The following is a 62500-nucleotide window of genomic DNA, read 5'->3' as shown; positions in this document are numbered from 1 at the left end:
AGAGGAACTGGCAAGGCAGAGACAGCAAGGGCAGTTTGTTGCTCCAGTGCCTTTCCTTTCACCTTCACACTCCTTGGCCAGACTACATTCAATCATAGGACCTACTGAAGAGATGAGTCTTCAATAAAGACTTAAAAGGTTGAGACCAAGTCTACGTCTCTCACAGGGGTAGGCAGACCATTCCATACAAATTAAGCTCTATATGAGAAAGCCCTACCTCCAGCGGTTTGCTTATAAATTCTAGGGACAGTAAGGAGGCCTGTGTCTTGTGACCATAGCGTACGTGTAGCTATGTACGGCAGGACCAAATCTGAAAGATAGGTAGGAGCAAGCCCATGTAATGCTTTGTAGGTTAGCAGTAAAACCTTGAAATCAGCCCTTGCCTTAACAGGAAGCCAGTGTAGAGAGGCTAGCACTGGAGTAATATGATCAAATGTTTTGGTTCTAGTCAAGACTCAGTGCGAGACACTGTGGCTGGTAGGCCTCTCCAGCCACGCATACACACCAGTAAAATAACGATTTAATCAATTTTAGAATACGGCTGTAATGTAACAAAATGTGGAAAAAGTTTCAGAATGCACTGTGTATATACAGTATATACAAAGGTATGTGGACACCCCTTTAAATTAGTGGATTTGGCTATTTCAGCCACACCCGTTGCTGACAGGTGTGTAGAATCGAGCACACAGCAATGCAATCTCCATAAATAAACATTGGTAGTAGAACAAATAAGAATTTGTTCTTAACTGACTTACCTAGTAAAATAAAGGTAAAAAATAAACATAAATAAAAATGAAGACCTTTCCAAGCTGTTATTGTGAAGTGGAAACGTCTAGGAGCAACAACGGCTCAGCCACGAAGTGGTAGGCCACACAAGCTCACAGAATGGGACCACCGAGTGCTGAAGTGTGTAACGTGTAAACACAGTCTATCCTTGGTGGCAACGCTCACTACAGAGTTCCAAAATGCCTCTGGAAACAACGTCAGCAGCATAACTGTTTGTCGGAAGCCTCATGAAATGGGTTTCCATGGCCGAGGAGCCGCACACAAGCCTAAGAACACCATGCAATGCCAAGCATCGGCCTCCATGCGCAATGTAAAGCTCGCAGCCATTGGACTCTGGAGCAATGGAAACGCGTTGTCTGGAGTGATGAATCAAGCTTCACCATCTGGCAGTTCGACGGATGAATCTGGGTTTTGCAGATGCCAGGAGAACACTACCTGCCCGAATACATAATGCCAACTGTAAAGATTGGTGGAGGAGGAATAGCGGTCTGGGGCTATTTTTCATGGTTCAGGCTAGACCCCTTAGTTTCATTGAAGGGAAATCTTAATGCTACACCATACAGTGCATTCGGAAAGTATTCAAACCCCTTCACTTTTCCACATTTTGTTGCATTACAGCCTTATTCTAAAATGTATTACATTTTTTCCCTCATCAATCTACACACACCCCATAATGATACAGCAGAAACAGGTTTTTCAAATTTTGCAAATGTATTATTATTATTATTTTGAAATATTTACAAAAGTATTCAGACCCTTTACTCAGTTGAAGCACCTTTGGCAGCCAATACACCCTTGTGTCTTCACCATAGGGATGGTGTCAGGTTTCCTCCAGTCGTGACGCTTGGCATTCAGGCCAAAGAGTTCAATCGTGGTTTTATCATACCAGATAATCTGTGAGCCAGGCCAAAACGCACAACATCAGTGCCCGACCTCACTAATGCTCTTGTGGCAGAATGGAAGAAAGTCCCTGCCGAAATGTTCCAACATATAGTGGAAAGTCTTCCCAAAAGAGTGGAGGCTGTTACAGCAACAAAGTGGGGACCAATTCCATAGTAATGCCCATGATTTTAGAATGAGATCGTCGACAAGCAGGTGTCCACATACACTACATGACCAAAAGTATGTTTGGGATGCTATTGGAAACATTTGTAACACATATGGTAAAAAGCATTCATTGTCACACTTCTGCAATTACAGACTGCCATGTTGTTATATATATATATATATATATATATATATATATATATTTTTTTTTTTTAAAAACCTATGTATTTTTACAATGAATTTCAATACATTGCATTCATTGTCACACTTCTGCAATTATAGACGGCCATGTTGTTATATATACATATATATATATATATTTATATATATCTATGTATTTTTACAATGAATTTCAATACATATTACAGCATAATTGCATATGTAATTACACTGTAATAAGGACCCAGTGAAATGAAGTGTTATACAAAACTCTTCGGCGAAGGACTCAGGTTGGATACACATAGCCACCTTTCATCGAGGATAGTTAACGAGGAGGGGTGGACACTCTTCCGTTTGCCTACTAATGAATTGACATCTCCTCGACCACTTATTAGTTTCCGGGTCACAGCTTAGAGAGGGTGGAGAACGCCCTTACAAAAAAAGATTGCAGTCGACTGTGGTATTTTGGATGCAGTAATTGCAGAATAACTGCAGTTGAACTTCAGTTATACTGCACTCTAGTAAGACAAAATGTTTTTTGGACACAGTATTTGCAGCATACTGCAGTTATATTGCACTTTAACTGCAGTGTAATGCAGTTAAAGGCAGACTTTTACCCAAATGACAAAAGGCCTTAGACTCATCCAAGGACTTAAGGTCCTTCAGACAAAAAGGCTTAATCTGTTTATTCCCAAGGGAAACAGAGAGTTTAGTAAATCAAATGACCTGAGAGGAACAATGAATAAATGCAAAATATAAGCATGCCCAAGCCCAATGAAGAAACGTCAGCTGACTGTCTATCAAACTAATTATCCCAAAAACCTTTGCTAGTTTTTGTCAGTTGATGCAAGACAAGACGGGCCTTTACTCTTCGGCTGTGCAAGCAGTACACATTTGGAGAGCGGTGGGGGCAATGCATTACCGCCATGGACCATGGCACTACATTAGCAGAGAGCCTATGAATGTGCTCACTAATGTGATGCAATGAAAAGGTCTTTGTGAGTTTCTGTGGGGAAATGAACCAGAGTTCTTGTCATGCATACACTACAAACTGGTCTCAGAGTGTTTCGTATTATTCTGAACGTAAATCCAAGACACTCCATCAGGGCCCGTCCTTGCCGTTCTGCCGCCATAGGCAAGACCAGAAAATACCGCCCTCTGCAAAACTGGAATACTCTCATTAAGCAAAAATTATGGAGAAAAAACATGTATTTTCCAGACGTTGAAAAAAAAATCTGGTTCTTTTCAGTTCTGAATGAAAGTTGAAAATACTTATTTCCGGATAATGAAAATACATATTTTACAGACGTTGAATTTTGAATTGTTTTTACGGATGTTGAAATCAGGCTCTGAATGAAAGTTGAAAATAAGTCATTTATAGACGTCTATGTTTGGCCCAAATCAAGGCTGGCCCAGACCGGACAAGATCTGAACCAAACACAGTTCTGGACCGGATCAAAAATCAAGGCCGGTCAGGAACTGCACCAAAAAAAGACGTCCAAAAGGAGTCGACACCAGTCCATGCTTACTGGGGTGTAGCCTACAGTGTTGCCTGAAATTGAATTTTATGAACACCCATTTATGTGGTACGCCTACCGTTTGTGAAAAAAGGCCATTGCATTGGCTTTAATAGTCCTGATTCCTGTGAATAATCAATGTGGCTATTTAAGCTCTGAATATCAGCTACCCAACTTTACCAGGAGTTATCGCAAGCCTATTTGCAATGTGTTTACACAATGGGAAATGCAGAAGTATTTTCTTTTTCACTATGATCAGCCTGTCAAAAATTGAGGATACAAACTTGAATCCACTGATCATGTCAGTGGGGTGAAACTCCTGGACAACAGTTGTTATTGTCCATTCCATATATTTTTAGGATATGTTGTTTGTTAACATGACAGAGCATTTTGTATTTTATTGAGTGCCATTTAGGTTAGGCTATTTGATCGGAGAAACCAGCATGATATAAAAAAGTGTCAGTCTCCTTACATTGTCATACCTTTTATTTCCAGCCTGTAGGCTACAGAAAAGGCCACATACTCTTTCTACCATATCCTATATCTGCGACATGATTTATGTTTTTTTTTTTTTTTTACGCAACGTTGGTGGAGCACTGCAGAGATGCGTCTCTCCAACAGCACCCTGGAGAGGTGTTCTGGGAATGGACACGCAAAATATTTTGAGCACCAGCCTTTGACAAAGTGGGCCCTTCTTACCGAAGGGCGGCATCAGTGCTCAACTAAAAAGCCCATATGCCACTGGTTGAGAGAAATTGTCATTGATTTGGGCATAATTATGTGAGGTTTTATGTGTTGTTGTTGGTGGTCTTGGTCAGTTTAAATCAGAAAATGCTGCTCTCGTCAATCTAGTGCCATAGGCCTAATCCTGCCTAATGAGCGGGTCGGCAGTGCACTCCATTTAGTATGAGATTGTTTTGTATTGTATGTATTATTTTGTGGATGTCCATCAACCATTTCCTATGACAGCGTAGCCTAGTGGTTAGAGCGTTGGACTAGTAACCAGAAGGTTGCAAGTTCAAACCCCCGAGCTGACAAGGTACAAATCTGTCGTTCTGCCCCTGAACAGGCAGTTAACCCACTGTTCCCAGGCCGTCATTGAAAATAAGAATATGTTCTTAACTGACTTGCCTGGTTAAATAAAGGTAAAATAAAAAAATTACGAATTTGCAAAACGTATATGTTATGAATTTCAAATTGGTTGTGGCTAATGTTAGCTAGGCCAGTGTTAGTGTTAGGAGTTAGTTTAAAGGGTTAGGGTTAGTTAATATGCTAAGTAGTTGCAAAGTAGCTAAAAAGTAGTAAATAGCTGCAAAGTCGCTAATTAGCTAGAATGTTAAAGTTGTGTGTGATGAGATTGGAAAAAGGCAACCTTTAGGTTGCTTGACGTTCGCGTTATACGCCCACCAGTGGAGGTTCCTCAGAAGAGGAAGGGGATCATCATCCTCCTCAGTGAATTTCATAAAAATAAAAATTGGAAAACATTTTTTAAGTCATCCTTTTTTAGATAAAACTATACTAAATATATTTGTATGTCACCAAATAATTGATTAAAACAATGTTTTGCAATGAAGATTTACAGTAGCCTCAACAGCTCTCTGTACTGTAGCACCATGGTGTTGCCGGAGGACAGCTAGCTTCCGTCCTCCTCTGGGTACATTGACTTCAATACAAAACTTACACAGTAAGTATAACAACTTCTGAAGGACGTCCTCCAACCTGTCAGAGCTTTTGCAGCATGAACTGACATGTTGTCCACCCAATCAAAGGATCAGAGAATGAATCTAGTACTGAAAGCATAATATACAGCTAGCTAGCACTGCAGTGCATAAAATGTGCTGAGTAGTTGACTCAAAGAGAGAGAAAGACAATAGTTGAACAGTTTTGAACAAATTAATTAAAAAATGAAGGAAAAGCAAGAGAGAGGGTAATTTTTTTCCCCTTTCAGTTTCACTTACTTAGCCAGCAAATGCAGCTAGCTAGTTTAGCCTACTCAAACAGAGGAATGCTATGTTAGCTAGCTGACTATATCCAACACAAACAGTGGTACTCTTCCAAGTCAAGGTAAGCGTTTGGTTTGACTAATTTATTGCCACCGGGGCCTGCCGGTGTAACTGCTAAACTGCTTACTGACTATACACTACAACATTACTGCATGATTGTAGCGGGTTTACGAACGCGTTAGTTCAATTAGCTATGTTGACTATGACGTTACTTTAGCCAATATGGTGACAACATGTGGTCGGTTATGATATGGTTTGGCTTGGAAAGGTCCACAAACGAAGGAAGTCCACAAATGAAGGAATACAACTTGGCTTCTATGAAAGTGAACTGTTTACACATGATCAGGGGTGTATTCATTGAGCCGATTCTTTGAAAACCATGTCTTAAAAGGACGCAAACGGAACAAAACAGGGATAAACATACCTGAATTTGGCCAATAGAAACTTGTTTGCAACTGTTGGACTAATGATTACACACTAGATCAGCTAGATGAAGGCAAGAGTGTGCAAACCTACTACGTTGTAAATGTTCATTCATAGGCATAGGGAAAATTCAAGTCTCATGTAAGTAGCCTAAACCTATCGATGTTACGTTGAATAGAGTAAATGGAATATGAATGACTGTCATCCAATGTGCTGTAATAGAAATAAGGCCATGCACATTAACATTTGTTTTTGTCCTCCCTCTTCATAAACTGCACCGGCCGCTAGAGAGACATGTTTTTACCTTCCCACTGACGCCCACCCATCCAACCTCTTTCCGTTTTTGCCTTAAGAAACCTTCTGTCTTATGTAACCATACCAAATGTAACATATAATACTAATTTTAGTGTCCCGGATATACATTTACTATGTTATGTCTAGTCTATGAGAGCATGCACATCTCCAGCATCTTAAATGCCGCTAGACATGCTTTTACCTAACCCCCACTGTGAATGGAACAATGGAGTGCTAGGTGGAATTTCATTTTAATTTGAACATAGCCCATTGATTGGCACAATGCCCACTCCTCACACTATGATGTCTCCCCCTACCTCAATCTTTTTGCTTAGAATGCAATATTGCCATTGTGGGACCCAGAGAATGAGTTGACAGTGTACAATCAAGGTTACTGCTATCAAAAGGTTCATGACTATTATGACTTTTTAAGACCCCGATGTGACCCAATGTTTTCAGATAACAAATGTTAAGTGAATTAAGTTGTTAAAATATTACGTTCTCTGGTGAACTGAAATGGAGAAAAGCTTACCTTTGTCATCACTAGAAGACATATTACTCTCATAAAATCTAATTTTCAATCTATTTGTACTATTAAGAGACAAGTGTAGTGTGAAGTAAATATAAATGTCATAACTGTGGAGGACAGAGGGAAAATTATACTAAAATAATTGGGTAGACTATCGAGTTTTTTCACGATATTTATAACTGGCCACAAAGTACTTAAAAAAAACTGTGTGCAGAGCTAGTGTTGTACTGCCCTCCAGTGGAAAGTATCAAAAGTGCATATTTTCAGTTGAGCTCGCCACTGGGTCATATTACACTGAACAAAAATATAAACGCAACATGCAACAATTTCAAAGATTTCACTGAGTTACAGTTCATATAAGGAAATCAGTCAATTGAAATTAATTAATTAGGTCCTAATCTATGGATTTCACATGACTGAGACTACAGATACACTTCTTTTGGGGCTCCCGAGTGGCGCAGCAATCTAAGGGACTGCGTCTCAGTGCAAGAGGTGTCACTACAGAACCTGGTTCAATTCCAGGCTGTATCACAATCGGACGTGATTGGGAGTCACATAGGGCCGTGCACAATTGGCCCAGCGTCGTCCAGGTTAGGCTGTACTTGTAGATAAGAATTTGTTCTTAACTGACTTGCCTAGTTTAATAAAGGTAAAATAAAAATACCTTTTAAAAATGTAGGGGTGTGGATCAGAAAACCAGTCAGTATCTGGTGTGACCACCATTTACCACATGCAGCGTGAGAAATCTACTTAATATAGTGTTGATTGTGGCCTGTGGAATGTTGTCCCACTCCTCTTTAATGAGCAAAGTTGCTGGATATTGGTGGGAACACGGGGTCATACACGTCGATCCAGACAGCATTCCAAACATGCTCAATGGGTGACATGTCTGGTGAGTATGCAGGTCATGGAAGAACTGGGACATTTTCAGCTTCCAGGAATTGTGTACAGACCATTGCGACATGGGGCCATGCATTATCATGCTGAAACATGAAGTGATGGCAGCAAATGAATGGCACAGGATATCATCAAGGTCTCTCTTTGTATTCAAATTGCCATCAATAAAATGCAATTGTGTTCTTTATCCGTAGCGTGTGCCTGACCATTCCATAACCCCACCACGAGACACTCTGTTGACATTTACATCAGCAAACCGCTTGCCCACATGACACGATACACGCCCGGTACAGTTGAAACCAGAATTCATCCATGAAGAGCACACTTCTCCAGCTTGCCAGGGGCCATCGAAGGTGAGCATTTGCTCAGTGATGTTGGTTACGACACCAAACTGCAGTCAGGTCAAGACCCTGGTGAGGACGACGAGCAAGCAGATGAACTTCCCTGAGACAGCTTCTGACAGTTTGTGCAGAAATTCTTTATGTTGTGAAAACACACAATTTCATCAGCAGTCCAGGTGGCTGGTCTCAGACGATCCCGTAGGTGAAGAAGTCAGACGTGGAGGTCCTGGGCTAGCATGGTAACATGTGGTCTGCGGTTGTATGTACAGCAAAATTCCCCAAAACAACATTGAAGGCGGTTTATGGTAGAGAAATTAACATTCAATTATTTTGCAAAAGCTCTGGTGGACATTCCTGCAGTCAGCATACCAATTGCACACTTCCTCAAAACTTGAGACATCTGTGGCATTGTGTTGTGACAAAACTGCACATTTTAGAGGGGCATTTTATTGTTCCCAGCACAAGATGCACCTTTGTAATGATCATGCTGTTAAATCAGCTTCATGATATGCCACACCTGTCCGGTGAATGGATTATATTGGAAAAGGAGAAATGCTCACTAACAGGGATGCAAACAATACATTTGAGAGAAATAAGCTTTTTGTGCATATGGAACATTTCTGGGATCTTTTATTTCAGCTCATGAAACAAGACCAACACTTCACATGTTGCGTTTATACATCTGTATTTCATACAATCATCAGGTAAAAACATGCAAATGGTCACGTGAGATGAAATGTTTTCAAGTGTAGGATTATTAGCACACTGCATGCATAAAATGTGATTCTAATAAAAGGAGTGCACTTAAGGCAAAGATAAATAACTGGAATGACATGACCACCACAGAGTAAACAGTGCATAACATGATTAGAGTTAAAGGGATCAGTTTAAGACATTAGTACATTTAAGAGCGATAGATTTGACGGACTAAAGAGCTGTGCCTGTGAATTAGTGAGTAATCCCTTGTAACAAGATGAACTAAAAACATGTCTAACTGATGTGCAGCATAGTGATTGAAGACGTTGAAGTTAAGCTGTAAATAAGCCACTTTGGCTGTTGACATGAAAGTTGTGCTCTTTGCAAGGATGCTGTGTCCAGTTATTAAATCATGCAATTTAACTTAAATTAGCTTACCAATATGCCATTGGGTCTGAGTTAGTCTCAACACTGAAGTGAGATACAAGAAATGTAACAGTAAGATCCATACAAAGCTATAGACCCTTTTCTGCGTTTGCAAACATTGCAGCACAAGTGCGATGCATGCAAGTTGGTGGAAGTCCAAGTAGAAACTTCAACAAAAAGATTCTCTCTATTTACATGTAGTTTATGAGTGCATTTCACACTACTTTTGTATTATCATTGGATTAAGGCTCATATGAATGTCCTGCTTAATATGTTTGTGTCATCGCAAATCAACTGCATTTTACTTTAAAAAAGCACTTCAACCAGTAAAATGGCTCTTTGGCTAGCTTTTGCTACAACTGGAATCAATGAGCGTTAGCATTCTAGCTAACAAACTGCTGCATCAAAAAATTATTTTGCAACGATCACAACCAAATATAATCATAGCCACTGTTTAAGCAAGAACCAGAACATAATTGTAAGGGTATGAGAACACAAGTTATTTTTGTTTAGAAGTAATAAAAACAAAGCTAGGCTGTTGAATGGGCACAGACAGCGATGGCTTTCTTTCTGCCGCCAAGAGTTGCGCGCATCTGTGCATTACGTCAGTGTGTCATGTACTGAAAAAGGGTCTATAGAACAGCATTAGCACACATTTTTATAAGCAAATATCTTGTTCGAAGTTGGATTTACACAAAATAACCACATTAATGCTTAAACCAAACAAATCAGGCTTGGAAATTTTGGCCAAAGTTCACAGCCAATTTATTGAAACGGATTCATATTGAAATTTCAGTCATTGAATGACATCTTCCAATCTACTACTCAAATAGAATACAAAAATGCTCAATATATCTAATTTGTGAGTTTCCCGATACTTAATACAGAGTTTACTGTACTTAGTTAAAGTTAGTTAAATTAGTTAAAGGTAGACTATATCTGCGGTGCTGCTCCTAACACCGTTATTTCACTGTGTCTACCTTTAATTGAAGCTAAATCATTTTCAAACTGCATGCCGACAGCAGATATCTTAACAGGTCTTTCATTTGCTTTCTTTCCTTTCACAGAAAAAACAATTTGATATGATATGTAAGGCAGTGTAATTATCACAAAAACAGTAAAAATTTCAGAGCACATTTTTTTGATATCACCAATGCAAAATTGACAGCATTGGACACTAGAAATTTGTCCAACACTATAATAGCAATAGTTGATTTGTTTATAGTTATGAAATAAGATGGTTAAAGCATCTCGGAAAAGCTGAATTCATTTTTTCGGCTTGAAGCATTTCTCCTCAAACTGAGCCATTTGGCTGAAGATATCTAGGAGATTAGTTGACAGCTCTTTACTTCCTCCTGCAGATCCCTTACCATTCAGGGAGGCATCAGTGGAATACCTGTTATCCCTGCCATCAGACCTTCGGGTGGCCTTATTTTTCTCATCTCCTTGTTCTGTGCTACCATACCTCCCACTATCTGATCGTCTGTAACTGGATATGTGGGACTGTGACGCGAGGTCGTTGGCGCACCAGTCAGATTTGCAGGAATGCTCTGAGCTGGCAGATGAAGACATTCTTCTGTGTTTGGCTTTCTCCAATGAGCTGAGAACTTCTTGTGGGATACTTTGATCCTCCTGGCCCTGGTTCTTCCAATGCCCCCCAGAGGCTTCCCTCTCATTCACTTCCTCATCACTGGTCTTGTCATCATGGACACCTTTCCCCTTGCTGCTCTCAGTACGCTGAGGAGAGCTGTCAACAGGGTCATCGTCAAACCTACCTCTGCTGTTGTCGGACACGAATGATAAAGAGTGATGATTGCTGTGGGGCTGACTATGCTCTTCAGTCCTATCTGGCCCCTCAAACAGCCTGACCAAGCTACATTTCTGATCCAGGAAGGAGGTGGTGGTGTTGGTTGGGGCAGGGTACCATTCCTCAGACACACTCCTGTTGTCCCTGGATGAAACCCTCCGTTTGCGTTTCTCCCCTCGAGATGACCGTCTGTGTTTGCTCTTCTTTTTCTTTGACTTCCTGCACCATGAGGAGGAGGAGTGGTCGGACGAAGAGGTGGAAGACAATGACGTTGATGAAGAGGAAGATATCTTCCATTTCTTTTTCATTCTAGAGGGAGTTATAGCACAGAAACTATGTAGCCACAAAATCAAAATTAGATTCCAGTTGTAAGGTTTTTTGTTCCACCAATAGACACTCAAGGCAGTCGGGTAGAGTCAAAGGGCAGGGTCCCAGATTGCAGACACGCACATAACAAAACACTTCATCAGTATTACAAGGCTCCCTGTGTGTTATGCCAAAAACACAAAAATGACTGAACATTTAACTGGCCCCTTTTCAAATGTTCATGTTCAAATATGTCAAGTAAACAGATAAAGTATCAGTTAAATGAGGGTGTTAAAACAGTCAGAAACAGACTTTCCAATCGAAGCATAGCTTCTTAAATGGGAAACAAGTGGAATAGTTGGCATAACCCATGGAATATACCAGCTAACCTGGATAAGTAGCTCTATTTTTCTCAATACTTCCTTGGCATTCGGGAAGGCCAGAGCTTTTCTGTAGAGGCCCTCAGCTGTAATTAACTTTTCTTCCGCCTCCAGTCTAACAGAAAGAAACAAGTATTTTAGAGGAGTGGTTTTCACTTAAACACAGGATAATAAAGGACGAGGGAAAACATTCCTACTTACTGGCCACCTCGCTCCAGCAGGGTCTGGCATAGGTATTTCTTAGCATTTCTGTGGGCTGGGCAGCTTTCCAATGCCAGCTCAAAGTCTGTTATTGCCTTCAGCAAACTCCCTTTGTTGGCATACCTGGGAGAAGTCAACTGGCAGGTTTATATTAACTGCATGTAGGACAACTACATTTTATGTTAGAATTAAAAACATTTAAAAAAAAACCTGTGTTTAAACAGAAATACCTAGCAAGAGTGTAGGCTGGGAGTGCTGACTACTACGCCACAACATTATCAATAAAATCAGATGGATACTCACAGTGCACCACGTGCCACAACGGCTTCCACATGGTTAGTGTCAATATTTAAGGCCTTATATTCATTCATTGCTTCGACGTGGCGACCAGACTTGAAGTGGTCCACACCAACCCTCACACTGTAACCCAGACATAACGTATATTGACAAAAACAAAGCACGATCAGGAGCAGTTCATGCATTCTGTAAATAGGGTAGCACAGATCTAGTCACTGGCTCCTCTGTTTTTCTCCAATATGCAATGGGAGTTAAAATGTCAGGCATACCATTTAAGAGCCCAGGACGCATACTGCTTCTTTTTGGATAATTGTGGCAAAGTCCTCCTCAAGGAAATGTTTGCTGTAAAGGAGAGTCCCAAAATACAGTCAAGTGCTGATAAAAGGGGTATAATTTTCTGGCAAGCGTGTCTGCTGAAGAGTGACAAAACAACATGTTTGTCTTCTCACCTCTGTCGTCCTCTCATGAGTGAGGGAGGCTGTGTGTCACTGATCCCAATCTTCCCCAGGAGATACTCCACACTAGAGAGTATCCAATAATCCTCTACAACCCTCTCGGTAGGTTTCAGTGTTGTCGTTGGCAACGCTCACACTGCGACTGGGTAAAACAGTACAATGAGCAAAGACAGCCTGAGTTCAAGCTGAACTCATTTTTACCATATGTTTTCTGCCAACTAGAATATGTCTGTCTTACCTGTATTGAAGTGGAAGATCATCTCTACTAAACACTCCGAGCTTTAGGCTCATCAGGTTTGGGGCGCGGGAGGTGGGCTGAAGTGAAATGGTTATCTTCTCATGGTATCGGTCAATATCCTTCACTCCAGCTAGGGCACAGCACATGGTATATGGGTCAGTTTGTTGACTTATCACAAAACTGCACTGTGAGCATGTTTACATTTACAACACAGTTCGCTAGTGCAGTGTGCATTCACCTCTTATTAAATAGCAGATCATCATGATTGCTACTGGAAGGTACATCTCTAAGGGGACACAGGGCCTGAGGAGAGAAAGAAAGCAGAGAAAGAGGTTAACATGTGCTCCTATTTCTTCAATAAAAAACACTGACCACCAGGCCAAAGCCACAAGCCTTACCGTGAGCTCCAGATCTCTCTAGCCCACCTGCCATGCAGATAGATCACTGTTACAAAGAAGCCAAAATCCCTGATGGAGTTGATCCTGCCTATCACAATATCCCCTTGCTCCATGTCCCTGTACAACAAATTCCTCCGCTCCTCAAATAACACCTCCATGAACTGCTCCAGAGGGGGCATGATGGCATAGGGTTCTAGGAAAAGGATATTAGGCCAAATTCAGTACAATATGTTAATTTACCTGTGTATTTGACAGTAACAACTACCTTCTCCTTCCTCCAACACATCCTCCACTGTTGCACTGGATTTCCATGATGTTGAAAATAGGATGTCTGCTTTTCTAGCAATAAACTGCTCCACTAAAGCATTGTCCTCCCCTCCATACTTTCTGCAAAACATGGATATTAATGATCATGTACACATTTTCCATTGACAGTGTTGCCAACTTGAGGTTCCATTAGCTGAATCACTGTACTGTTCATGTCAAATTACCTTTGATAGCTGGCCTTAGACAAGTCCAGTTCAATAGCTTTGAAATCTAGATTTTCACTTTGTTCACATTTGAGATGGGTAAACAGGCTTTGTCCATGGTGAGACAAAGTCTTCCTCAATAAATCTCTATCCATTTTCAGTTATTGGCATCAGAATTCCGCCTGATTAGCTAGTATGAACAACATCCTGTAACAGAAGAAAAACATGGCATAACAGCTTACTACAGTAGCAGCTAGCCCAATAGTGGACTAAAAGAGCCTAGCATTACTCCATATAGTCCAAAGGACCAGACGTTCTGTTTAAATAAAATGTGAGATGGCTCTAGATGCCAAAACAGCCTAATCAGGGATGGGCAACTCCAGTCCTCTGGGGCTGGAGTCACACTTTCCCCCCTAGCAAACACAACCGATTAAACAAATTGCATTCTCAACTGAAAATCATGTTGGTTATTGGAGTCAGGTGTATTAGCTGGGGCTGGGCCAAAAGTGTGACACCAATCAGGCCCTCGAGGACTGGAGTTGCCCATCCCTGCGCCAAATACTCTAGCTAAACGTGAATTGATTCTCAATTGTGGTGCGGTTCTAGAAACATACACCGCTATACTTTCATATCGCATCAAAATAAACCACTCAGTAAACAAGCGCTGTAACATGGAAATATAGCCGTGTGGGAACCCTAACCTATAAAAGGTGTGTATCAATTTAACTTTATTTTTGAAAATGATTTCTCACTGATATGAAATAAGGTCCTTATGCTTCCAAAACCGTGCCGTACACAAGCGATGCATGTCAATGTTCAGTCGGGGTGAAACTCTTCCGTACAGAAGACACCTTCATCCAACAATGACATGTGTAATGGAACAGTCATGATCAAGACCTAAACTACACCGAACAAAAATATAAACGAAAAGTTAGATTTTACTGAGTTAGTTTATATAAGGAAATCCGTTACTGAACGAAAATATAAACGCAATATGCAACAATTTCAAAGATTTTACTTTGTTATAGTTCATAAAAGGAAATCAGTCAATTGAAATAAGTTCATTGGGCCCTAATCTATGGATTTCACTTGACTTTTATTTCAGCTCATTAAACATGGGACGAAGACTTTACATGTTGCTTTTATTTTTTTTGCTCAGTAGCAAGATGACGAAGAAATAATTGAATTCACTCTCCATATCCCCATACTACCAGTGCCGGGGGGTAGTTAGCTAAATTAGCTGGTCTAGCTAGCTAGACTACATACAACTACATATAGCCATATTTATGTAAAAATAGAAGGGGTTTTACATTCAGATATCTATTTTACCTTGACTGTTAAACCTCTTCTCTTTTTAGTCGTAGATATGGCTACTTCAAAGAAAGCTACAGCGTTACAACCAGCCATCGAAAGCTAGTTTTACCAGAAAACAGCACGTCAGGACAGGAGTTGGCGAGCAAGTTAGTCTGGCGCCTGCCTACTTGTTATGCGCCACGACTCGCATTTGTAACTTGTTAGCAAACATGTAACATCGCCAATGTAAATCATTTTACTAGCTAGCCATGTAACATAATTGACAAGGGTTGAAATTGAAAAGCATCCACGGTCATAATCCTAACCAATCTCACAAAATTATAGGCATTTTGCAAAATAGGATTCCAAACAGATGTAAATAATTATTGGCTAGCTAAGTTTACCTAGCTAACAGTGAGGAGAAACAATAATTCAACCATTTACTGTTGTAAATCTCAAACCGATAAACTGGTTTTAATATAAAACATATTTGCCTAAGTATGTCTGATAGACATGGCTGTAGCTAGATACTGTCTGCCTACTTACCTGGGTACATTTGCGCGGTCTGGTCGTTGTGCAAATGTTGAGGGTTATGCCATATTTATTTATATTAGGCTAGATACAGTTCTAAATGTAATCTCTGTACAGATGTATGCACATACTACTTCCGGCGCCGACAGAGAAGGCCACCTCGCTTCGCGTTCCTAGGAAACTATGCAGTATTTTGTTTTTTTACATGTTATTTCTTACATTGGTACCCCAGGTAATCTTAGGTTTTATTACATACAGTTGGGAGGAACGACTAAATATAAGAGCAACTCACCATCATTACGACCAGGAATATGACTTTCCCCGAAGCGGATCCTGTGTTCTGCCTTCCACCCAGGACAACGGATTGGATGCCAGCCGTCGACCCAAAACAACGACGTCGTAAAAGAGGCAAACGAGGCGGTCTTCTGGTCAGGTTCCGGAGACGGGCACATCGCACACCACTCCCTAGCATACTACTCGCCAATGTCCAGTCTCTTGACAACAAGGTTGATGAAATCTGAGCATGGGTAGCATTCCAGAGAGACATCAGAGACTGTAACGTTCTTTGCTTCACGGAAACATGGCTCACTCGAGAGACGCTAACGGCGTCGGTGCAGCCAGCTGGTTTCTTCATGCATCAGGCTGATAGAAACAAGCATCTTTCTGGTAAGAAGAGGGGCGGGGGGGTATGCCATATGATTAACGAGGCGTGGTGTGATTATAACAACATACAGGAACTCAAGTCCTTCTGTTCACCTGACTTAGAATTCCTCACAATCAAATGTCGACCGCATTACCTACCAAGGGAATTCTCTTCGATTATAATCACAGCCGTATATATTTCCCCCCAAGCAGACACATTGATGGCCCTGAACAAACTTTATTTGTCTCTATGCAAACTGGAAACCACATATCCCGAGGCTGCCTTCATTGTAGCTGGGGATTTTAACAAGATAAATCTGAAAACAAGACTCCCTAAATTGAATCAGCATATCGATTGCGCCACCAGGGCTGGTAAAACCCTGGATCATTGTTATTCTAACTTCCACGACGCATATAAGGCCCTCCTCCGCCCTCCTTTCGGAAAAGCTGACCACGACTCCATTTTGTTGCTCCCTGCTTACAGACAGAAACTAAAACAAGAAGCTCCCGCGCTCAGGTCTGTTCAACGCTGGTCCGACCAATCTGATTCCACGCTTCAAGACTGCTTCGATCACGTGGATTGGGATATGTTCCATATTGCGTCCAACAACAACATTGACAAAAACGCTGATTCGCTGAGCGAGTTCATTAGAAAGTGCATTGACAATGTCGTACCCATAGCAACGATTAAAACATTCGCAAACCAGAAACCGTGGATTGATGGCAGCATTCTTGTGAAACTGAAAGCACGATCCACTGCTTTTAACCAGGGCAAGGTGACCGGAAACATGACTGAATACAAATAGTGTAGCTATTCCCTCCGCAAGGCAATCAAACAAGCTAAGCGCCAGTATAGAGTCGAAGTAGAGTCGAATTCAACGGCCCAGACACAAGAGGTATGTGGCAGGGTCTACAGTCAATCACAGATTACAAAAAGAAAACCAGCCCCGTTGCGGACCAGGATGTCTTGCTCCCAGACAGAATAAATAACTTTTTTGCCCGCTTTGAGGACAATACAGTGCCACTGACACGGCCCGTAACCAACACCTGCGGACTCTCCTTCACTGCAACCGATGTGAGTAAAACATTTAAACGTGTTAACCCTCACAAAGCTGCAAGACCAGACGGCATCCCCAGACGCGTCCTCATTGCATGCGCAGACCAGCTGGCTGGTGTTTCCGGACATATTCAATCAATCCTTATCCCAGTCTGCTGTTCCCACATGCTTCAAGAGGGCCACCATTGTCCCTGTTCCCAAGAAAGCTAAGGTAACTGAGCTAAACGACTACCGCCCCGTAGCACTCACTTCCATCATCATGAAGTGCTTTGAGAGACTAGTCAAGGACCATATCACCTGCACCCTACCACCCTAGACCCACTCCAATTTGCCCTGGGTTTCGACCCCGCCCTTTGCAACTGGTACTGGACTTCCTGACGGGCCGCCTCCTAGGTGGTGAGGGTAGGTAACAACATCACCACCACGCTGATCCTCAACACTAGGGCCCCACAAGGGTGCGTTCTGAGCCCTCTCCTGTACTCCCTGTTCACCCACGACTGTGTGGCCATGCACGCCTCCAACTCAATCAAGTTTGCGTACGACACTACATTGGCAGGCTTGATTACCAACAACGACGAGACGGCCTACAGGGAGGAGGTGAGGGCCCTCGGAGTGTGGTGTCAGGAAAATAACCTCCCACTCAACGTCAACAAAACAAAGGAGATGATTGTGGACTTCAGGAAACAGCAGAGGGAGCACCCCCCCTATCCACACCGACGGGACACTACTGGAGAGGGCAGTAAGTTTTAAGTTCCTCAGCGTACACATCACGGACAAACTGAATTGGTCCACCCACACAGACAGCGTCATGAAGAAGGCGCAGCAGCGCCTCTTCAACCTCAGGAGGCTGAAGAAATTCGGCTTGTCACCAAAAGCACTCACAAACTTCTGCAGATGCACAATCGAGAGTATCCTGTCGGGCTGTATCACCGCCTGGTACGGCAACTGCTCCGCCCACAACTGTAAGGCTCTCCAGAGGGTAGTGAGGTCTGCACAAAGTATCACCGGGGGCAAACTACCTGCCCCCCAGGTCACCAACACCATCCGATGTCACAGAAAGGCCATAAAGATCATCAAGGACAACAACCAACCGAGCCACTGCCTGTTCACCCCGCTATCACCCAGAAGGCGAGGTCAGTACAGGTGCATCAAAGCAGGGACCGAGAGACTGAAAAACAGCTTCTATCTCAAGGCCGTCAGACTGTTAAACAGCCATCACTAACATTGAGTGGCTGCTGCCAACATACTGACTCAACTCCAGCCACTTTAAAAATGGAAATTGATGTAAAATATATCACTAGCCACTTTAAACAATGCTACTTAATACAGTATAATGTTTACATACCCTACATTACTCATCTCATATGTATATGTACATGTATATACTGTACTCTATATCATCTACTACATCTTTATGTAATACATGTATCACTAGCCACTTTAACTATGTCACTTTGTTTACATACCTTACATTACTCATCTCATATGTATATACTGGATACCATCTACTGCATCTTTCCTATGCCGTTCTGTACCATCACTCATTCATATCTTTATGTACATATTCTTTATCACTTTACACTTGTGTGTATAAGGTAGTAGTTTTGGAATTGTTAGGTTAGATTACTCGTTGGTTATTACTGCATTGTGGAAACTAGAGGCACAAGCATTTCGCTACACTCGCATTAACATCTGTTAACCATGTGTATGTGATAAATACATTTGATTTGATGTTTAACTAGTCTACCCTATGTTGATGTTATGCTGGCATAGCTCAAATGTTGTTCACACTGTACAATAGAGTATCATTTATTTGTTTTTGTCTTATAGACAATACCGAGTGGTGCCTGGGCTTCTTCCTGGGGTGGATTCCAGATGGAGAGAAACAGAATTCCTTTGCCTGTGTGTGTTCATTGTAGCAGAGCTGTAATCCCATGACCTGTATCCCTCTCGATGGATTGAACATTTATGCTGGATTTCAAGCAGAAGATGACTCAAAAGGAGCTGAATGGCAGTTTGATCATGACAATACTCCTCCCGCAGCTGTACAAGTATGGCTCCCAAGTGACACAGTGGTTAAAGACACTTCATCTCGGTGCAAGAGGCGTCACTGCAGTACCTGGTTAGAATCCAGCCTGCATCACATCCGGCCATGATTGGGAGTCCCATAGGGCGATGCGTCGGCTGTGTCAGGCCTTCATTGTAAATAAGAATTTGTTCTTAACTGACATGCCTAGTTAAATGAAGGTTAAATAAATAAATACATTCCCAGAACTTTACTTCACTGATCATACTGTATTTTCTTACTGTATGTTTCTTTGGGAACGGAAATTTCATCATGACTACCTCTCCCATCATCTGCTGATCACCAGTTCTCTTAGCTACAGATTGTTAAACCAGATAATGTGATTGAACCATTACTGGGAGTTACAGGATAGGTACTGTTTGGTGTAGCACAGAGAACTTTCAACCAACTTTAGCGACGCTGTCTTCGTCCTTGATTTGTGGAAACAGGAGTCTCATAAAATGTCTTTGTCCAGTTGCAGGAGATCAGTTTGAATTGAAAAAATTCTCCATTATTAAAAATGAATACTTTTTCTGCTTCATGAAGTAATACAACAATATGTATGCCACCATGTTGTCTTTCAAGTCTTCTCTCATTGATCTAGATAGGTCTGTCATCATGACATGCGGCACTTTGGGGTGGACACCCACCTGTCTCGATCAATGAGGGTAAACTTGAAATATAAAACCTGGCGGGGTTGTACAAGGTTGTACAATTATTCTGGGTTATACTTGTATAACCATTGCAGTAAAATGTTAAGACCTTCGCTTCAAACAGTTACACATGTTTCATTACACATTTCATTTATGGATTCTGGCAATGACATTTTAGCTGGAGCTATTGTCGTGAGTTGCATGTTAATGACAGATCGACATCTCAATGCATTTCTAGTCTAAAGTACAATACATTTCACAGTGTGCAGACCTCCACAATCAACATCATACCCCAAATAAGCTATTTTGGATAAGCCTATTAATTACGAGCACCGTTGACCACCTCCCACCCTCTTTTCTGGCGTTTCTTCATGTTCTTCATCAGTAGTGGTTCGTCCTCCGAATGGCACATGTTCAAAGTGGCTGGCCCTTGATAATGTCCTTTACAGACCATTATGTCCTACCAGTACACCAGCAGTATGAGAGAAGTTTGGATGGGATCACTCTCCATGCTCACTCCACGTGGACTCATGTCACACTCATGAGAGAAAAGGCAGTTGATAGCTTTGACTGGATGCTGTGTACAGGTTGCTGGTTCGGACTCAGGTCTCACGGTAGAAGTGGTGAAGGACCATAGTGAACATCATTACTTCAGCCGGTTAGAGGGGGTGAGGTTCACACTGTTCTCGGCCAAATGATCCCTTCCATGCATCTAGATACCATCTGTGGTCACCTTCGCCATAACCTCGAGAGAGGACAGACCAGAAGAACAGTTTAGTTTCGGGCATTTCTGATTCAGGAAATCCAATACAAATTATTCACACATTTTCACTACTACCAATATTCTTAATACAGATTTCCAGAACAAATGTCAATAACAACACACAGTTGAAACCATTTTTACCCTTCTCCATATTGGCTTATAATCCCCTATCATCTTGACGATCTCACTGCAGAGTTACGGGGTCAGGGAGTTAGAGGGCTAATCCTTAGGGAGAAATCCCAGCCATCCAGCAGACCCAATCTGGTGAGATTTGTTATTGAAGCGAGACAAAAAAAGCAAACAAAACAACAGCAATACACATATATCACTCGAGGTGGGGAAAACTTCAATCCATTTGGAGTAACTGTCAACCACTACCAACACATGTATTCCTTTTATAGGCAGGCATGTGAACAAAATCAATTAGCATATTAACCAAAGGGCCCCAGGGGACTAGTAATTCCCCTTTGGACACATGACTCACATTGAGATTCAAGCATCCAAAAAAACATCACTGCCTCTTTAATCAAAATAACAAATACAATTAGAATTACAGCCCTTGACGACTCCATCTTAACTTAGTTGTATCCCATAAGGTAATGGTAAAATAAACTAGAGACAGGTGTCCCTCATTCAGGGGCAGCACTCTTTTCTGTCATTCTCGTGCTTCGAATCACACATAGCACAATTGATAAATTCTAAACGTCTAATTATTAGTGTTTACATAGCCCATTTAAATCTCATCAAATGTCTCTCGTCTTTCTAGTGAGATTGATCAGGCCTCACCAGAAAGTCAGAACAGAGGTCAGTCAGCCCTAGTCATACCGTTTGTTTGTTTCCCTGTACGTCAGACATTATTTAATGATATTTTAAACATTTTGTGTATCAGGTTTACATTGAGTTTTTCATTACATTTATCAAGAGAATTTACATGTTTGCAACCAAAACTCTGACAATAGAAACTTCAGAAAATGTAATTTGTGTACCCTTTAAGTTGCATCCTTTCTGACCCACTAAAACATAAATAAATAAAAAGCACACAATAAATCAGAGTATTAACCACTAACAAATATTCATTAACAGGTGGGTTGTGTGTGGATGCTGGCATGTGTGTGCTAAAAATCGTAGGATTAAAAACAAACAACTGGATACAGTTCAACGTAATGGAAACAGATTGTTTTAGATGACATTGCATTCTTACTTAAATCACTGGTGCTACCCAAACTATAGAATTGAGTAATACATTGTCAAAAACGTGTCTTATTAATTATTCATACCTCTGTCCCAAATTTCCCCACAGCCTGTTTGAGTCCAGTGTGTATTGGCTATCTGTTGTTCCATAGGAAGCTTATCACTGACCCAAACACAAGATGGCGGCCTCATTTAATATCAGTCCCAATGCCCAATGCAAAACATTTACGTATTGAAATTACTAAGACATTGCATTATTAAAGTGCTATCTGAAAGCCAATTACCATTAATTTTGTTACTTCACACTTATTAAATGTCTATCATTTTAAGATGAATATGTAATGATTTGGAGGGATCAATATGTATTAACTGTGCTGGCACGGACTATCAGTCCCCTGTAGATGACATTGTGCTCTGTCCATAATAAGTCTCTAACGGTTGAGTAGGTGAATACAGAAAATCAGTTGGTCTATTTAACAGGGTATGGGGTGCCTTCGGTAGGTATTGAGACCCCTTGACCTTTTCTACATTTTGTTACATTACAGCCTTATTCTAAAATTGTTTTTTTTTTAATCCTCAAAAATCTGCACACAATAACCTATGATTTTGTGATTTTTTGCAAATGTATTACATTTTTAAAACGGAAATACCTTATTTAGATAATTATTCAGACCCTTTGCTATGAGACTCAAAATTGAGCTCAGGTGCATCCTTGAGATGTTTATACAACTTGATTGGAGTCCACCTGTGGCAAATTCAATTGATGGACATGATTTGGAAAGGCACACACCTGTCTATATAAGGTCCCACAATTGACAGTGCATGTCAGAGCGGAACCCAAGCCATGAGTTCAAAGGAATTGTCCGTTCAGCTCTGAGACAGGACTGTGTCGAGGCACAGATGTGAGGAAGGTTACCAAAAAATGTCTGCAACATTGAAGGTCCCCAAGAACACAGTGGCCTCATCATTCTTAAATGGAAGAAGTTTGGAACCACCAAGACTCTTCCTAGAGCTGGCTACCTGCCCAAACTGAGCAATCGGGGCAGAAGGGCCTTGGTCAGGGAGGTGAACAAGAACCCGATGGTCACTTTGACAGAGCTCCAGAGTTCCTCTGTGGGTTTGGGAGAACCTTCCAGAAGGGCAACCATCTCTGCAGCACTCCACCAGTCAGGCCTTTATGGTAGACGGAAGCCCCTCAGTAAAATGCACATGACAGCCCGCTTGGAGTTTGCCAAAAGGAACCTCAATACTGTTGAACCATGAGAAACAAGATTCTCTGGTCTGATGAAACCAAGTTTGAACTTTGGCCTGAATGTCAAGTGTGGCTTTTGGAGGAAACCTGGCACCATCCCTATGGTAAAGCGTGGTGGTGGCAGAATAATACCGTGGGGATGTTATTCAGCGGCAGTGACTGGGAGACATTTCAGGATCGAGTCAAAAATTAACGGAGCAAAGTACAGAGAGCTCCTTGATGAAAACCTGCTCAAGAGTGCTCAGGACCTCATACTTGGGCGAAGGTTCGCCTTCCAATAGGACAATGACCATAAGCGCGCAGCCAAGACAACGCAGGAGTGGCTTTGGGACAAGTCTCTGAATGTCCTTGAGTGGCCCAGCCAGAGCGCGGACTTAAACCCGATCGAACATCTCTGGAGAAACCTGAAAATAGCTGTGCAGCAACGCTCCCCATCCAACCTGACAGAGTTTGAGAGGATCTGCAGAGAAGAATGGAAGAAACTCTCCAAATAAAGGTGTGTCAAGCTTGTAGCTTCATACCCAAGAAGACTCGAGGCTGTAATAGCTGCCAAAGGTGGTTCAACAAAGTACTGAGTAAAGGGTCTGAATACTTACTTAAATGTTATTTTATTTTTTCATTTTTTATAAATGAGCAAACAAATCTAAAATCCTGTTTTTTTTGTGTCGTTATGGGATATTGTGTGTAGATTGAGAAAAAATAAAATAAAGCTGTAACCTAACAAAATGTGGAAAGAATCAAGGGGTTTGAATACTTTCCGAAGGCACTGTATTTCAAAATATATTACCATGGTGGAGGAAAGTGTTTGGAGTTTTATTGGTTCGGGGTTAATCAACTCCTGTACAATGCTTTAATCTTTATGAAATGATCCATAAAGGGACCACTCAACATTTCCTAAATCACTTTTTACAACACTTACATAGTGTGCATGTTGTATATTAATTAAAAAATATATGTTACTTCATATCTCTAGTAACCCATTATACTCAATATTATGTTACTTCACATCTCGAGTAACCCATTATACTCAATATTATGTTACTTTATCTCTAGTAACCCATTATACTCAATATTATGTTACTTCATATCTCGAGTAACCCATTATACTCAATATTATGTTACTTTATCTCTAGTCACCCATTATACTCAATATTATGTTACTTTATCTCTAGTCACCCATTATACTCAATATTATGTTACTTTATCTCTAGTAACCCATTATACTCAATATTATGTTACTTTATCTCTAGTAACCCATTATACTCAATATTATGTTACTTTATCTCTAGTAACCCATTATACTCAATATTATGTTACTTTATCTCTATTCACCCATTATACTCAATATTATGTTACTTTATCTCTAGTAACCCATTATACTCAATATTATGTTACTTTATCTCTATTCACCCATTATACTCAATATTATGTTACTTTATCTCTAGTAACCCATTATACTCAATATTATGTTACTTTATCTCTAGTAACCCATTATACTCAATATTATGTTACTTTATCTCTAGTAACCCATTATACTCAATATTATGTTACTTTATCTCTAGTAACCCATTATACTTTGTGCATCGAGTTTTACATCACACATTCCTCCTCTCCAACAGTGTTCTACTCATACAGGCGTTGAAATATTCACTTTAGTGTTCTATTTAATAGCATATTTGGGAATAGTACCTTCTCCTTTCATACATGTATCTCCATACAGAATCCCTATATAATATTGTACATCTTTAGTTATTCACATCTACTCCATTTTTATGTTTCGTTTTATTGGTTTTACTATTACTTTTTATTTTATACAAATTAATTTCAATTGACTTACTGAAATAATTTGCAGTGTTCCTCAATTGTTTGCGGATGATGTCTCCTCCTGAGCAGCTCACAGTAAGGGTCTGGGCGGGTCTTGTCTCTTTTGGTCAGACAGGAATTTCCCTCACGCTTCATAAAGCGTAACAGGAGCATTGGTAGACACAATGTAAGTACGATAATTGTATGTCCCTCTAACTGCCCTGAATGTCTCTGCTGATGCAGAGACCAGATTGAACCAGATTTATGCTGTTAGCACTGAGGCAGTGTGCTCTAGTAGGAAGTCCACTGTCTGCAGCTCACCCTGGACGAACATACATAACATGAGAATATCTACTTCTGCTAAGCTTCCCAGTAAAGAAGTAAAAACAAGCAAGCATCCCAGAAAAGTGCTCAAAATAGCCAACATTAACACATGTAGCTTAAGACACAAGGTTCATGAAATGAATAACTTGCTAGTAACAGATTACATTCATATTCTGACTATATCTGAAACTCACTTAGATAATACCTTTGATACAGTGGTAGCAATACAAGGTTATAACATTTACAGACAATACAGAAATGCCAATAGTGGAGGTGTTGCTGTTTATATTACATTTACATTACATTTAAGTCATTTAGCAGACGCTCTTATCCAGAGCGACTTACAAATTGGTGCATTCACCTTATGACATCCAGTGGAACAGCCACTTTACAATAGTGCATCTAAATCTTTTAAGGGGGGTGAGAAGGATTACTTTATCCTATCCTAGGTATTCCTTAAAGAGGTGGGGTTTCAGGTGTCTCCGGAAGGTGGTGATTGACTCCGCTGTCCTGGCGTCGTGAGGGAGTTTGTTCCACCATTGGGGGCCAGAGCAGCGAACAGTTTTGACTGGGCTGAGCGGGAACTGTACTTCCTCAGTGGTAGGGAGGCGAGCAGGCCAGAGGTGGATGAACGCAGTGCCCTTGTTTGGGTGTAGGGCCTGATCAGAGCCTGGAGGTACTGAGGTGCCGTTCCCCTCACAGCTCCGTAGGCAAGCACCATGGTCTTGTAGCGGATGCGAGCTTCAACTGGAAGCCAGTGGAGAGAGCGGAGGAGCGGGGTGACGTGAGAGAACTTGGGAAGGTTGAACACCAGACGGGCTGCGGCGTTCTGGATGAGTTGTAGGGGTTTAATGGCACAGGCAGGGAGCCCAGCCAACAGCGAGTTGCAGTAATCCAGACGGGAGATGACAAGTGCCTGGATTAGGACCTGCGCCGCTTCCTGTGTGAGGCAGGGTCGTACTCTGCGGATGTTGTAGAGCATGAACCTACAGGAACGGGCCACCGCCTTGATGTTAGTTGAGAACGACAGGGTGTTGTCCAGGATCACGCCAAGGTTCTTAGCGCTCTGGGAGGAGGACACAATGGAGTTGTCAACCGTGATGAATATTCAGAACCATATTCCTGCAAAGCTTAGAGATGATCTCATGTTAAATACTGTTGAAATGTTAATCTGCTACACCTAATGCCCATTTTGGTGTGAAGCTGTTATAGACCACCAAGTGATAACAGTCTCTGGATAATGTGTGAAATGCTTGATAATGTATGTGAAATCAACAGAGAGGTATATTTTCTGGGTGATTAAAAATATTGACTGGGTTTCATCAAGCTGCCCACTCAAGAAAATGCTTCAAACTTTAACCAACCAGTGCCTGTAACCTGGTTCAGGTTATCAGTCAACCTACCAGGGAAGTTACAAAAAGCACAGGAATGAAATCATCAACATGTATTGATTACATCTTTACTGAGGAGGCAGAAATTTGCTTGAAAGCAGTATCTAGATCCATTGAATGTAGTGATCACAATACAGTAGCCCTATCTAAGGAAAACCAAAGTACCAAAAGATGGGCCTAATATAGTGTATAAGAGGTAATACAATACGTTTTGTATTAATTCCTATGTTGTTGATATAAAGAATATTTGTTGGTCCATGGTGTGTAATGAGGAGCAAACAGACACTGCACTTGGCACATTTATGAAATTGCTTATTCCAGTTACTAATAAGCATGCATGCATTAAGAAAATGACTGTAAAAACTGTTAAAACCCTGCAAATTGAGAAATCATGTGACTTAACTGAATAAAAAGAAGAAACTACACTATCAAACAAAGATAAATTACAAAGAATGATAGTAAAAACCTTAGGAGCAACTTAAATTACATTTTGGGGAAAAAAAAGGCAAACTCCATCATTCATTGAATCAGATGGCTCATTCATCACAAAACCGACTCATATTTTTTTTTAAACAACATGTTTCATTGGCAAGATTAGCAAACTTACTGTATAGGGATGCCCGATATATCGGTGAACATATCGGAATCGGACGATATTAGCTAAAACTGCCAACATCAGTATTGGCCTGATGTCTAGTTTAACGCCGATGTTAAAAACCGATAAAGCTGTCATGCATACATACATATATAAAGTAGGTACATGACATAATGACACCACGTAAACCTTGCGCTACACGTGCAACACAATATTCCTAACCTAGCCCACAATGTCTGCTGTGTGGATCGAGCAGTCAACAAGTTGAGAAGTCATTTGAAAGAGTAAGAACATTTCAGCGAGAAAACTGAAAGGTGAAATCCATTAAAGCAAAGATAATGGAATTCATTGCCCTTGACATTCAACTGTTTTCTGTCGTGGGTGATGTTGGCTTTCGCTGACTGGTCGAGCACCGGTATATACACTACCAACTGCAGTATTTTTCAGATGTTGCCCTATCGGAGATACACAGTAATAGCGTCACTGCTATTAGCTTCACGACATACATACTATGGAATGCCGTTTAGGTCTTTACGTGTCAAAAAAGATACAGTAGCAGTGTCAAAGCTGTGCAAAAAAGTCTGCAAACAAACAAACACCGGCCACAAATGATAAGTTAACAATACTGCGTTGGTCATAAAGCATAATTTGTTCAATTGCAACTTCTGGGGTAGCTAGCTTTAGCTTGATACCTAGCTAGCACCAATACAACCAGCCTGAAAACAATGACGAGTAGAAACTGCAGTCATTTTCATTATTCTTAGCAACGTTTTAGGACCACTATTGTTTTTACTATATATTTGACCTCTTGGGGATGTCATTCGAAAACATAATGTTAACTTTCACTGCTATGCGGATGACACACAGCTGTACATTTCAATGAAACATGGTGAAGCCCCGAAATTGCCCTCGCTAGAAGCATGTGTTTCAGACATAAAGAAGTGAATGGCTGCAAACTTTCTACTATTAAACTCGGACAAAACAGAGATGCTTGTTCTAGGTCCCAAGAAACAAAGAGATCTTCTGTTGAATCTGACATATAATCTTAATGGTTGTACAGTCGTCTCAAATAAAACTGTGAAGGACCTCGGGGTTACTCTGGACCCTGATCTCTCTTTTGAAGAACATATCAAGACTGTTTCAAGGACAGCTTTTTTCCATCTACGTAACATTGCAAAAATCAGAAACTTTCTGTCAAAAAATGATGCAGAAAAATTCATCCATGCTTTTGTCACTTCTAGGTTAGACTACTGCAATGCTCTACTTTCCGGCTACCCGGATAAAGCACTAAATAAACTTCAGTTAGTGCTAAATACAGCTGTTAGAATCCTGACTAGAACCCCCAAAAATCGATCATATTACTCCAGTGCAAGCCTCCCTACACTGGCTTCCTGTCAAGGCAAGGGCTGATTTCAAGGTTTTACTGCTAACCTACAAAGTATTACATGGGCTTGCTCGTACCTATCTCTTTGATTTGGTCCTGCCGTACATACCTACACGTACACTATGGTCACAAGACGCAGGCCTCCTAATTGTCCTTAGAATTTCTAAGCAAACAGCTGGAGGCAGGGCTTTCTCCTATAGAGCTCAATTTTTATGGAATGGTCTGCCTACCCATGTGAGAGACGCAAACTCGGTCTCAACCTTTAAGTCTTTACTGAAGACTAATCTCTTCAGTGGGTCATATGATTGAGTGTAGTCTGGCCCAGGAGTGTGAAGGTGAACGGAAACGAATCGGCCTTGCTGTCTCTGCCTGGCTGGTTCCCCTCTTTCCACTGGGATTCTCTGCCTCTAACCCTATTACAGGGGCTGAGTCACTGGCTAACTAGGGCTCTTTCATACCGTCCCTAGGAGGGGTGCGTAACTTGAGTGGGTTGAGTCACTGATGTGATCTTCCTGTCTGGGTTGGCCCCCCCCCCCCTTGGGTTGTGCCGTGGCAGAGATCTTTCTGGGCTATACTTACTCTGCCTTGTCTCAGGATGGTAAGTTGGTGGTTGGAGATATCCCTCTAGTGGTGTGGGCCCCCACTGTGCTTTGGCAAAGTGGGTGGGGTTATATCCTTCCTGTTTGGCCCCGTCCGGGGGTGTCATCGGATGGGGCCACAGTGTCTCCTGACCCCTCCTGTCTCAGCTTCCAGTATTTATGCTGCAGTAGTTTGTGTGTCAGGGGCTAGGGTCAGTTTGTTATATCTGGAGTGCTTCTCCTATCCAATCCGGTGTCCTGTGTGAATTTAAGTATGCTCTCTCTAATTCTCTCTTTCTTTCTCTCTCTCGGAGGACCTGAGCCCTCGGACCATGTCTCAGGACTACCTGACATGATGACTCCTTGCTGTCCCCACTCCACCTGTCCGTGCTGCTGCTCCAGTTTCAACTGTTCTGCCTGTTCTGCCTTATTATTATTTGACCATGCTGGTCATTTATGAACATTTGAACATCTTGGCCATGTTCTGTTATAATCTCCACCCGGCACAGCCAGAAGAGGACTGGCCACCCCACATAGCCTGGTTCCTCTCTAGGTTTCTTCCTAGGTTTTGGCCTTTCTAGGGAGTTTTTCCTAGCCACCGTGCTTCTACACCTGCATTGCTTGCTATTTTGGGGTTTTAGGGTGGGTTTCTGGACAGCACTTTGAGATATCAGCTGATGCACAAAGGGCTATATAAATACATTTGATTTGATTTGATTTGATTTAGAAATCCTTGAGTAAGTCTTAGCTAGGTTGCCACTTGTTGTTCGCCTATTGAAATTGAACTTCAGTTCATGAAAATAAATAGCTAGCCAGCTACTTAAACCTGTTGCCAAAAGTTAACGTTATAACCAGCCAGCTTGATTCATCTGGCTTGAAATGCTCGACAGGACCGTGTTGTGTTGTGAAAGCTAGCCACAATAAGGATTATGCACAATAGTGGAATTTGCGGTTTGTCTTCAAAATTAAAGTATATAATTGACAGTGATGCAAATGAATACAAATAGTAGAATTATGCCATACTTTTATTTTGAAGGCTAACAAATTCCACTATTGTGGATAATCCTTATTGTGGCTAGTTTCACATAAATGGGTCCGACCACCATTAATCAACTAAGAACTGTCTAATAAATTAGGGTTATTTTAGATGATGACACCTCGCTATATAGTTAGCTAGCTAATTATAGCTACTGAAACAGATGTCGATTCGCTATATTTTTGGGAAGAACATTGTTTTGCATCCATGAGTTAGCTAGCTTTTTTAATGAGCAGCACTGTAGGTGCGCGAGCACCAGCATCATAGCAGCAATGAATCGTTGTGATATATGAAATAGGAGTGATAGTGTAATCAATGTGTAATAACTACGTAAAAAATGAATGAACGCGTTAAATTATTACGTGACGTGAAGTCGTATTCAGGTCCTGATTGGTCAAGAAGCTTATTTAACATGTCAAATAGTGTTATTTGACGTGTATCTTTTTTGACATGCAAAGACCCGAACAGCGTTCCATAGAAATATTAGTTGAAAATGAAACGACTGAACAAATGAACAACCAAACAGAACAGCAAGTAAAAAAAAGAAATAGGTTTTATTATGTTTTCCTGGTAATGGGGACATACAGAAATGCCAACAGAATGACTTTTTGGTCAGTCTAGAATGTGTGTGTGTGTGTGTGTGTGTGTGTAATCTTTATTTAACTAGGCAGTCAGTTAAGAACAAATTCTTATTTACAATGACGGCCTACCCTGACCAAACCCGGATGACGCTGGGCCAATTGTGCGTCTCCCTATGGGACTCATTGGGCCAATCATCCCAATCATGTGATACAGCCTGGATTCGATCCAGGGACTGTAGTGACACCTCTTGCACAGATGCAGTGCCTTAGCACGCTATGTCCATGTGTGTGTGTGTTAACTATTTAACTGTACTAGAATGCTTGAAAGGCCACTAAAATGTTAAATATCGGTTATCGGCATCAGGGTTTTTTTGGCAAGGAAAATATCGGATAACGGTATCGGTCAAAAATGTTATATCGGTGCATCACTAATACTGTAGGCATGACATGCCAGCAACAAAGGCTGACAATACACATCCAAGTATATTTGACAAAATTAAGACAGACAAGCGTTGTAATTTTGTATTCTGTAATGTGATTGTGGAATAGGTGAAAAAATTATTGTTGTCTATCAACAATGACAAGCCACCGGGATCTGACAACATGGATGGAAAATTACTGAGGATAATAGTGAATGATATTGTCACTCCTATTTGCCATATATTCAATTTAAGCCTACTAGGAAGTTTCTGCCCATGCAAAAATCATTCCGCTACCTAAGAATAGCAAACCCCCTTTTACTAGCTCAAATAGCCAACTAATCAGCCTGTAACCCTTGGTAAAGTTTTGAAAAAAAATGTGTTTGACCAGATACAATTCTATTTTACAGTAAACAAATTGACAACACATTTTCAGCACGCTTAACATTCAACAAACTGATGCTAAAAAGATTGTGGGGCTGTTTTTTTAGACTTCAGTGTGGCTTTTGACATTATCGATCAAAATCAAATCCAATTGTCACGCCCTGACCATAGTTTGCTTTGTATGTTTATAGGTTTTGTTTGGTCAGGGTGTGATCTGAGTGGGCATTCTATGTTTTATGTCTAGTTTGTCTGTTTCTGTGTTTGGCCTGATATCGTTCTCAATCAGAGGCAGGTGTTAGTCGTTGTCTCTGATTGGAAACCATATTTAGGTAGCCTGTTTTGTCATTGCGGGTTGTGGGTGATTGTCTATGTGTAGTGTTGGTGTCAGCACAATTGTTCATTAGCGTCACGGTTGTCACGTTGTTGTTTTGTAGTGTTCAGTTTTTGCATTAAAATGATGAACACTTACCACGGTGCGTATTGGTCCGATCCTTCTCGCTACTCCTCCTCAGAAGAGGAAGAAGAATGCCGTGACACAAATATTATTGGTCACATACACATGGTTAGCAGATGTTAATGCGAGTGTAGCTAAATGCTTGTGCTTCTAGTTCCGACAGTGCAGTAATATCTAACAAGTAATCTAACAATTCCCCAATAACTACCTAATACACACAAACTAAAGGAGTGAATGAGAATATGTACATATAAGAATATGGATGAGCGATGGCCGAGCGGCATAGGCAAGGTGCAATAGATGGTGTAAAATACATATGTTATATGAGTAATGTAAGATATGTAAACATGATTAAAGTTGCATTATTTAAAGTGGCATTGTTTAAAGTGACTAGTGATCCATTTTTTTAAGTGGCCAGTGATTGGGTCTCAATGTAGGTAGCAGCCTCTCTGAGTTAGTGATTGCGGTTTAGCAGTCTGATGGCCTTTCAATCTCTCGGTCCCAGCTTTGATGCACCTGTACTGACTTCGCCTTCTGGATGGTAGCGGTGTGAACAGGCAGTGGCTCGCGTGGTTGTTGTCCTTGATGATCCTTTTGGCCTTCCTTTGATCGGATGCTGTAGGTGTCATGGAGGGCTAGGTAGTTTTCCCCCGGTGATGAGTTGTGCAGACCGCACCACCCTCTGGAGAGCCTTGCGGTTGAGGGCGGTGCAGTTGCCGTACCAGGCTGTGATACAGCCCGACGGGATGGTCTCGATTGTGCATATGTAAAAGTTTGTAAGGGTTTTAGGTGCCAAGCGAAATTGATTTCGGTTGAATAGACACAGTTGCGCTTTCTTCACCAAACTGTCCGTGTGGGTTTACCATTTCAATGTGATGTGTACCTCGAGGAACTTGAAACTTTCCACCTTCTTCACTGCTGTCCCGTCGATGTGGATATGGGGGTGCTCCTTCTGCCTTTTCCTGAAGTCCACAATCAGCTCCTTTGTTTTGTTGACGTTGGGTGAGAGGTTATTTTCCTGGCACCACACTCCCTGTGCCCTTGCCTCGTCCCTACTTTATGACTCTTCATCTCTGAGTGGTTGGTCTTGGGAAGGGTGTTTTTTTGCATGAAAAATAGACAAGACAAGCATTGCTTTCACCCATCACCTTCTCCAAAATTGAATCCATTCTCATTGATTTTTCGAAAAACCTTTGTTTGACCTTTGTGCTCTGGTCTGATTGATAAATGTTTACATGTCATCCTATCATAGAGCTCTTTCAGCTTCAGACATGCCTGAAAGCAAGGAAATGAAACTTTGACTCAACATGTCCAGTTGAAAATGAGCCCAAGTCTTTATATTCTGACATTTAGTATAAACAATCCAATTCAGAGCAACAGTAGGCTTACAAATGCCTACCTCTCTTAAATGGTGTGGGTGTTCTATTCAATTCTGAGGGAACTCCTCTCCTGAATAATCAGCAGGACTATTAAAACAGCAATTAGTAAAATTTAATAATGATTTCAGATGAACACTCAAGCCAATCCACACCGACAGCCAATAATGCACAATTCAGAACTACAAAAACAAGGTTAGTGTTCCACGGGATTCCAGTGTATCTGTTGCAAAAGACGATAGGCATATCGTAATATTGACAGAATCATATTCAATGCCCTTTAATAGCACTATACCTGAGTCCATGTGCACATCTCCTTGCCTCTCCTCACTGCTGGTGGCGTGCTTTGCGTTGGCCCTATAAATCTATCTGAATCAAACACGTCCCTTGATGAAATCCAAACATCTAGGGCTGAGTTTACACTGGCAGCCTAACTCTGATAATATTTTCACTAATTGGTCTTTTGACCAATCCAGATCTGAAAAAGATCTGATGTGAAAAGATCTGATATGATTGGTCAAAAAAACAATAAGTGAAAAAAATATCAGAATTGGGATGGCTGTGTAAACACAGCCTAATAAACGTTGCCATTGGTAGCCTTTTCCTCTTTTTCTCTATGCACTTCTGGCATACAGGTGTGTTTACTGGACCATGCTTACTTTCTGTTAAGTTGCTATTCAGTGTGGGGCAGATCAATCAAACCCACACTGCAGAAAAACACTTCATTTTTGTATTCTTGCATTGACATCAAAACCAGTTTTCATGCAACTGTGTCTAATTTATATAATTTCATGATACTCTTTGGGCCTCCATTATTTCCATGCATTGGTTTAATTCAATACATGGATAATATATGGATAATTTTGCAGAAATTCCCAATTTAGTAGAAATATAGTTTAATCTGAAATGGCAACAGAGAGAGAGAGACAACAGTAACCATATTTATTTGGACATGGAATAGAACATACAATTGAAGTCGGAAGTTAACATAGACCTTAGCCAAATACATTTAAACTCAGTTTTTCACATTTCCTGACATTTAAATTCCCTGTCAATTAAATTCCCTGTCTTAGGTCAGTTATGATCACCACTTTATTATAAGAATGTGAAATTTCAGAATAATAGTAGAGAGAATGATTTGTTTCAGCTTTTATTTCTTTCATCACATTCCCAGTGGGTCAGAAGTTTACATACACTCAATTAGTAGCATTGCCTTTAAATTGTTTAACTTGGGTCAAATGCTTTGGGTAGCCTTCCACAAGCTTCCCACAATAAGTTGGGTGAATTTCGGCCCATTCCTCCTGACAGAGCTGGTGTAACTGAGTCAGGTTTGTAGTCCTCCTTGCTCGCACGTGCTTTTTCAGTTCTGCCAACACATTTTCTATAGGATTGAGGTCAGGGCTTTGTGATGGCCACTCCAATACCTTGACTTTGTTGTCCTTAAGCCATTTTGCCACAACTTTGGAAGTATGCTTGGGGTCATTGTCCATTTGGAAGACCCATTTGCGACCAAGCTTTAACTTCCTGACTGATGTCTTGAGATGTTGCTTCAATATATCCACATAATTGTCCTGCCTCATGATGCCATCTATTTTGTGAAGTGCACCAGTCCCTCCTGAAGCAAAGCAACCCCACAACATGATGCTGCCACTGTGTTCTTCGGCTTGCAAGCCTCCCCCTTTTTCCTCTGAACATAATGATGTTCATTATGGCCAAACAGTTCTATTTTTGTTTCATCGGACCAGAGGACATTTCTCCAAAAAATACGATCTTTGTCCCCATGTGCAGTTGCAAACCATAGTCTGGCTTTTTTATGGCGGTTTTGGAGCAGTGGCTTCTTCCTTGTTGAGTGGCCTTTCAGGTTATGTCGATATAGGACTCGTTTTATTGTGGATATAAATACTTTTGTACCTGTTTCCTCCAGCATCTTCACAAGGTCCTTTGCTGTTGTTCTGGGATTGATTTGCAGTTTTCGTACCAAAGTACGTTTATCTCTAGGAGACAAAATGTGTCTCCTTCCTGAGAGGTATGACGGCTGCGTGGTCCCATGGTGTTTATACTTGCGTACTATTGTTTGTACAGATTAACATGGTACCTTCAGGTGTTTGGAAATTGCTCCCAAGGATGAACCAGACTTGAGGAGGTCTACAGTTTTTTTCTGAGGTCTTGGCTGATTTCTTTTGATTTTCCCATGATGTCAAGCAAACAGGCACTGAGTTTCGAAGGTAAGCCTTGCAATATATCCACAGGTACACCTCCAATTGACTCGAATGATGTCAATTAGCCTATCAGAAGTTTCTAAATCCATGACATCATTTTCTGGAAATGTCCCAGCTGTTTAAAGGCACAGTCAACTTAGTGTATGTAAACTTCTGACGCACTGAAATTGTGATACAGTGAATTATAAGTGAAATAATCTGTCTGTAAACAACTGTTAGAAAAATTACTTGTGTCATGCACAAAGTAGATGTCCTCACCGACTTCCCAAAACTATAGTTTGTTAACAAGATATTTGTGGAGTGCTTGAAAAACAAGTTTTAATGACTCCAACCTAAGTGTATGTAAACTTCCGACTTCAACTGTATGTCAATACAAACCATAAATAAATCATTTTCAAATAAAAGTATTCAAAATATCTGAAATTAAACTAAAAACTTGGAATGCAGTTTTACAGTGACAATCTGGGTAGGACAATACAGTGTTTTAATTCTAGACTGTATTGCTTTTATCACTGTTCCGCCTCAAACACAACAATGTCCAGCATCCAATGGGATACCAGACTCTTTCCCTGTAGCCTACAGCTGTTGGGGGAAGCTTGCGCTGGGGTCCACTGCACTTCCTCTTTCAAACAAATACTTTTCAACATCTGAATGGCAAAAACACAGTTTGAATGAAGGCTAATATTGTTGTGGATTTGGTAGTTCCTGGTGGAATTTCAGAAAATAGTCCCAACTGAGTGCCATACAGCAATGCACTGCAAATATGTATGCAGCATATGTCACACACCAAAACCTACTGTAATCTTGTGCTGGACCACAGACATTTTACCAGATTCCATTGAAACCAATACATATGCTGAGGTATACTGCAAACACAGTAAGCTAAAGGCTATTGAAACACTTGATCATGAGAAAAACACACACATTGAATCACATTAGGTTTACCTTGTTTGGTAAACTAAAAAACATGTTGAGGTACAAGCGACAAAAATATTCCCATAAAGCTAAGCCCTACAGTACTTTCATATATTTCAAAAAGTATTATTTTAAAGTTAAAGGAGATGACTGATTTATGGTACTGCCTGTAAATGTAATACATCTCCTTATCTTCAATTCATGCATGTGTGCATATAGTCACCAACATAATGAAATTAACTGAACCTGAAGGGGAGAGAGCCTGTTTTACTGACTGTATACCGTTGTTTGATTGATGAAATCTTTGGAAGTAACTTGTTGTAGGATGGAGGGATCCGGGTTGGTCAGCAGTATTCTGCCACAAAGTACTCCTTTCTTATAGCCTTATGATACACCTTCCTCTTACATTTCTAAACATCTCAGAGTCCAACCAGGTGAGCCTGTTTAGGCCCTTATTTCAGTTTACTTTTTATAAACAGCAGAAGTGTCATAATAAGGGTCTCTCCACCATACATTACTCAGTCCACTGAAATGGTTCTCCATACTTACTATAGTAGCTACAGTATATGTTCAAGCTGGACAAAGGACTAATTTTCTCATATCACAGTAAAGTATAGTACAGTGAGGGTTTTGGTTGAAGGAGGCATGTCTCCTGCCATGTCTTTATATCGTACTGCTGCTCAAACTTGTCACTCTGGAGCAAGAGCAATCAGGATGTATGATTCATCTGAACCCTCATTGCAGTCTGGAGGTTTGGTCACCAAGTGACATTAAGCACTCTGGACTAGCTCATTGTGAACGTCGTCCTTGGGGCCTTCAGCAGTGGATCTCATATGCAATTTGTGAGTCGAGGAACAAGCCTGTGTGATTCAGAAACAAGCCCTCCGACTCGGCTGTCACCGGCTCTGCCTCCCCGCCCTCCCCTGCCATCCTTCTCATTGTCCGTATATCCGGCTCTATCTGGGGCTTTGTGGGAGACAGTGCTTCCTGCTGTTGGTACCCCAGAGTGGTGGTAGTGGATGTGGTGGAAGGTGGGAGGACGGGTTTAGCCCGGTTCAGAACATACATCTCGTGCCCGCGCTCATCCCGATACTCCTCCAGCTGGGCAAAGGTTGTTGGTCCGTCCGAGTAATCATTGACATACAGGATGCTTTCCTCCTTGTCATCTGTGTCCTTCTGCCGATGGCGTTGTCGGCTGTAGATCATGGCCACCAGGAGAAGAGCTGTGAGGGCCAGCAGGGAGATCCCTATGGCAATGGCAGTCTGAGTAGCAGCTCCCAGTGCGCTGAAGGCCATGCTGCCAAGGGCGTACAAGGGCTCTCGACTCACGTCTGACGACGTCGGCCGATTGGAGCGCAGACGAGGCCAGGATGGAGCGTAGGAGGCAGGGGACCAACTGGACGAGGACGAAGAGTTGATTGCGAGCTGAAAGGTCACACGGGCCACCCCTCCAGCATTCCAGGCTTCGCACTCATACAGCCCGGCGTGAGCCACTGTCACGTTGCTAAGGAACAGCATCCCACTGCCAGTGTCTGGATCGAAGCGCTCCCCATCCTCCTTCTGGAGTCTCACCCGTCCTGCAGCTGGATGTATTGCATCTTCAGCCCCCACAGTCCCTACACCGCCCAGGTCCTGCACCAGCCCCCGAGGGGAGAGCTGGACCTTACCCTGGGAAGCCTTCCTCCAGGTGACCTGCGGCCGGGGGTAACCAGATGCATGGCAGGAGACGCGCATGCTCTCCCCCAGGCGCACGGCCAGGCGGCGGGGTTCCAGCTGAACCAGAGGGGGGATGCACACCAGGCTGTTAAGAGGCACCTCCACCAGGCTGAGGTGGGAGAGGCGGGGTGGCTCAGAACAGACAAGGCGCCGCTCGGCCGAGCTCAGCAGGCGCTGGCCCTCCTCATCGATCCAGCTGCGCAGCCAGTGCAGGGCACAGTCGCAACGCCAAGGATTGTCTACAGTAGGAAATTATAATTTGACGGGGGGGTGTGGCAAAGTCAACAAAGGGGAATGGAAAGGATGCAACACAACATTGAGACAATTAAGACAAAACATTTGAAAGAGGTCATTCTATTTGAAGAACAAGGTCAATATATTTACTGTAGGCTTCTTTTTTGGTCCCACAGCCCTACCCCAAATCCTGTCCTTTGGCCCTCACCTGTGACACGCAGCACCTGCAGGCTGACGAGGGGCCGCAGGGTGGCAGGGCCAATGGTGTGCAGGTTATTCCGGCTGAGGTCAAGCAGGGCCAGAGAGGACAGACCAACTAGAGCTTGGTCTCCCAGAATCTCAATGCTATTCTGCTGCAGGTGAAGCTCTTGAAGACGCTATGGAAGCAGGGATTGTAATCATTATTAGGAATGAATAGTGATATAATGTAGAGGAAGTGGTTTAAGTTTAAGCGTTGATTGTTGTGGTGGAACTCTATATGATTATCAGGACAAACAGTCTGTTTACAAGGGAGGAGGGGAACACTAGCATTGGTTTGACAAAACATTAACTGAGTTACTGATAATAAGGGGACTGACCTGTAGGCCTCTGAAGGTATAGTCCTGTAGGCGAGTGATGTCATTTCCTGCCAGGTAGAGGATGCGGAGGTGCTCCAGGCCCCTGAACATGTCTGCTGTGACCAGGTGGATGCGGTTCCCGTTGAGGGCCAGCTCCAGAAGCTGACCCTGGCTCTGGAAGGCCCCGGGCTCCAGTGCTGAGATACTGTTGTTCTGCAGATACAGGTAGTGCAGACGGCCCAGCTGGGAGAGGTCTGACAGACGGATCTGCCCGATAGCATTGTCCTGAAGGAAGATGGTCTAATTGGAATAGATGGGCATAATTAACAATAAGCATAACTCCATATGTAAACGCTAACAAGAGTAGGTACACCTGAGTGAGTGTATAGATGATTCAAGCATGGCTATATTGTGTTGTGGGTGGTATCTGGGAAACAGACATGTAGACATATTGAGTCAATGCTAACCTGTGTAGAAGCTGGGACGTGTGAGGGGATGTCCCGGAGGCCCATAGAGCCACACTCTACAGTCAGGCTGTAGCAGCGACATCCCACTGGACAGCCAATGGATGGGAGAGCGTGGAGAGATAATATCAGGATAGCCAGAAGAGAGAAGGCCATCGCACCAATAGGACAGAGATCCTAGAAAAAGAGACAGACAGATTGAGGAAAGAGAAATGGAGGTTTAAGCAGTGTTTCCCAACTCTCCAGTCCTCCAGTATCTCTAACAGTACACATTTTTGTTAAAGCCTCAGACAAACACACCTGATTCGACTCATATAGGGCTTGATGATAAGTTGACAAGTTGAATCAGGTGTGTTTGTCCGGGGCTTCAATAAAAATTGGTACTGTTGGGGGTACTGGTGGGGGTACTGGTGGACTGGAGTTGGGACATTGGTTTAGAGAGGGCATGGTAAAACTGGTTAAAGTAACAAACAAATATATACTTTTTTTGACAATATCCCAATCTGGTCATTTGTATATGTCATTGTGAACTCAAAGGGGACATACTTGCGAACATAAGCAACCATTTAAATGCAAACAGTTTCTCCTGCTCAAAATATGTATCAGCCAATTAAAATCGTTGATTTACTTGCACGTGGCAGAATGCAAAATTGTAGCCGGTCCAGTCAGATAAAATGGCACGTTAGCCCTATGCTATGTGGTTACACTTACATTTAGCCTTACAACATTTTATAGGCTATGCATTATGATAATCATCCACTTTGTCACATGCGTTCTGAATTGAGCATCAAGGACCGGCAGTAAAAAAAAGAATCCTCAACAAAAAGGCTTGATGTGAGGCGGGCCTCAAACCCATAGTTAAAGTGCACTATTGATTTCGAGTCAACCGAAATGTGTGCCACCTAAAAGCGATGTTGATAATAGTAGCCTACATGACTGCTATTTGACAAGTACATAAGGCTCTTAATTTTTTTAATGATAAACTGACAAACGTATTTATATATTGTTTTACATAAAAGCACATGTTCTTTTGCACCCCAGTATCTCTACTTGCACATCATCATCTGCACATCTATCACTCCAGTATTAATGCTAAATTGTAATTATTTCACCTCTATGGCCTATTTATTGCCTACCTCCCTACTCTTCTACATTTGCACACACTGTACATAGATTTTTCTATATTACTTTTCTATTGTGTTATTGACTGTACGTTTGTTTATGTGTAACTCTGTGTTGTTGTTTTTGTCACACTGCTTTGCTTTATCTTGGCCAGGTTGCAGTTGTAAATGAAAACTTGTTCTCAACTGGCCTACCTGGTTAAATAAAGGTGAAAAAAAAAATTAAAATAAACATGGATGTGTGTGGAACAGATAAACAAAAACTTTGGAATTTGTCAAGTATAAAAATGTTGTCTAATGCTGGTAGTAGTTAGTAGCCTAGTCAAGGACGCATCAATGCAATATTTACAGACAACGTTTTGTTACAGACCAATGGAACAAAAGTAATCCTTGAATTTGTTAGCTTAAAATATCCCTATAGTGGCCCAGGTTGACCTATTTTAAGAAATGCCATTGGTTGGTGGATATAAAGTCTAAGATCTTTGATAGGCTGATGGAGAATTTGTTCCAGGATATAATCACTGCCACCCAGTGAGGTTAGCAAAGGGCTAACTTGTGCCATGTTATCTGATGGGACCAGCTACAATTTAGTGTTCCGTCACGTGCAAGTAAATAAACTATTTCAATTAGCTGATACCCATTTTGAGCGGAAAAACTGGGCCCCAAAATGTTCTGCCCGAGTGCATAAACAAAATGCAAGTGTCAGCACTCATGTTACATGCTGACACAATACAGTGTCACGTAGAATCAGATCAGAAAAAAAGAGCAGTTTATTACATGGATGTTGCTTTCTATGATGTTAATCCAGGTTGCTTCTGGGCTGACTTCTCCAGACTGTCAATAATAATAGTTGGTCTTTTTTAAATGACTACTCTATCAATTAATGTATTTTCTATGCATCTTACATGTAAGGCATGCTATACTTGTATGTTGCTTCGGATGATGACTGTAAAAAAAAAACGTCACAAACAAATTGGAGGGAAATTAACTGTGTCACTTCAGTAGGCTAATTAAGCAAAGGATCACTTAATTTTCACAAACTGATTAGGCACGCTAAAACAATATTGAGGAGTCTTTATTAGGAAGATTCCATTGCCTGCTCTCCAAACATAAGCTGCAGTACAGGCTTGTGTTGAAAAGATAAGCACAAAATTTCCTTGGAGAAGATGAGGTCAACTCCAGACAGTGACCAGGCAGTGAGCATCTTCCTCTAATAAGCCTGACATCTAGCAAGGGCCTGGAGGCATTCATGAGGAGCGGTGATGTAGCTCCAGGGGAATAGGCTATGCAGCATCCATGGTGGTATTGATATGTTTTGTAAAAAAAGCCTATCATGGCCATGCCTCGAAGATCTGATGCTCCTGACTTCATAGCACTGATTGCATATGTGAGGCCTTTTGGGGGTTGTAGCCCATTGTAACTGCAATAAGTCAGAGGATGAGAATATGCCAAAAATGAATCATAGCAAATATTCAGCAGATTATAATTATTTATATCTAGGCCTAGATAAATGGCTACACAACCACCACTTACAACTAATGTATGATAATATGAACACTAATAATGTTGTTACTAGGCCTACTGCTAATAAGTAATAATATATAATGAATAATGGTCATGCGTTGTTATATCATAATTTACTCACACGATTCCTCTTATTTATATTGTGTAGGCTGATAATTTAGCCTACAATAATACACTACCACATTAAATCAATATCTGATACAACCTACACTGTGATAAAAACGACTAAACATTAGAATACACACTGCCCTGTCCACAATATATCACCGTTTTTTAAAGAAAAAGAGGCACCATCGGTGGGCACATACCAGATAAGGATGTAGAGATGCGCTATACAATTACAATCGCCCAGATTTCGAATGGATCCGCACGGAAGAGCGCATTATTATTTTGATGGGAATCACATATATATCGTATATATTGGAAGGTTAAAATCATATTCTAACGGGATCTCCTCGGTTTAAAGACACATCCGACGTTTTGAACACATTGTCCAAGGCTACTGTCGAGCCATTATTATGGCACAGGGCCCCGCAATTAAATAGGCTAAAGAATAATAACCGATACGTGAAGGCTACAGTATACCGCCACACTCCAAAATAGAAGCGTCAAGCCGACAGACTTGTATTCCAAAAAATGAAAAATGATTTTGATGAATCAGGATTTCTCCTTTTTCATCCTATGTTATCTTGTCAACCTTCTTGCGCTCGTACGCTGTCATCCAATTCACTACGTTCCTCGTCTCTAGCCCCTCCCTTTCTCTATCAAATGGATCACTTAACAGCGTTACAGTTGAATTGTTAACACTTGCTTTGTTTCCTTCTTGCCTTTTGTTTTCTGTGATCTATTCCAGACGTTCCTATCAAATAAATAGCTTGGAACCCACTTTCTATGCCTTGTTTCTAAATCACATACAAACGCGCGCAGGCTTACAGCGTTTCTCAAACTCGGTCCTCGGGACCCCGTGGGGTGCACGTTTTTTTTTTTTTGCCCTAACATTACACAGCTGATTGAAATGATCAAAGACTGATGTTCCGTTGATTATTTGAATTAGCTGTGTAGTGCTATAGGGCAAAAACCAGAGTTTGGGAAACCCTGGACCATCCTTTCCCTAAGTCCTGTGTTTTTCATTATGGTAACAGTGTCTTCATCACTAAAAGCTTAATCCACATTATTGCAATATAATAACAATATTACTATCTAATCCATTTTAATGAGGAGGGGAAGGAGGATTGTAACCATTAGGATTTAGGATAGTAGGTGGTAATCCATGACTGGATCCTTATATTCCTTCATGAGAGACAAATACAATGAGTGCGTAATGTGATCATTGATATTAACTAGTTTAAATGCATGAGGTGTTTCTCAATATAGGGCCATTTTGTGGCACAATGAGCTTATGTGACAAACACTGTGAGTTGGGATAAACACAACACAAATATCCCTGGTTCCAAAGGCAAATTAGGTGGTGTCTTAGAGTTTCAGGATATTGAGACAAAAGGCCATTTTTAGGCACACGAAAAATGTCCACTATTGTATAGGGGACTGGGGTCACCTGCTGGTAAGATTGAGGAAGCTATCCAGATCAATAAAGGTAGTTGTGTTCTCGACAGGAGCAGGGCATCATGCAATGTAACACTGTGTTATTAGGACCTCTGCTGGTAGCTTCTTGTTGTTCAGGGATGAACACTATTATATGATTTATAGTATATAATGTTCAATGTTTAATCCTAAAAATCTGACAATCTATTTGAGAAATCACATTAAAGATAAACATCTCGTCCACAGACGGCTGTACAACATGACCATATTGTTCTCCCACATAGTACACTTCAACCCAGATATACAGTACCAGTCAAACGTTTAGACACACCTACTCATTCAAGTGTTTTTCTTTGTTTGTACTATTTTCTACATTGTAGAATAATAGTGAAGACATCAAAACTATGAAATAACACATATGAAATCATGTAGTAATCCAAAAAGTGTTAAACAAATCCAAATATATTTTTTATTTGAGATTCTTGAAAGTATCCACCCTTCTACAAAATAGTAGATTTTGGTAGACAGAACGTGTTCTTTGGTAAAAGGGGTAAATTGTTCATCAAAAAGAAGGAAGGACCCAAGGTACTTCATATAATTAATTAAAATGTCTTTACTTGTATGACATGTTCAATGGAAACAACGTTTAAAAACTCTGACGCGTTTCGGTTGCATGGCCTTCGTCAGGGAGTACAAAGACATGATAATACAATGTCCTCTTTTGAACAGCTTTTTCCAATCATCCCTGATTTGAAGAGAGAGTGGTTACAGCATTCATTTGACAACACCTAGTAAGCAATACTATACACATTAAAAAGTTAAATACTGTAAATATGTTATAAAAATGCAACTCCAAGCTCGAAGCATCAGAACCCCTAGAAAGGTAGTTCCAATCGTCAATATAACTGGGCAAAGTGCCAAGAATCAGAGAGCCATCTATAACATAGTACCCTAAAGCTCAGCAAACATGTACAAGTCTAAACATAGCTGAGGGTAATAGAGCAAAAATGTCCACTAGATGACAGCAAATGGACCTATCACGACACTACAGGAAAGGTGAGAAATGCATATCTCATTTAAACCAGGGTACTTAGTGCCCTGTAGTTTGTAAATCCCAAAACTTTCCCTTTGGTTTAGCTGTTTAAAAGACGGTCTCCTTTTCTAATTGAGGCCGGAACATGATCAATACCCATAGCTTGTAGGGAGGCAGGGTTGCCATGGTGTTAGGACTTGTAGTGCCTTGCCATGGGGTAGTCTTCATTGCCTACCTATATGGCGTACTTGTGTTCTGCTAAGCGGTCTTGAAGGCGTCTCTTTGTCCGTCCAATGTAGAACACCTTGCACTGTGGACATTCCAATCTGTAGATGACATGAGTGGTTTTGCAGTTAATGAAATTCTTGATGTGATACTCCATTTTACAAGCAGTGATAACAAAAAACATTTTCTGTGCAATATTTCTGCAATGGTTGCATTTAAAAGAACCCCTGGGTTTGTGGTCGAGCCAAGTTTTTTTTAGAGTCACCAGGAAGATGGCTGTGAACTAATTTCAAATCAAATTAAATCAAATTTAATTTGTCACATACACATGGTTAGCAGATGTTAGTGCGAGTGTAGAGAAATGCTTGTGCTTCTAGTTCCGACAATGCAGTAATAACCAACAAGTAATCTAGCTAGCAATTCCAAAACTACTACCTTATAGACACAAGTGTAAGGGGATAAAGAATATGTACATAAAGATATATGAATGAGTGATGGTACAGAGCGGCATAGGCAAGATACAGTAGATGGTATTGAGTGCAGCATATACATATGAGATGAGTATGTAAGCAAAGTGGCATAGTTAAAGTGGCTAGTGATACATGTATTACATAAGGATGCAGTAGATGATATAGAGTACAGTATATACGTATACATATGAGATTAATAATGTAGGGTATGTAAACATTATATTAGGTAGCATTGTTTAGAGTGACTAGTGATATATTTTACATAATTTCCCATCAATTTCCCATTAATGTGGCTGGAGTTGAGTCAGTGTGTTGGCAGCAGCCACTCAATGTTAGTGGTGGCTGTTTAACAGTCTGATGGCCTTGAGATAGAAGCTGTTTTTCAGTCTCTCGGTCCCAGCTTTGATGCACCTGTACTGACCTCGCATTCCGGATGATAGCGGGGTGAACAGGCAGTGGCTCGGGTGGTTGCTGTCCTTGATGATCTTTATGGCCTTCCTGTGACATCAGGTGGTGTAGGTGTCCTGGAGGGCCGGTAGTTTGCCCCCGGTGATGCGTTGTGCAGACCTCACTACCCTCTGGAGAGCCTTACGGTTGTGGGCGGAGCAGTTGCCGTACCAGGCGGTGATACAGCCCGACAGGATGCTCTCGATTGTGCATCTGCATAAGTTTGTGAGTGCTTTTGGTGACAAGCCAAATTTCTTCAGCCTCCTGAGGTTGAAGAGGCGCTGCTGCGCCTTCTTCACAATGTTTGTGTGGGTGGACTAATTCAGTTTGTCTGTGATGTGTACGCCGAGGAACTTAAAACTTACTACCCTCTCCACTACTGTTCCATTGATGTGGATAGGGGGGTGTTCCCTCTGCTGTTTCCTGAAGTCCACAATCATCTCCTTAGTTTTGTTGACGTTGAGTGTGAGGTAATTTGTCATTTAGAGTAGGACATCTCTTAAAGTGTATGACTGGTGGCTCTGGGAAGTCTTGGCGTAGTAGCATATCACTTTGGATTATTCCCCAATTATTTTTAATTATTATTTTAATGTTCTCTGCTTCAGTGCTATATTTTGTAACAAAGTACATTCTCTCTGATGCCCCACGTGGCATTCCCCTTTGCAACAAGTTCTCTCTGGGAAGTCATCTGGCTCTTATACCTGCACCTTTCAGGACCTGAGCGCTCTAGCCCCGATTCAAGAAGCGATTCTCCAATTCAGCAGATTTGACACTGTAGTCTGTTTCCTGATCGCAAATTCTGCGGACTCTTTGGAATTGGCCATATGGAATGTTCTCTTTAAGCCTTTTGGGGTGAAAACTGTCTTCCCTCAGAATGGCTTTCCCACCTGTAGGCTTCCTAAAGATTAATGTGTGCAAACCACCTTTGTCATTTTTACTGATGTCAATGTCCAAAAAATGTATGTTATCCTTTCTGTACTCCATAGTTAGTTTGATGTTAGGGTTAATTCTGTTAAAGTATTGGTGGAAGGAAATATGTTAATCTTCTGAGCCAGATCAGAACAGGCAAACATCATCGATATAGCGTCCTCACCATATAATCCAGTCAAAGATCTGGTTTTTAGAAGGATCCAAAATGAAGTCATTTTCCTATTTACCTAAGTACAAACCAGCATAGGAAGGGCTTGTAAGCAAGCTTCCATGGCACATCCTTTGACTTGTTTAAATATACATTCCTGACAAATATGTTATTATTAAGAGTCTATTCAGTCACTGAGACAATGAATTCTGTAGGAGGCATCTCAGTTTCAGGTCGGGTACTCAAGAAATGGTGCATAGCTGCCAAACCCTGTTCATGTTCAATGGTGGTGTATAGAGACTCCACATCCATGGTGACCAAAAAGGAAGCTGTACTTATATTGTTGAATTCCTTCATTTAGTTCAACACATCTGTGGTATCTTGAAGATAGGCTGGGAGTGACTGCAGAAAAGGCTTAATAAAGTAATCAATGTACTTGGAGATGGGTTCTGTCAGATGTTCATTACAACTAATGACTGGTCTGCCTGGGTGGTTTTCAAGATTCATGTGGACTTTTGGAAGAAGATAAAAAGAAGATAATACCTGGACTGTCATTGAAAATACATTTCAACTCATTGTCTGAAATGTAAACATTCTCTTTAGCTTCTTTACTCCACACCACTGTAGCACCACCTTTGTCTGCTTTTGTAACCACAATCCGTCCATTTTTGTACATTGATTCAACTGCATCCCTCTCTGTCTTAGAAGATTACGTCGTGTTTGGTTAGAGTCAATTTTACCCTTAATGAACAGATTCTCCTTATCAAAATTCACCTTCTTGACAAGTGTATTTATGTGGCATTCTGGCCATTGTACAAAAGGTGGACTTGGGCTTAGAAGGTGTTTTTAAGGGCACAGAAACTGCCTGACCTGAAACACCGGTGTCTGTAGTTGGAGAGATGTTTTGCCTGTACCAAGCCTTCAGATGTAGATTCCTATAGAAACTAAATGCACAGGGACTATGGTGATCAGCTTGAAACGGTGGCATTACAGATTCAGTCAGGAAGAGGTTGAAAATGTCAGGGAAGACACTTGCCAGTTGGTCCGCGCATGCTCTGAGTACACATCCTGGTAATCCATCTGGCCCCGCGGCCTTGTGAATATTGACTTGTTTAAAGGTCTTGCTTACATCGGCTATGGAGAGCGGGATCAAACAGTCATCCGGAACAGCTGGTGCTCTCATACATACTTCAGTGTTGCTTGCCTCGAAGTGAGCATAAAAGGTATTTAGGCCGTCTGGTAGGCTCGCATCACTGGGCAGCTCGCGGCTGGGTGTCCCTTTGTAGTTTGCAAGCCCTACCACATCCAACGAGTGTCAGAGCCATTGTAGTAGAATTCAATCTTAGTCCTGTATTGACGCTTTTCCTGTTTGACAGTTCGTCCGAGGGCATAGCGGGATTTCTTATAATTGTCTGGATTAGTGTCCCCAGCTCTTGCCTTTAGCTTGGTGGGGATGTTGCCTGTAATCCATGGCTTTTGGTTGAGATATGTACGTACAGTCACTGTGGGGACGACGTCATTGATGCACTTATTGATGAAGCCGGTGACTGAGGTGTTATACTCCTCAATGCCATTGGATGAATCCCGGAACATATTCCAGTCTGTGCTAGCAAAACAGTCCTGTAGCGTAGCATCTGCGTCATCTGACCAGTTCTGATGCAGCCGACCACCCTGCATCATTACATCAATTTATATCAATTCACTGCAATGATAAGTCACATTTATCCAGCTCGACTGCTTTACGGCACAGACAAGGCAAAGAAATCGCAAAATTTCTCTCGAGCAGGTGGAATACCTAACTTTCATAGTTCTATGATAAATAATGCGACCTACACACTTACTTAAATCTAAAATATGTAAAGAAGTCATTTTGTTTGGAAGTCAAACATTTGTTTTACGTCGGAGGCAGACACATTGCATATGCTCAGAATGACAAAATTGAGACCTTTACATATACAGCCCTTCTCCCCTTGTCTATAGGAGGGACGCATGCTGTTTAAATGTCCCAAATGTTGATTTAAACATTCACAAATTTAACAGATTCTGACTAATTTCATGATATCTTTGGTAAAGTAGTAAAGAAGGTGAAATATTTTGGGTAGATTTTCCTAAAAAGATGATGACTGCAGTATATATGAACATAATATAAAATATGAAAAGGCTTATTCATTCGCCATTTCGTTTTTTTAAAATCACATCATATTTTTTTGTTTTACTATACAGTGCCTTGCGAAAGTATTCGGCCCCCTTGAACTGCGACCTTTTGCCACATTTCAGGCTTCAACCATAAAGATATAAAACTCTATTTTTTTGTGAAGAATCAACAACAAGTGGGACACGATCATGAAGTGGAACGACATTTATTGGATATTTCAAACTTTTTTAACAAATCAAAAACTGAAAAATTGGGCGTGTAAAATTATTCAGCCCCCTTAAGTTAATACTTTGTAGCGTCACCTTTTGCTGCGATTACAACTGTAAGTCGCTTGGGGTATGTCTCTATCAGTTTTGCACATCGAGAGACTGACATTATTTCCCATTCCTCCTTGCAAAACAGCTCGAGCTCAGTGAGGTTGGATGGAGAGCATTTGTGAACAGCAGTTTTCAGTTCTTTCCACAGATTCTCGATTGGATTCATGTCTGGACTTTGACTTGGCCATTCTAACACCTGGATATGTTTATTTTATTTTTTTATTTTTGTTTTGGATCATTGTCTTGTTGGAAGACAAATCTCCGTCCCAGTCTCAGGTTTTTTGCAGACTCCATCAGGTTTTCTTCCAGAATGGTCCTGTATTTGGCTCCATCCATCTTCCCATCAATTTTAACCATCTTCCCTGTCCCTGCTGAAGAAAAGCAGGCCCAAACCATGATGCTGCCACCACCATGTTTGACAGTGGGGATGGTGATGGTGTGTTCAGGGTGATGAGCTGTGTTGCTGTTACGCCAAACATAACGTTTTGCATTGTTGCCAAAAAGTTCAATTTTTGGTTTCATCTGACCAGAGCACCTTCTTCCACATGTTTGGTGTGTCTCCCAGGTGGCTTGTGGCAAACTTTAAACAACACTTTTTATGGATATCTTTAAGAAATGGCTTTCTTCTTGCCACTCTTCCATAAAGGCCAGATTTGTGCAATATATGACTGATTTTTGTCCTATGGACAGAGTGTCCCACCTCAGCTGTAGATCTCTGCAGTTCATCCAGAGTGATCATGGGCCTCTTGGCTGCATCTCTGATCAGTCTTCTCCTTGTATGAGCTGAAAGTTTAGAGGGACGGCCAGGTCTTGGTAGATTTGTAGTGGTCTGATACTCCTTCCATTTCAATATTATCACTTGCACAGTGCTCATTGGGATGTTTAAAGCTTGGGAAATCTTTTTGTATCCAAATCCGGCTTTAAACTTCTTCACAACAGTATCTCGGACCTGCCTTGTGTGTTCCATGTTCTTCATGATGCTCTCTGCGCTTTTAACGGACCTCTGAGACTATCACAGGTGCATTCATACGGAGACTTGATTACACACAGGTGGATTGTATTTATCATCATTAGTCATTTAGGTCAACATTGGATCATTCAGAGATCCTCACTGAACTTCTGGAGAGAGTTTGCTGCACTGAAAGTAAAGGGGCTGAATAATTTTGCACGCCCAATTTTTCAGTTTTTGATTTGTTAAAAAAGTTTGAAATATCCAATAAATGTTGTTCCACTTCATGATTGTGTCCCACTTGTTGTTGATTCTTCACAAAAAAATACAGTTTTATATCTTTATGTTTGAAGCCTGAAATGTGGCAAAAGGTCGCAAAGTTCAAGGGGGCCGAATACTTTCGCAAGGCACTGTACTTTTATTGTGTACTAGATCATATGGGTTGAAAAGTTTATTTTTTCTCAGACATACATAAACTATTCCAGGTTTAAGCAAAAGGCCATAGCTTTCCAGGGGGGGTGACACTACCACCTCAATAAAATATTGCCCTCTTGCTAGATTGATTACTAAAGCCTTAGCGAAACAGAACAAAACGGCTGTCAGCTCAACTTTAATATTATTATTATTTTTTAAGATTATGTAAAAAAGTAAAAAAGACGATGAACATTTATCTTTTTGTTAGTTTATCATACTGCCGTCATCAAAATGTAATGAATTGTAAACACTTTTAAAATGGACATACATCCATAAATTATTCACACATAATTTAAAAGACCATTTCATAGAGCCGTGGTTCCCAACCTTTTTCGGTTACTGTACCACCAACTGAAGTTTGCTCTGTCCAGAGTACCCCTGAAGTGCCTGTAACTGACAGTTAGACTTACAGGTTATGTCGTTGTCTTTTGTTTGAATTGTTTATGTGTCCGCTGTGCGGGGGAAATGATAATACAAGCGGAACTACGTAGCTAATACTGTTGTAACGGGGATCCTTATTGTAGCAACACACCTTTGGAGGGAAGGCAATCCTGCGCTGCGTTAGCTAAGTTTTCATGTCATCGGGTGTAGTTCATAAAGGTTGAAGAGTGTATGTTAGGATGAAGTGTGAATTCATGCCAGGAATAATAAGTGTGAAGTTTGATTTCCTCCCTTCTGTAATAAGCAGCCAATGAGGTATTTGTTCCTTTATTCATGTGTTAATCTGAACCTGTTATAACGCCGGTTAAACTGTTATGTATGTAAGCACTTCAGAGTTATACCAAGCTAATAAGTCACTCGTAAGATAAGGTTGTAAGAGTGTGCTTAACTGTATTTTTCATTTACTTTATAGTTCTCACGGAAGGTGATAATTCTGACTAAAACTACAGAATAAAGCCGGCAGTTAAAATCAAGGAACGGTTGTGCTCGTGGTTACTGAAGGGAGCTACAGTGCCCCCTCATGTACATTTTAGGCCTATGATCTCATGAGTCTTCTCAAGTACCCCCTGTGGATAGGCCAAGTACCCCCAGGTGTCCTAGTACCCCTGGTTTGGAACCACTGTCATAGAGAATGTTACAAACTGGACTATATGTTTGTAACATTCTCTATGAAGAGATGGTGATTGGGTCTAAATAGGTTTTTGGCGTTTGGTAGTCTGAATTCAGTGTCCTTGTCTTTAACTGTCATTTCCCACACTCCAACTCATTTTCTCAGCCATAGAAGCATCTGCATTCACCAAATGTTGTTAGATATATTCTTCATAGTTATTACATAGGGAATTGTTAATATATTGTCCAAATTGTTTTTTCTTTTTTACCCCTTTTTCTACCCAATTTCGTGGTATCCAGTTGTTTTAGTAGCTACTTGTCTCATCGCTACAACTCCTGTACGGGCTCGGGAGAGACAAATGTGGAAAGTCATGCGTCCTCTGACACACAACCCAACCAAGCCACACTTTTTCTTAACACAGCTCGCATCCAACCCGGAAGCCAGCCAATGTGTCGGGGGGAAACACAGTGCACCTGGCAACCTTGATTAACGTGCACTGCGCCCGGCCCACCACAGGAGTCGCTGGTGCGCGATGAGACAAGGACATCCCTACCGGTCAAGCCCTCCCTAACCCAGACGACGCTAGGCCAATTGTGCGTCGCCCCACGGACCTCCCGGTCGCGGCCGGTTACGACAGAGCCTGGGCGCGAACCCAGAGTCTCTGATGGCACAGCTGGCGCTGCAGTACAGCGCCCTTAACCACTGCGCCACCCGGGAGGCCCAGTCAAATTTTTCTTGATGACATGTTCTTCAAAAATGCATTTTACTTTCTTTAGTATTTTTCAGATAGAAAGATGAAAAAAGTATTAATCTACAATTGGCTATGTGTAAATCCGGTCCTAGAGTGTTTTACAAAATTAAAACTAAATATTTAGGCTGACTTCATCCAGTGTCCAGAAAAATGTGCATATTAATGAAACATCAAATCATTTGAATATTTCAATAGAATATTTCAGAATCATTGTAAACAAAAAAAGTATTATATTTGTGTCTACATTTAACTTATAAAAGTTTTTTGTGATATGATTAAGGAACAAAAATACCCCATGTCACACCCTGATCTTTTTCACCTGTCTTGTGCTTGTCTCCACCCCCCTCCAGGTGTCGTCCATTTTCCCAATTATCCCTGTGTTTTCTGTTTGTCTGTTGCCAGTTCGTCTTGTCTCGTCAAGCCTACCAGCGTTTTTCCCCCATACTTCTGTTCTCTCTAGTCCCTGTTTTCTAGTTCTTCCGGTTTTGACCATCCTGCCTGCCCTGACCCTGAGCCTGCGTGCCATTCTGTACCTTTCTGACTCTGGCCTAGATTACTGACCTCTGTCTGACCCCGAGCCTGCCTTCCATTCTGTACATTACCGACTCTGCACTGGATTACGGACCTCTGCCTGCCCTTGACCTGCCTTTTGCCTGCCCCCTGTTTGGTCAATAAACATCTATGATTCGAACGGTCTGCATCTGGGTTTTATCCCGAGTCGTGATAGTATGAATTGGCTTTGTCTGACCCAGCAGACTCGGACCAGCTCCATAACGTCATCTCCTCCCAAGGAGACACCATTGGGAGGAGTCTCTTCAAGGATTCCAGAACTTGGTGGAATGCCACAACCATGTTTTCCATACATTACTGGAGCAAGTCCATTAGAAAGCTAACCACTACCGTAAACTCCCAGCCTCTCAGTAACCCAGCTGTCAGCAGCGCATCCCCCAGCCCACCCCGCCTTCCTGAGATCCCCGTTTACCTCCTCCGGAAGACTCAGGGACCTGTCGGACGTTTCTCTCCAAGTGCTCCCTCATCTTTGAGCTACAACCCTCTTCTTTTCCCTCAAACCACTCGAAGTTAGCATACCTTATAACACTTATAACACATGTCCGAGAGGGCTCTCACCTGGGCTACAGCAATGTGGGTGCAACAAGCCACCGTGTGTTTCAATCTGGAGGAGTTCATGAGGAGTGTTTGATTCTCTGTTGTCAGAGAGAGACTGCTCAGAAGCTACTCCCGCTACGCCAAGACTCCCATAGTGTGGCAGACTATGCCGTCAATTTCTGCACGTTGGCAGCCGAGAGTGCCAGGAACCCGGAAGCCCTGTTTGACACATTCCTTCACAGGTTATCAGAAGAGGTGAAAGATGAGCTCGTAGCCATGAGCTGCCCATCGACCTTGACTCTTTCATTGCCTTGACCATTTAGATCGTTGGGTGACTACGGGAACGTTGGAGGGAGAAGAGGTATGTTCTCACTCCCCCTTGCTCGTCAATGGATCCCACCTCGCCTCCGAGGAATCCTGGAAGTCCTTGGCATCTACATTGACGAGAGAATCCGAGATTACCCCCTGTTCCCCCGGGAATCACCGAGGTCTGCCCACTCGCCCACTTCGGAGTCTATGCAACATTGTCAGAGGTAGATTGTCTCCTGCAGAACAGTTACACAGACTGGACACCAAGAGATGTATTGGGGGACTGCAGGTCACTACATTTCTACCTGTCCTGTAAAAAGACCCGGCTCATCAGGAAGTGTGAGTATGCTGATGGGCATTACCAATGTCCAGTCTCCCCTTACTCGTACCTCACTCCATGCCACCCTGCTGTGGGGATACGGATACCAGAAGGGGATGAGTGGAAGACTGCCTTTAGCTCGGCTAGCGGGCACTACCAATACCTGGTGATGCCATTCGGACTGACCAACACTCCTGCTGTGTTCCAGGCCCTGGTTAACAACGTTCTCCGTGACATGTTGAGCCGGTTCAAGAACTTGTCCTCCATGTCTGGCAAGTCCTCCAGCTTCTTCTGGAGAACCAGCTGTTTGTCAAAGCAGAGAAATGCGAATACCATCCCTCCACCATCTCCTTCGTGGAATACATCATAGCTGTAGGCAACATACAGATGGATCCTGGAAAGGTGAGAGCAGTGGTGGATTGGCCACAACCCACCTCCTGATTGCAGCTGTAAAGCTTCCTGGGGTTTCCGGCTGTAAATCTTCCTGGTCTTCATCACTGGTCTCCCTCCATCTGAAGGCAACACCACTATCCTTACGGTGGTGGACAGGTTTTCGAAACCCGCCCATTTAATTCCCCTCCCCAAGCTCCTCTCATCCCAGCTCATGGTGCAGCACGTCTTCCGGATCCATGGACTTCCGGTGGACATGGTCTCTGACCGTGGTCCTCAGTTCTCGTCCTGGAAGACGTTCTGCACACTCATTGGGTCGTCGGTCAGTCTGTCCTCCGGGTTTCACCCCCAGTCTATTGGCCAGTCAGAGCAAACCAATCAGGACCTGGAGACAACTCTTCGCTGCCTTGTCTCTGCCAACCCTACCACATGGAGCCTGCAACTCGTGTGGGTGGAATACGCCCGCAACAGCCTCCCCAGCTCAGCCACTGGTCTCTCGCCTTTCGAGTGTTCGATAAATTATCAACCCCCGCTCTTCCCTGAGCAAGAGGTCAGCATCCCCCTGCCCAGATGCCGCTGTATCTGGAAGAGAGCTCGGTCTGCTCTTCTCAATACCACCTCCAGGTATCAACGACAGTCAGCTCGCCACCGGACCCCGGTTCCCCGTTATCATCTCGGGCAGAGGGTATAGCTGTCCACTCGGGATCTGCCCATCCTGGTGGAGGCCCGCAAACTTTCCCCCCGTTTTACCGGACCTTTCTCCATCTCTAAGATCCTTAGCCCCTATACTGTTCATCTTCTGTTGCCCCCGCACCCTCCATATAAATCTCACTTTTCATGTATCAAGGAACTTTGATATATGAAAAAGACGGTTAGGAAATCATTACTCTAGTATAGAGCACAAATCCTTAATGTTGTATTTGCTCCAAGCATTGTGTAAGTTGTGCATTCAAGTCTCATATATAATGTATTACTCTCTAGTTATTATTCTGAACTAAACATTTATAGAATTCTGAGTTCATAGAAAATGTATTATTAAAGAGAGGTTATTTATTATTAAAGAGAGAAATGAACAAACAATTGTGTACATTATTAAAATGTACGCATGACATTGCATACAGACACTGCGAGAGTCCATCAAGCATTAGGTTTTAGACATTAATTTACACTGTATTGTAGCATAGCATGAAGCTTCATTATTGACTGCATATTTGGCAAAATACTTTGAGGTATATATTAGAGAAAGCTTTAGATGTCTTAAAGAAATGTATACTTTTTTGCTTCGTTCCCAAACTCAACATGGATCAATGAGGGCTATACTGTACACCAGGAGTGTCAAACTCATTCTATGGAGGGCCTAGTGTCTGCACATCTTTGTTTTTTCTTTCTATTAAGCCCTAGACAACCAGGTATGGGGAGTTCCTTACTAATTAGTGCCCTTAATTAATCAATCAAGTACAAGGGAGGAGCGAAAACCCGCAGACACTAGGTTCTCCGTGCAATGAATTTGACACCTGTGCTGTGCTGCTTGAGGCTCTCATTCACACCACTGTTCACTCTGTTTGCTACAAATATACGTAACTTGTCAATGATCTTAAAAGCGTGTCTTAGAACTAGAGGTCGACCGATTATTATTTTTCAACGCCGATACCGATAACGATTATTGGCGAACCAAAAAAGCTGATACCGATTAATCGGCCGATTTAAAAATATATACTTGTAATAATGACAATTACAACAATACTGAATGAACGCTTAATTTAACTTAATATAATACATCAATAAAATCAATTTAGCCTCAAGTAAATAATGAAATATGTTCAATTTGGTTTAAATAATGCAAAAACAAAGTGTTGGAGAAGAAAGTAAAAGTGCAATATGTGCTATGTAAGAAAGCTAACGTTTCAGTTCCTTGCTCAGAACATGAGAACATATGAAAGCTGGTGGTTCTTTTTAACATGTTTCTTCAATATTCCCAGGTAAGAAGTTTTAGGTTGTAGTTATTATAGGAATTATAGGACTATTTCCCTGTATACCATTTGTATTTCATTAACCTTTGACTATTGGATGTTCTTACAGGCACTTTAGTATTGCCAGTGTAACAGTATAGCTTCCTTCCCTCTAGTTAGCACGCACTAACTAGCTAGCCATTTTACTCCGGTTACACCAGCCTCATCTCGGGAGTTGATAGGGTTAAAGTCATAAACAGCGCAATGCTTGAATCACAACGAAGAGCTGGTGGCAAAACTCACGAAAGTGCTGTTTGAATGAATGTTTACACGAATGAATGTTTCCGATTGTTATGAAAACTTGAAATCAGCCCTAATTAATCGGCCATTCCGATTAATTGGTCGAACTCTACTTGGAACACATTTCTTCCACATGCTTTTGTGTTCATGTAGTTCACAGTAATCTGATAACATTGACTGTAAATATGACCTGATCTGAACTTGATGAACTGTAAAATAATATGCACAGGGTTCTCAAACTGTAGTACAACCTTACTGTCTACCAAATGTGGCATTATAGCAGGTAGTGTTAGGGTTTTCATAGTGCTTGTAAGGGTTATTTTTGTCCAGGATAATAAGGCATACACCCAGCAGAAGTACTGACCACTGAAACAGGCCATCTTGTTGCAGCCACCATTCTTCTGTAATGAGAGGATACACACTGGCCAGGAGGATGAAGTCAAGCCATGGAATGCCATACAATGTCAAAGTTACAATAGGCTGGTTATAGGGCTCAGGCTTACCTGTATGTTGGCACAGCAGGATTATTTTTTTTTGCTGTTCTGACCCAAAAGCGGTTTCCAGGAACTTTCTCTCCTGACTGCCTGAGGCATAATCTTGCCATAGGCCCTGGAGCCAAGCTATAAGCACAGACAAAAACAGACACAAATACAGAAAATGAACCACAAGCTGGGATAAGAGTTTGATTGAGCCAACGTCATCTGAGATGACTGCGATGACTGAAGAGTGGTTACTGAGTATTGGCATTCCAGACTACAGACAGAGCTAAACATTTGAGATGTTAAATGCCATGACAAAGCTTAGAAGCACAGCAATTCAAATACAGTAATTCTGTTTATAATTTCTTTAAGCGACATTGAAAAATTATCTTCTAAGTTACCTTCCATAATCATATACTTTAATTGTAGAGTTTCACACAGCACCAAGGCTCTGAGAGTGTGATTGTTCAACAGACGTTCATGTGGTTCATTTGGTTGTATATAACTTACACTGAATGGTTTTCACATCACATCAGTCATGCAGTCCAGAGTGGACTGGAGCAGGAGGCGGTCGAAACGGGTGAACTGCTCCCCAACCAACTGCTTCACCTTAAACAGTTAATTCTCTGGGTTTAGTTTCCACATAATGTAGAATAGCAGTTTCACACAGGTTGACTTCAGATATTCACTGAGGAAACTGTATTTCTACTTTGAGCTCTAGAATAAACATCTGTTCACTGCAGTTTTTCATTACCTGTGAGGGTGTAGCTGTGGAGCTGCGCTAAGGCTCTGGAAAGGTTAGACCACGGACTTTCCCGTCTCTGATCTGGGCCGTGAAGAGTATACTCCAACATGCATTAGTTTCAGTAAACATGGCCCCAGTCTCTGAACTGACTACAGCCTTACTTACTCATGAAGTGTCATGGTCGATGGAAGGAGCGGACCAAGGTGCAGCGTGGTGAGCGTACATGTTCTTTAATTAACAAAAGACGGCAAACAACATAATACACACTACAAAACAAAACAGTGAAGCTTAAGGCTAAGTGCCAAAAAGAAAGACAACTTCCCACAAACACCAGTGGGAAAAAGAGACATAAAATATAGACATAAAAAGGATCTCCAAGGCCAGGACAGTACCCCCCCCCCCTCACCCCCAAAGGTGTGGACTCCGGCCGCAAAACCTAAACCTATAGGGGAGGGTCTGGGTGGGCATCTCTCCACGGTGGCGGCTCTGTTGGAGCGACGTAGACCCCGCTCCAACTCTGGCTTGGCCCTCTAGAGCGGGGACCCTTGCCGCCGACCCTCGTAGAGGGCCCCGGACTGAAGGGCGCCTCTGGAAGCTCCGGACTGAAGAGCGCCTCTGGAAGCTCCGGACTGACGGACGACACTGGAGGCTCCGGACTGGAGGGCGACGCTGGAGGCTCCGGACTGGACGCAGGCACAGGACTCACCAGGCTGGGGAGACATACAGGAGGCCTCTTCCTTGGCCGAGGCACCGGATACACTGGGCCGTGGAGGCGCACCGGCGGTCTCGAGCGCAGAGCTGGCACCACCCGTTCTGGCTGGATGCCTGCTTCCACCCGGCAAATGCGGGACACTGGCACCGAGCACACCGGCCTGTGAATGCTCCGCCTCGACACCGTACGCATCACCCCATAGCACGGGGCCTGACCAGTCACATGCTCGCCACGGTAAGCACGGGGAGTGGGCTCAGGGCTCCAACCGGACTCCGTCACACTCCCCGTGTGCCTCCCCCCCAAACATTTTGGGGCTGCCCCTCGGGCTTCCTTGCCAGCCACGTTCCTTCATAACGATGCCTCTCTGCCTCTACCTGCTCCCAGGGCAGGCGATCCTTTCCAGCCAGGATCTCCTTCCACGTGTAGGATCCCGTGCCATCCAGGATGTCCACTCATGTCCATTCCTCCTTAACATGCTGCTTGGTCCCGTGTTGGTGGGAAGTTCTGTCATGGTCAATGGAAGGAGCGGACCAAGGTGCAGCGTGGTGAGCGTACATGTTCTTTAATTTAAAAAAGGCTAAGTGCCATAAAGAAAGACAACTTCCCACAAACACCGGTGGGTCAAAGGCTACCTAAGTATGGTTCCCAATCAGAGACAACGACAGACAGCTGTCCCTGATTGAGAACTATACCCGGCCAAAACATAGATATAGACAATCATAGAAACACAAAACATAGAAATGCCCACTCCAACTCACGCCCTGACCAAACCAAAATAGAGACATAAAAAGGATCTCCAAGGTCAGTGCGTGACATGAAGCAGATCCCACAATTATGTAAGCCTGTCCCTCAAACACTCTCTGCCTCTGTCTCTCATCATAGTCCAGCAGATGCACCAGGATGTCCATGTCTGTTGCCAACTTTGAGAAGGCCCTGGGTTCAGAGGCTCCAACTTCACTGCCCTCTGTAGCCCTCTGGGAGTCTCCAGCCTCACGGCCCTCTGCAGGCCCCTCTGCAGGCCCCTCTGCGTCTCTGGCCTCAGAAAAGCAGTGAAAGTTACTGGACCCAGTAGAAGAGGACCACGCTGACCTCTATGTCCTGCCATATCTAATCCAAACACCTGCACACTGCTGTGAGCTGAGATACATTGGTCAATGATTACTACACATACAATGATGTCTAAAACTCAATACACTTCACAGTATTGAATACATTATTGATAATTTACTCACAAAAGGCTTTAATACACATACACTATATATACAAAAGTAAGTGGACACCCCTTCAAATGAGTGGATTTGTTTATTTCAGCCACACCCATTGCTGACTGGTGTATAAAATCGAGCACACAGCCATGGACTCTCCATAGACAAACATTGGCAGTAAAATGGCCTTACTGAAGAGCACACTGTAGTGACTTTCAACATAAAGTAAGCGTGGAAGAGGTATTTCATTTATTGTTGTCTATCAACAAAGACAAGCCACCCATGTCTGACAACTTGGATGGAAAATTAGTGAGGATAATAGCGAACGATATTGCCACTCCTATTTGCCATATATTAAATTTAAGCCTACTAAAAAGTGTGTGCCCTCAGGCCTGGAGGGAAGCAAAAGTTATTTTTCTACCTAAGGATAGTAAACTCCTCTTTACTGGGTCAAATTGCCTACCAATCAGCCTGTTACCAACCCTTTGTAAATTTTTTGAGAAAATAGTGTTTGACCAGATACAATGCTATTTTACAGTAAACAAATTAACAGACTTTCAGCACACTTATAGGGAAGGACATTCAACAAGCATAGCACTTACACAAATGACTGCTGATTGGCTGAGAGAAATTTATTATAAAAGATTGTCGGGCTGTTTCGTTAGACTTCAGTGGCTTTTGACATTATCGATAATAGTCTGTTGCTGGAAAAACACATGTGTTATTGCTTTACATCCCCTGTTATATTGTGGATAAAGAGTTACCTGTCTAACACAGAACACAGAGGGTGTTCGTTATTGGAAGCCTCTCCAACAAAATCCAGGTAGAATCAGGAATTCCCCAGGGCAGCTGTCTAGGGCGCCTTCCTTTTTTCAATCTTTACCAACGACAATCCACTAGCTTTGAGTAAAGCCAGTGTATCTATGTATACGGATGACTCAACACTATACACCTCAGCTACCACAGTGACTGAAATGACTGCAACACTTAACAAACAGCTGCAGTTAGTTTCAGAATGGGTAGCAAGGAATAAGTTAGTCCAAAATATTTCAAAACTAAAAGCATTGCATTTGGGGAAAATCATTCACTAAACCCTAAACCTCAACTAAATCTTGCAATGAATAATGTGGTAATTGAGCAAGTTGAGGTGACTAAACTGCATGGAGTAACCCTTGATTGTAAACTGTCATGGTCAAACCATATTGATACAACAAATCAAAATCAAATCATATCATATTTATTCATATAGCCCTTTGTACATCAGCTGATATCTCAAAGTGCTGTCCAGAAACCCAGCCTAAAACCCCAAACAGCAAGCAATGCAGGTGGAGAAGCACGGTGGCTAGGAAAAATTCCCTAGAAAGGCCAAAACCTAGGAAGAAACCTAGAGAGGAACCAGGCTCTGAGGAGTGGCCAGTCCTCTTCTGGCTGTGCCAGGTGGAGATTATAACAGAACATGGCCAAGATGTTCAAATATTCATAAATTACCAGCATGGTCAAATAATAATAATCACAGTAGTTGTCGAGGGTGCAGCAAGTCAGCACCTCAGGAGTAAATGTCAGTTGGCTTTTCATAGCAGATCATTCAGAGTATCTCTACCACTCCTGCTGTCTCTAGAGAGTTGAAAACAGCAGGTCTGGGACAGATAGCACATCCCAACAGTAGCTAAGATGGGGAGAAGTCTGTCAATAATAAAGCGCTGCTCTGCAATCTTAATTTAGCGCTGAGATCCCGCTAACGGGATCGATATGACAACAGCCAGTGAAAGTGCAGGGCGCCAAATTCAAAACAACAGAAATCCCATAATTAAAATTCCTTAAACATACAAGTATTTCACACCATTTTAAAGATACACTTCTTGTTAATCCCATCACAGTCTCCAATTTCAAATAGGCTTTACGGCAAAAGCACCCAATACGATTATGTTAAGTCAGAGCCAAGTCACAGAAAAACAGCCAAAGAGGGGAGTCGCAAAATTCAGAAATAGAGATAGAATGAATCACTAACCTTCAATGATCTTCATCAGATGACACTCATAGGACTTCATGTTACACAATACATGTACAGTGGGGAGAACAAGTATTTGATACACTGCTGATTTTGCAGGTTTTCCTACTTACAAAGCATGTAGAGGTCTGTAATTTTCATCACTTCAACTGTGAGAGACGGAATCTAAAACAAAAATCCAGAAAATCACATTGTATGCATTTTTTATTTGCATTTTATTTATTTAATATGCATGTCTTGTGTTTGTGAGAGGTGTTGACATGTTGAATGCACCAAGCTGTCTGTTTGAACTA

General features: G+C 41.9%; 1 protein-coding gene and 1 pseudogene across 1 annotated transcript; both read right to left on the bottom strand.

The window, feature by feature from the left end:
- Positions 1–8587: 8587 nt before the first annotated feature.
- Positions 8588–16155, bottom strand: LOC118390790 (tetratricopeptide repeat protein 14-like; annotated as a pseudogene).
- Positions 16156–34370: 18215 nt separating this feature from the next.
- LOC118390780 (leucine-rich repeat-containing protein 24-like) lies at positions 34371–42925 on the bottom strand. Its single transcript, XM_035781494.2, has 5 exons — positions 42501–42925; positions 39551–39724; positions 39105–39383; positions 38735–38903; positions 34371–38531 (listed from the first exon to the last, which is right to left on the bottom strand). The coding sequence occupies exons 2-5, from the start codon at positions 39701–39703 to the stop codon at positions 37393–37395; spliced, it is 1740 nt and encodes a 579-aa protein (XP_035637387.1). The 5' UTR covers positions 39704–39724; positions 42501–42925; the 3' UTR covers positions 34371–37392.
- Positions 42926–62500: the final 19575 nt, after the last annotated feature.

Source organism: Oncorhynchus keta, chromosome 1 (assembly GCF_023373465.1).
Source record: "Oncorhynchus keta strain PuntledgeMale-10-30-2019 chromosome 1, Oket_V2, whole genome shotgun sequence".
Classification (NCBI taxonomy): domain Eukaryota; kingdom Metazoa; phylum Chordata; class Actinopteri; order Salmoniformes; family Salmonidae; genus Oncorhynchus; species Oncorhynchus keta.
The sequence above is the reverse complement of the archived record's forward strand: the minus strand, read 5'-3'. Positions and strand labels throughout refer to the sequence as shown.

Excerpts from the sequence above, each read along its gene's own strand:
- LOC118390780 (XM_035781494.2), bottom strand. The coding sequence starts at position 39,703 with ATGGCCTTCTCTCTTCTGGCTATCCTGATATTATCTCTCCACGCTCTC. Across the intron at positions 39,384-39,550 it reads ACGTCCCAGCTTCTACACAG|ACCATCTTCCTTCAGGACAA; the intron begins GTTAGCATTGAC and ends TATTCCAATTAG. Across the intron at positions 38,532-38,734 it reads GCAGGTGCTGCGTGTCACAG|ACAATCCTTGGCGTTGCGAC; the intron begins GTGAGGGCCAAA and ends TTCCTACTGTAG.